Source organism: Lissotriton helveticus, chromosome 8 (assembly GCF_964261635.1).
Source record: "Lissotriton helveticus chromosome 8, aLisHel1.1, whole genome shotgun sequence".
Taxonomy (NCBI): Eukaryota; Metazoa; Chordata; class Amphibia; order Caudata; family Salamandridae; genus Lissotriton; species Lissotriton helveticus.
The window spans coordinates 637,769,728-637,841,816 of NC_136069.1; positions in this window are offsets into that span (position 1 = coordinate 637,769,728).

A 72,089-nucleotide genomic window follows, 5' to 3' on the forward strand; every position below is an offset into this window, starting at 1 on the left:
CAAAATGAGGAGAGTGGAGAAAATGGATGCTGGTTAACAGTTCATTGGTTTGGCAGAGGTTTCCAAAATGGTATTGGGTGATGGGCAGGTGCCCCGTTGCAGTGAGGCAAAGGGCCCTAGGTTGTGCCGCCCAGGGGCAGAAATCAGGAGATGAGTCCCTCGGTGATATCCTGAATTAGTACTAAGGGTGTTCCAGGGAATATTGTCATGGAGGCCCATAAGGGGGTGGACAAGCAGTATATCCACTGCTGTTCCTTCTCCAGAAGGCAGCTCTGTAAGGTCGCACCTTGGTGTCCACTGTTTCAATCACCACCCAATGCATATCTTTCGTGGTGTGTCCAGCCTCTAAGAAGTGGTTGGTCATTTGTGTAGTGTTTCTTTTATATCGGAAGGTGCTACAATGTTCACATATGTGAGTGTTGATTTTGCGGCTGGTCATACCAATGTAGGTAAGTCCGCAAGGGCAAATAATGCAGAAGATAGCGTTCATAGTATTGAAATTGGTATATTGTCGGAAGTACCATGTCTTACCAGGTTCCAACTGCAGACTTTTGATGGGATCCGTCATGTGGCAAATGCTGCAATTCCCACATGGGACGTGACCTTCGATGTTAGGGAGGCCCCAGGCATTCAGTACGGTATTGGCTGGTCTGGAGAGATGTGTGGGATGTGTAGATACACGTGAATCTTTTAGACTTCTCTCCCACTTGTAGGAGAACAAGGGTTTCTTCCAGTTGAGTTTACCTGTGTTCAGTATTTCCAGTATTTTAGTATGATACGGGAAACTCTGTTGGAAACAGAGTTGAAAGTGATAACACATGTTAGAGGGATTGTGGTAGTAGTTAGTTGTGTTACTTCCAGCAATCCTTCCCGGTTTTGATTGCGGGTGCGTCTTTTTTGCCTTTTAAGTAATCCTTTTTGGGTAGCCGTGTTCTAGCAGTTTTGTTGTTAGTGAGTCAGTTTGGTCCTTGTAGTTACGAATTTCACTACAATTTCTTTACAGGCGAAGGGATTGCCCAAATGGTAGGTTCTCACGTAGTGTTCTGGGACGGAAGCTGGTGTAATGTAATAGGGAATTACGTGCTGTAGGCTTGAAATGTGTCTTGGTTTTGAGTTCCCCATCGGTGGGTTGGATGTAAAGATCCAGGAAAACAATGTTTTTCCTGTGTACGTTGTTTGTGAACTTCAAATTGGGGTCACAACCGTTAATCCATTGAAAAAATATTTGTAGTGAATCATTATCACCCTCCCAGATGAGAAAGATGTCATCTATGTAGCGTTTGTAGAACTTTATGTTGGCAACGTGTGGCATGTTGGGATTGAATAGGTGTGTCATCTCGAAATTATAGACATAGAGTCCAGCCACACTGGGGGCAAAAACGCTCCCCATGGACGTCCCATACTTTTGTAGGCAGATGTCTCCTTCAAGCTTAAAGTAGTTATCTTTGAGCACCAGTGCTGTGCATTTCAATACAAATGTTTTTGGTGGGTTATAATTCCATTCGGCAGTGTCCAGTGCCAGTTGTAATATTGCCAAGGTGTCATCCTGTGGTAAACAATACAAAATGTGACCCAATCCAATGGCGAATTTCTGAATCAGTGACTGCAAGGGGGTGCCAGAAAACTCTAACTCCCCACTAGTCTCTTATCCACTTTCTAAGTAGACCACTGCACTGTCCTCCGCCTAATTTAAGAACCTGTTCTCCCAAGCAACACACAAGAACACCAAAAACGGGGTGCACCAAAATATATTTAGTCACGCACTCGTCCACTCCCAACATTGGACACCGCTCATCATAGAGCCAAAAAATGTGAGAGAAGCAAGTGACCCCTCACGGAAACACCACCATCGGGGTAACTGGTATACAATTTCCAGACAAGCCCCTGTCTCATCATCGGTGATCACTTGCTTCTCAAAGAAAAATAAGGAGAAAGGAAAGTAGTGTCCAAAACAAACAACATATAAAGTGACAAATAGTGAATTGCAGAAAATTCTGCTAGTGACAAACCCACATACAAATAAACCTAACTGAGTGCATAAAAACACACATACCAGTCCCTTACCCAATTTTATTCATAGGGCGGTAAATGTGTGCTGTATTAAAAAGGCTGGTAGCTAATTATGCCTACCATAACCTGCTGCCAGTGCCGACATGTTTCACTGCTATGTAGCGTTAAAGCAGTTTCCTCAGGGCTGCACTCAAATGCTGCCACTTTTCTTTATTTGGACACTCGTTCTATTGTGTGCTGCCAAGAGAGAACAGGTGGACAAACAAAAGTTAAAAACCTGTAGATCGCACGGAGGCAAAGAATGCGCCGATGGCGCACTAAATGTGCTATTACCAGGGAACAGCCACGCCACTCGTACCGGCCGCTCCTGTTTCATCAAGGTCACTACACACTTCAGACGTAAGTATGTCCCTTGGTACAACGGCCATTTTCCTTGCGGTACATGCTCAGTGTGTCCTCTCACGAAAAAAGTAAGAGCGTGACACTCACATCGGGCAAGGAGTGGTTCCATAATCAGTTTAGTAACTGTAATTCCACACAAGTGGTATATAGGTTAACCTGTCAGTGCGGCCTACACTACATCGGGCTTACCTCCAGAAAAGTTAAAGTGCGCATACAGGAGCATTTGAGCACTATTAGAGCCGGTAAATTAACAACTAAACTGGTCCAACACTGTTTTTCAATGAAACACACTTTCCAGTGGACAGTGCTTGAAAAGATCAGGGGTTCCCCTCCTAACATTGATGAGATTTTGTTAGCTAAGGAAGCGCGCTGGATTTATAATGAGAAATCAGATAGGATGGGCCTCAATGAAATCATAGAATGGAACAGAATAAAATTGTAGGTGGCACTTCGCTCTACCTGATACGCTTAGAGCCTCAGTACATAATACATAGGGAACCAGTCTCCACTTGGAACATGGGGTGCTTACTTCCAATCTTGAATAGTGTTGTTTATACCTCTGACCCAGTATCCTTGAACATGTGTGATCATGTATAGTTGAGGGATTCTATTTCCATAGCTACTAGGATGACATATGGAGGAGAGTACATACATTTACATCAAGTGTAGCTGGGTGTATACTCCGTAATTGCAGTAACAGGGGTCACTGGCTTGGAGGAGTTTGTTGTCAACTTATTCTCCCTTCAATATAGCACCTTGGTTCTACATAGGGGGCGATGCTGGTCTAAGTAGGCTGAGTTGTATATACATGTCCGCATGGATTGACTAGCCTAAAATGGCCGCCGCATTTGTTTCTAGTATCATGTGGTTTTACGTGATGGGCGGAGTTCCGCCGGTACCCACTTCCGGTTTCTCCTCCTTTTTGTATTCGAGACTGGCCGTCCGTCGGCACGGCCGAGGAAAGGTGCCTTCCTGGCACGTCAGGGTGAGGAGACGTGAGCTTTCCACTCGGAAGGGAAGTACTTTTGTTTTGTGAGAGAGAGTGTAGTATGCGCTACAGCGCGACAAAGAATTTCTTACTGGTTGGGTTTGCCTTGGGCGTTAAGCATGTGTGAATATTGGTCTCGCTCTGTTGGCAGCAGGAACAGCATGCAATTGGGGCATTTACCATGCATAGCGCTCTTGGGACACCGCACGGCATAGGGGTGTGTCCCCCTTGTTAGTGACACGAAGGGTACTAGGGGCTGCACGGGAGGTCGGCAGGCTAGTATCTTGCAGAGTTTGGCTCCGGCAGGGTCAATTTTGTTTTTTTTAAATAAATGCAGCTGTAGTGTGGCAGATGGAAAGTCAGTATAACTACGCCCTTATTAATACCCTCTGTATTTCCCATGCTCTTAACAGACAACCGATTTTTAAGAAAGTACCAAGGGACATACTTACGTCTGAAGTGTGTAGTGACCTTGATGAAACAGGAGCGGCCGGTACGAGTGGCGTGGCTGTTCCCTGGTAATAGCACATTTAGTGCGCCATCGGCGCATTCTTTGCCTCCGTGCGATCTACAGGTTTTTAACTTTTGTTTGTCCACCTGTTCTCTCTTGGCAGCACACAATAGAACGAGTGTCCAAATAAAGAAAAGTGGCAGCATTTGAGTGCAGCCCTGAGGAAACTGCTTTAACGCTACATAGCAGTGAAACATGTCGGCACTGGCAGCAGGTTATGGTAGGCATAATTAGCTACCAGCCTTTTTAATACAGCACACATTTACCGCCCTATGAATAAAATTGGGTAAGGGACTGGTATGTGTGTTTTTATGCACTCAGTTAGGTTTATTTGTATGTGGGTTTGTCACTAGCAGAATTTTCAGCAATTCACTATTTGTCACTTTATATGTTGTTTGTTTTGGACACTACTTTCCTTTCTCCTTATTTTTCTTTGAGAAGCAAGAGATCACCGATGATGAGACAGGGGCTTGTCTGGAAATTGTATACCAGTTACCCCGATGGTGGTGTTTCCGTGAGGGGTCACTTGCTTCTCTCACATTTTTTGGCTCTATGATGAGCGGTGTCCAATGTTGGGAGTGGACGAGTGCGTGACTAAATACATTTTGGTGCACCCCGTTTTTGGTGTTCTTGTATGTTGCTTGGGAGAACAGGTTCTTAAATTAGGCGGAGGACATTGCAGTGGTCTACTTAGAAAGTGGATAAGAGACTAGTGGGGAGTTAGAGTTTTCTGGCACCCCCTTGCAGTCACTGATTCAGAAATTCGCCATTGGATTGGGTCACATTTTGTATTGTTGACTCTGAGTGGAGGGCGACACTTTCTGTTTTCCCTCTTAGCTCCTTCATTGTTTGAATACTTAGTACGGCGGCTCAGCCGTGAGAGCTTGGTTCCCCCCGTCTTTGGAGGATCAGAACCCCTTAATTTTTATCCTTTCTTGTAGATATCGTGGTGGGCAAGGTGCTATATTGTTGGGACAGTTTGCTGTAAGGAAATACATTGGGGCCACTGATTCTTAGAGACTGGCGCCTGTTGTTGCTTGGTGCATTTACCAGTAGCAGGTGCTTCTATCTACCAATGGATAGGAATTGTTTAGCTTTTACTGAGGAACAAATAGCTGCGATTCTAGCGGGACCCTCATTGCTTCCTGACAATCCACTGTTGAGTACAACTACAGTGAGGGAAGAATGGGAGAAGCTCAGTACCCTTTAAAAGAGGCATGTTAGGATTGCCCTGCACGGGGCGCTTATGACCGAATATTACACCGCAGGTGCAGCACCGGCTAGCCTCCTTGTGAGAATAGAACCCCGCATTTTCCTTGACGATAGCAGATTCAGGAGCGATTGGAGTTTCATCGCCAATAAATGCACACGAGATTGGCTGATTTTAATTATTAGTACGGCAAAGCGGCTCAGTGAGGATTTGCTAAAAGAGATTCTGGAACTATAAGAATCCATACAGAGAGACACCACTCTAGTGGACACAAAGGAACAACTCCAAAGGATTCAGGAGGATTTTTCTGAATATAGAAACTATATGGTCACACAAAAATTGAAGGGCCTGGCTCGCAACCTAGAGAGATACTCACATGAATGGGCGTTTCCCTATGTGAAGGACGAGTACTACACAACACCGCAAGAACAACATCCCTTTGGAGGAAGACAGAGATGTCGAGGAGGCAGACAGCAATCGAGACGAACCTCCAAACAATGGACCTTCGATAATACATCCAGTGAGGAGGAAGAAGATACTCCACAAAACAGTCGAGTGAGATTCCAGCAACAAGACCAGAGCAACGAAGATTTGGGTGCCTTGCTTAGGTCTTTTTTAGCCCAAGGTCAGCGACCCAACAACCGGGGTGGCGGTCAAGGGGGCGGAAGAGGCAGAGGAAACCAAGGCAACCAGCCAAACCAACAACGCCAGCAATGGCAAACGTTCTCACCCAGGCTGACTCGCAGCAGAGGGAGGACCCAGAAGTAATGGGGGATATTGTAGTGAATCTCTCTGACTATGTCCTCACAAACAGCGAGAGAAGGGTACTCAATAAAGGATTGGGGTTCATTCCAACCCCTAATCATGACGCATTTAAATGCAGGATTGAGTTCCATGAAACCATGAGGAAAATCAAGCTGAAAAAGTTCTTTAAGGACAGATCACTATCGGAGAACATTACATACTCCACTAATCTGAGAAAACCTTCCTCATTCTGTCCACCTAGTTCTACGGTTGGCCCAGAAGTGCTGGTGTTTGAATCTCTTGTCTTGCAAGACATAGAGAAAATTGAACAGACTCAGAGACAGGGTAACTATAAGAATATGACTAGGGAAGACTGGGAAGCAGTCAAAAGCCTACAAAATAACCACGATCTGACTATAAAATCAGCCGACAAGGGCGGGGCAATCGTCCTTTTGAACACTACCGACTACGATGCTGAAGTTTTACGCCTCCTGAGTGTGAGATCCAACTACCGTCCACTCAGTAGAGACCCGGTTGAGGAGTTGTCACAGACCATCCGTGACATGGTCGGAATAGCAAAGGAAAAGAAATGGATTACAGTTAAAGAGGCGGAGTTCCTTGTAAATACCAACCCCAGGACTCCGTCTTTTTATATTTTACCCAAAATCCACAAACCTCAGCGCCCACCACCTGGACGCCCCATTGTCGCAGGGATTCAATCCATACTTGAACCGCTATCTCAATTTGCGGATTACTTCCTCAGAGAATCGGTTATTACACAGAAATCGTTTGTGAAAGACACCACTGACATTTTGAATGTACTTGAGGATATGCAATTTGACCCTGATAATGATTTTTTTGTCACTATCGACATTGAATCATTGTACACCTGTATACCCCAGGACGCGGCGCTGGTGGCAGCAGCCCACGCCCTGGACAAGCAGGAATGGTTTTATGACACTACCCAGGCATTTGTGCTGCAATGCATAGAGTTAGCCCTTACTAGGAACTACTTCAGCTACAAAGATCAGCTGTACCTCCAGGTGGCCGGGACCTCTATGGGGGCTACGATGGCACCTAGCATAGCCTGCATATACGTTGGACAGTTTGAGGAGCACGTCATCTATCATAACAACAACCCCTTCCGGAGCCAACTCAGGCTCTGGAGGCGATATATAGATGACGTGCTCTGTATCTGGTCAGGCACCGAGGCACTTCTTTTGGAATTCCTTGACTGGCTAAATGTCCAAGATGGGAACCTTAAGTTCACTTGGACGTATGATAGACACAAGGCAGTATACCTGGATTTGGACATTGAGTACAGGAATGGCACCATCAACACCTGTGTGCATCAAAAGCCCACAGATAGGAACTCCTTGCTGTCATATGAGTCTTTTCACCCGAGGGCATTGAGGGACAATTTGCCCGTAGGGCAATTTCTGAGATACAGACGAAATTGTTCCAGCACTAACTCCTTCTTAGAACAATCAGAAACATTATCGGCTAAGTTGACCAGTAGGAATTATCCCAAGAAGACAGTGAAACAAGCTAAAAAGAGAGCGCTCAATACAGCCAGGTGCGCCCTCTTAGAAAAGGTACACAAAGAGAGGGACGAATGTATCCCTGTGGTCATGACCTTTGACTCCATGGCTACACAAATCCGGCAGTCCATCCGCAAACACTGGTCCATTCTGTCAGACAGTAATTTCCAGATGCCTCCTCCTAGATTTGCGTTTAGGAGGGCGTGTAACTTAAAAGACAAACTGGTACACTCTAGGGCCCCAGCAATACAAACTGATCCCAATTCAACCATACCCAACGGCCATTTTCCTTGCGGTACATGCTCAGTGTGTCCTCTCACGAAAAAAAGTAAGAGCGTGACACTCACATCGGGCAAGGAGTGGTTCCATAATCAGTTTAGTAACTGTAATTCCACACAAGTGGTATATAGGTTAACCTGTCAGTTCGGGTCTACACTACATCGGGCTTACCTCCAGAAAAATTAAAGTGCGCATACAGGAGCATTTGAGCACTATTAGAGCCGGTAAATTAACAACTAAACTGGTCCAACACTGTTTTTCAATGAAACACACTTTCCAGTGGACAGTGCTTGAAAAGATCAGGGGTTCCCCTCCTAACATTGATGAGATTTTGTTAGCTAAGGAAGCGCGCTGGATTTATAATGAGAAATCAGATAGGATGGGCCTCAATGAAATCATAGAATGGAACAGAATAAAATTGTAGGTGGCACTTCGCTCTACCTGATACGCTTAGAGCCTCAGTACATAATACATAGGGAACCAGTCTCCACTTGGAACATGGGGTGCTTACTTCCAATCTTGAATAGTGTTGTTTATACCTCTGACCCAGTATCCTTGAACATGTGTGATCATGTATAGTTGAGGGATTCTATTTCCATAGCTACTAGGATGACATATGGAGGAGAGTACATACATTTACATCAAGTGTAGCTGGGTGTATACTCCGTAATTGCAGTAACAGGGGTCACTGGCTTGGAGGAGTTTGTTGTCAACTTATTCTCCCTTCAATATAGCACCTTGGTTCTACATAGGGGGCGATGCTGGTCTAAGTAGGCTGAGTTGTATATACATGTCCGCATGGATTGACTAGCCTAAAATGGCCGCCGCATTTGTTTCTAGTATCATGTGGTTTTACGTGATGGGCGGAGTTCCGCCGGTACCCACTTCCGGTTTCTCCTCCTTTTTGTAATCGAGACTGGCCGTCCGTCGGCACGGCCGAGGAAATGTGCCTTCCTGGCACGTCAGGGTGAGGAGACGCGAGCTTTCCACTCGGAAGGGAAGTACTTTTGTTTTGTGAGAGAGAGTGTAGTATGCGCTACAGCGCGACAAAGAATTTCTTACTGGTTGGGTTTGCCTTGGGCGTTAAGCATGTGTGAATATTGGTCTCGCTCTGTTGGCAGCAGGAACAGCATGCAATTGGGGCATTTACCATGCATAGCACTCTTGGGACACCGCACGGCATAGGGGTGTGTCCCCCTTGTTAGTGACACGAAGGGTACTAGGAACTGCACGGGAGGTCGGCAGGCTAGTATCTTGCAGAGTTTGGCTCCGGCAGGGTCAATTTTGTTTTTTTTAAATAAATGCAGCTGTAGTGTGGCAGATGGAAAGTCAGTATAACTACGCCCTTATTAATACCCTCTGTATTTCCCATGCTCTTAACAGACAACCGATTTTTAAGAAAGTACCAAGGGACATACTTACGTCTGAAGTGTGTAGTGACCTTGATGAAACAGGAGCGGCCGGTACGAGTGGCGTGGCTGTTCCCTGGTAATAGCACATTTAGTGCGCCATCGGCGCATTCTTTGCCTCCGTGCGATCTACAGGTTTTTTAACTTTTGTTTGTCCACCTGTTCTCTCTTGGCAGCACACAATAGAACAAGTGCCCAAATAAAGAAAAGTGGCAGCATTTGAGTGCAGCCCTGAGGAAACTGCTTTAACGCTACATAGCAGTGAAACATGTCGGCACTGGCAGCAGGTTATGGTAGGCATAATTAGCTACCAGCCTTTTTAATGCAGCACACATTTACCGCCCTATGAATAAAATTGGGTAAGGGACTGGTATGTGTGTTTTTATGCACTCAGTTAGGTTTATTTGTATGTGGGTTTGTCACTAGCAGAATTTTCTGCAATTCACTATTTGTCACTTTATATGTTGTTTGTTTTGGACACTACTTTCCTTTCTCCTTATTTTTCTCTGAGAAGCAAGTGATCACCGATGATGAGACAGGGGCTTGTCTGGAAATTGTATACCAGTTACCCCGATGGTGGTGTTTCCGTGAGGGGTCACTTGCTTCTCTCACATTTTTTGGCTCTATGATGAGCGGTGTCCAATGTTGGGAGTGGACGAGTGCGTGACTAAATACATTTTGGTGCACCCCGTTTTTGGTGTTCTTGTGTGTTGCTTGGGAGAACAGGTTCTTAAATTAGGTGGAGGACAGTGCAGTGGTCTACTTAGAAAGTGGATAAGAGACTAGTGGGGAGTTAGAGTTTTCTGGCACCCCCTTGCAGTCACTGATTCAGAAATTTGCCATTGGATTGGGTCACATTTTGTATTGTTGACTCTGAGTGGAGGGCGACCCTTTCTGTTTTCCCTCTTAGCTCCTTCATTGTTTGAAAAGTCATCCAGTGGTAAACTGTTGTACAGGCTCTCGACGTCTAGACTGACGAGGAATGACGTCTCAGGATTGTATGTGAGGGTGTTTGATATGACCGAGTAAGTCCTTTGTGTCCTTCAAGTAAGTGCTGGTGGCCTGCACTATTGGTTGGAGGAAAAAATGACAGTAACGTGAGAGAGGCTCTAGTAGAGATCTGATGCCCAATACTATATAGCGTCCGGGTGGTGGTGTCTTGTTTTTGTGGATTTTGGGGACTGTATAGAAAAACGGTTTCTTTCCAGCAGTGGTAGTGAGGAACTGGGCTTCTTGTTTGGTGATGTGGCCTGAGTTTTCTGCGTCCTCTACTAGGTTTTGGATTTTGGCCTTCAGGTTTTCAGTGGGGTCTTGTTCCAGCATTTTGTAGTTCTTGGTGTCATTAAGAAGGTGTTTGCATTCTTTGCCGTAGTCATCCATGTTCTGAAGGACAGTGCTGCCACCTTTGTCTGCTGGTTTTATAATAATCCTTTCAATGGACTTGAGGGGTTACAAGGCTTCGAGATCCTTGGCACTGGTATTCTTGAATGGTTGGTCTTCCTGCAGTGTTTCGATGTCGTTGAAGATCGCTTGTTCGAAGGCTGTGATTTCAACTGGTATGGCACTAGGGGGGGGGGAATGAAGGTGGATTGATTTTGAAATTGGTATCCCTCTGTGTTTGTGGGTTAGTCTCATTAGAGGGGTTTTGAAAAAAAGCGTTTAATTTGAGTTTGCGGAAAAACTCCACCAGTTCACAGAGTAATTTGAACTTGTTTAGTTTGGCTGATGGAGCGAAACCCAGGCCTTTTTTGAGGACTGTCTCCTCTATGGGTGCTAATGTGTGGGAGGAGAGGTTTGTGACCAGGCTTATCTTGCCCTGGGTCTCGGTTGGTGTTCCTTTGTTTTGCTCCTTATGTGAGCTCCAGGGTTTTGGTCTTCCTCCCAATAGACTTGGGCTTGTCGTCTTCATCTGCCTCTTCCGCGTCGGCCGTTCCCTAAAAAAGGAAACCTTTGGTTTGTATTCATGTAGGGTGGTGATGGGCCAAAGGGAGGATTCCAACCATACATCTGCTGTGGGTTCATCTGTAGATAAGGGGCCTGGAAGTGCATGTTGCCCCCTGGTGGTAATTGTGGCCTTGGTTGTTGCCAGTTGCTTTTCTTTCCTATCCTGCATTGTCTATTGCAGTAGCTCCCAGTGCTTGAGCCACTGCTCACGATAAATACTCGTGGGAGGAACCTTCTGATGTGTCAGAACGTCTCACCGGTTTGTATTCTGCATCTGCATAAGGAGATGTCTTTACATATGAGAATTATTTCAGATCTTTCAGAAATTTTTGTATTTTAGCTCGGGTGAGACCTTCCTTGTATTCGTTCATTTCCCTGTTCACTTCATCACGCTTTTTTTTAATGATGTAAGTGTGGTCTTCAAGTGGGTCTCCGTGGCTTGTATCTCAATTAGGCTGGCATCGGATAATCTCTTTGCTGTTTGTATAATGAGAATGATCAAATCTCTGGTACAGTGCCATGCTATCTTGGCCCAGTCCTCACGAAAGCGGCATCATTGAGGAAAATGCACTGGCATTGGTCACAATTAAGCCCCTGAGGGCAGTATTGTTTCTCAAGTACTCCGTGAGGATTACACCATGAAGGACAGTCCTTAATCGATTACGCTTTTTCTCAGTAAGATTTTCCCAATCCACACTTTTTGGTTGCGCTACATTAAGGTCTGCTAGTAGGGATGGAGCTGAGAGGATGAGGTTGACATCATCCTCGGTAAAAGTGAGTCCCGAGTCCTCTACCGTGGTAAATATGATGTGGCGATCCGGTGGTAAGAAATACTAACTCTCACAGCTGTGCGCTGTTAATTATAGGTAAACAAGAGAGAGCTAGGATTATTTTGGGGTACGCCCCTATCCCCAAAGGTAAGGTACAAACAAACAAAGTGGACGAACCCACTAACATCAGCGACTCACTCGTACTTTGATTTGGATGAGTGCCAGACAATCATTAGGTTTATTAAAAGCCCCCTCACCCACCAACCTAGCTGGTGGCATGCTTCATCATTGGGGTCCCAACTGGGTAGCCGAATGCCACCCAGTTGTACTTCAATGCCATTACAGCAGAGCTGGTTGTGTGTATTTGTGTAGGAAGTGGTGCAAGTTAAAATGATCTCTGTGTGTCTTTACTAAATAAACTTTATTCTTAGCTGCCCAGGATAAGGTTAAAATGAGGAAAGGACAACTTTGGAGAAAAATGATCCGGGTTGTCACAGTAATAGGTCTACAGGGTCAAAGGTACTGATAAAACAACAAAGTACAGAGTATTTGAGCCTCAAAGGGCAAGCATGTATTTACCTGTAGCTAGTTTCTTCCTAGATGAAGTTTTCAACCGAGTAGCTGATCTAAACAGTGAGGTGAATGTATTTGCTCGGAATTGTATGCGTACCTGAACTGCATGAATGCATACATTCAAAAATATGAAGGTACAATGAGCTCCCAGGAGCAACGTCACCACCTGACTTCTGTTAAGATTGCACGCTTTGAAAAAGCAAATTAAGTTTTAAAGCCAGCCTTGATTGTTGGCTACGGGTTCATACTCGGTGAGATCAGAGAAATCATGGTAAACATTGATGAAACTGTATTGATCCATGATAATGAAATTTAGATTTTTCTGGTGAAAATGTACAATGACAGAATTCATTTTTGTCCATCTAACAAAAAGAATGAGCCACTTATGGTGTGTCTCAGCTGATTTGACTCCTGAAGTACTTGTTGCCAAAATAAGAAGGAACCATTTTAAGAAACGTCCTGAAAGATTTAGATTTTGGACTTAATGACAAACTTTGTGATGCCCCGGAGCTCTGCAAATCATGGGAGTAAACAAGAATGCCTGATGGTGCCTTAACATTTTTTACATCATTGTTTCATATCAGCAACGCAAACTGTTACAAACTAAAATCCTTGAGTTCAGAACAGAAGTCAACAGCATTAATGATGGCTTTGAAGATATAAGCGAAGAAGTGGAAGACAATACCATGCTTATGCAGTTCAAATGTACTGTCTATAGCAAATCATGTTCTGTAAATTACATCACAACAAAAAGAAAACTCCGCTACACATGATGACTGCCCACACATTCAAAGAGAAGTGCAAAAGTAGAGAACTATTCACTTCAATTAATAGGATTGGTGTATAAACAAGTTTTAATGACAGAGTATGGAGCAGGAACCTGTTAGCAGCTCATAATGTAAAATCCTGTGAATCTGACAGCACGCCACTTCCAAGTCATTTTACCACGAAAGGATTTACAATTGCTTTTCTGAATATCCAGCACAAATGATACTGCCAATGAAGTAGCTTCTGGAAAACAAGCTGTCAGCTGTATGCATAAACAAACGAAGCTGCAAATTTATAACCCAACTGCCTTGCCAATGTGTGCAAAACACATCCCGGTCTACCAGAAAGTTTCAAAGTGGCTGAGGACATGGATCTTATTTTACCTGATGCTGGGGACCACAAAGCTGATTTAACTGAATTTATCATATCGCTTTTCAGTGCAACTGAAGGATGATAAAAAGCCAGTTTCTCCGTGGGCTGAAATTCATGCTCTGATCTCCCACAAAATCATCCCACTGAATAAGGTTGGGTTTTTCCCAGTAATACCATCTCAAGTCACAAACTATGTGACAGTATACACAGTGCCAAGGTGTTTTCCGTGTTGTAGATTACATTTTTGTAAGCAATCCAGAAGAATTTGATTACCTTTATCCAATGATTTTCTACATGACAAAAGTTGTGTTGAGGTGTAGGAAGTTATCTCAGTGAATGTGGCATAGATGGTGCATTTATTGAGGCTGAAATCTTTGAAAGCAAAACTGTCCAGTCAGTATTGAGCAGAATTCATTATATTTGTTTCTTACAAGGTATGTGCATTGTATATGAAGCTATAGAAACATTGGGTTGGAATGCTTTCTCGAAAAAATAATGACAAATTCGTTTTTGCATATCTCATCTCAGAAGTGAGCAAGGCACAGGGTGCACTTAACTCAGAAGGTATAATGCAAAGCCAGGAAATGTTCATTACACTCAGTTCAAAATCAGAAAACCTGAAAATCAAGCTTGTAGAGGTTGTCAAAGAATATGAAGAAAAATCATAACTTGGCAAGTTGTGGGGAAATGTATTACACATGATAGCTCTAGTGAAAACCTTGGTACATGCTGTTCAGGAATTTGATCGGGAGCTGCCGTGAAGATTGTGGAGTCACTGATTACTGTGTTTTGTGAATTCGAGTACATAAACTACCTGAGATATGGGTATTGATATTTGAAGAGCTAGAGGTGAAAAACCATACCTCTACAGAAAATTCTTCTAAAGACCTTTTGTATAGAAAGACAGAGAGGAAAGGTTCAATACTGTGGCTCCAGATATGAAACTGGAAAAGATGATATAGAGATCACAGAAAAGCTCCATGCGAATTGTTGGTCAGACACGTCAAAGTGAATATGTTGCCTAATGGAAGCTAGTTTACCATGAAGTCCTTTCTATTTGCAATGTTTTCAGAAAGATGACAAATTTAACATTATTAATGGACCATCGTGAAACTGTTCCTCGCCACGAACCTGTGGGAAAGAGAGGGGATGGTTTTATAATAAACATGTTGACAGCTCTCTTCATTTATTGCAGCAGTAAGGACACCCCTTTTGAAATGAGTGAGCCTGTGCGACTACACAACTTCATGACCAAACAATATGTACATAACAATATAAAGACACGTCTACTAGATGTCTGGAACATTGATCGCATTTATACGCAGAACTGAAGCAGGAGAGATTTGTATTGAAAGAGAAGAGGCTGTTTAACATAATCACTAAAGCTAAACGTCCATGCTTTAATTGCCATAGTAAGAGTTTCGTACAACCAGCCACTACAAAACAGATTACAAAAAAACAACTTTCGCAAGCATATAGAGAGATGGATGTAGCAAAAGAAAGGGGTTAATTTATTATGGGCATCCTGTTGCATAATCTTCTTCCAACAAACGCATTATTTGACGGAGGTACTGCAACGAAACCAGTGAAGCACAAACTCGTACAAGAGCTTGAAAAAAACCTTTCACCTGAAGAATTTCAGTTAAACAATGTGTCTTCATTGAAAACTGCTGTTGTTTTGTCACAGTTGCAAATGGTCAATATTTCATCCGTGAAAACCTTGACAACACCATTCATACTGATCTTCAGATATCAACTTCAGTGTGCACCTTGCAAGAACAGCACATTGTCTTTGACAGTTATCTTGAACTATCTGTCAAAGAATGTAAGAGAATCTGGTAAATGTCTACAAGTTGAGCAATTGACCTTGCCTGCATCAAAAATTCAACACCTATACCTGTGCAATTTGACAAATTCTAGCAATCAACATTGAACAAGATGAACTTGGAGATGTTATCTCGCCATAACTTTGCTGAAACGTCAGTGAACATTGAATTTCCAATTATTACAAGTGGAATGATTGGCATTGAGGAGTTGGTGCCTGTAGGGATGTTTTCAAAAGGTATGGGCCATATTGTTCAAGAACTTAACAGCAAACTGGAGGAAGCTGACATTCGTGTTGTGCCACATGTTCAGTAGGCTGTTCGAAATGATTCCAATCAAGTCATTGTACTGTCCAATGACACTGATGTTATTATTGTGCACTTCAATTTGTTGGAATGTTCATAAGTCAAGCATTGTCAGAGTTATGGATACATTATGGAACAGGCGGGAAAAGACACTTAATCCCGCTTCATTATCTGTACAAGGAACTTGACCCAGAGATGCCCAGTGTTCTTATCAAGCCACATATGACACTATGAGGAAAATTGGACCAAAGCTTGGAGCTTTCACTGCTCAACCTGTAAAGTTCCTAAAATGATTTGCTGAGACTGAAGAAGAATGTGACTTTAAAGACATAGAAAAATACCTTGTGCGTGTCTAGAAAATGAGTTCTGACTACCGCACATTTGATGATCTTTGGTACAGGGAGTTCAAGAGCTCAGTCCCACTAAATGATATTCCACCAACATAATATTCTGTCCATGGAAAAATTAAAAGAGCACTTCTCTTGATCAGAAAATGTGTAAATGTTTTGGATCATGCATATGTAGAGTAAGATCTGTTTGAATTTGGTTGGGAAGATATTGATGGGGTGCTAAAACCTACAACATTTCTAAAGTCCCTACCCACAGAAATTACCCGAATATGTACTTGTAAAACCTGGGCTACAAAAAGATGTCCCTGTCGATATACTCTTCTAAAATGTTCAACATTCTGCAAATGTACCACAAGCGATTGCGGAAACATAGAAATAAAGTGAACTGTGAAAATGTGTCTAAAACTGGAGTGATAAACATTATTTTTTTCATATTCAAATCATCAACATTGTTTGGTGTATACATAAAAGGATTAAAAACATTATTGTTTGTTTCATTTCTATAAATGCCTCTTCGTCCTTTATGATAGCCGCCATTTTGGAAAATGGCAGAAGGGTTGCTCCGAGGAGGTATTTTCTTGACCCCCAAAACCTATGTTTTGACACCAAAATGAAATATATATGTCTCATGGTTCCTGAAATATTACACCATCCCTGTTACACATCTACTATTTTTAAAAATGTCATACAGAAAATTTCGGCCAGGATCAGCAGTGTCTACCCAAGCTAAATTATTTCTCTAATGATCCAAAAACACAAATCAAATATGAAAATATCTGGACATTTTTTTTACAGAGGGATATCAGGGGGCCGTAATTAAATTCTGAATGAAGTATGACACTAGAGATTTTGTAAAGCTAACAAAGATTAATTATGTATTGCACCCTTAGACACATGCATTAATATTTTTTTATGATCCCACAAGACACTTGTGAGCTATTTGCGACAGTTCCGCAAGAGCAAAGACACACACCCCAAGACGCACATTATGACTGGTTCATATCAATGGTTCATATCATTGTCATTACACGCAGAAGGAAGAATGGATCCTTTTTTGCTCATTTGCATTTTAGATTTTGGTGTGGGCAGACCCTCCTAAGTTCTTGAGTTTCCTTATAGGAAAGATTTTTTTCTGGCAACACAATCTCTTCCTCTGATTCAGACGATCAGACAAGAGAAGTTCCACCACCTCAACCTGCTTATCTTGCCAAAGAATGTCTCAGAGCTTCAACACCTTTCAACCAGGGGACACTATACCTCCTCAGGTACATTCCACTCAAGTGGATAATTATGCGGCATATTTAAATGAAGCTCTTATTTGATGCTTGTATAAGCAGATTATGTCTTAATCTGAGATCAGCAAAGCTGCACAGGATGTGCTCGCGTAAAACCAAAAGTGCCCCGCCAGCAATAGTTATTTTTTTTGAGGAATTATATTTTTCCAAATTATTTTCCTGTTTTTATCAAAGGAAAAAAGGGTTCCTTTTTTAAATGTTTTTGAACCAGCATTATGTATTAATTCTTCCCTGTTTTAAAATAAAAAAATACAACCATTTTTAGGTTTCGCCTCCCCGAAAGCTTCGCAAGCGAAAAACTTTTGTTTACATGTATGGGGCTTCGTCCCGCCTCTCTGTCCCATTGCCTAGCTCCATAAATGGAGGCTAGCCATTGGAACAGAGATGCGTCACTCATTCCCCGAGCAGATTCGTGGGCGTTCCCGTGATTTTTACTCATCCCGCCCCTTTGCGATCGTCATGTGGTGGTGGGCGGTGTTTTTTTGTTTTTTTTTGGTTTCTTTTGGTCAGTTCTCTGAAGATGGCGGCCGGGCAGAAGCCTTCATGGCGTGGTCCTGAATAATGTCGGGTTTAAAGGTAAAGGCTTCAGATATGCAGACATGAACATAAATGCAAGGTGTGTGCACTTTCTGTAATAATCTAATTTTAATTGAACTTCGAAGCACTTTTGTTTTTGACTGAACTTTTCTCAATTTTCCGTGAGCAGCTCATAAGATTACCTTCTAACATTTGTTGGCAACGCTGCAAAGCTGTGTTTTGAGTCCTGGGCTGATTGGCAAGGACTTGATGTTTATATTTTTTATTTTCAAACCAAACGTTGCAAACTTGCCACCGGAAGGAGCTCAGTCCGGATCGAGTGTGTGGACAATAGCGCGCGAGGGCCGCCTCCACCCCGCGGCAACCAGCCCGGGTCGTCTGCCAGCCGCAGGAAGCGAGGAAGTCGGCCCTCGTGGTGGCCCGGCCGCCGTCTCCAGGTCGGACCCCGGCCGCTGCTTGCCTGGAGGTTGCGAACAATGCCAGTTTATTTTTGGACTTGGTGTCCCCAGAAGAATGAATGCCTGGGCCTATTTCTGCCGTGGGAATGAGGGCTAGGCTTGCGTTTCCCGGGATGTGACTAATAGAAAAGAAACATTGCCCAGTCACCAATACACTCCTCACAGTCATCACATAGGGCCCCCCAGAATCGAGGCCGGGACATATGTCTGGGCATCCAGATGTTCAGAGTGACCCCACCGTTCGCTGCTACCAGCTCCTAATAAACGTTTAGCTTGCCACTGACTGAGTGGAGTGGTATCTTAAGCATGGAATAGTCGACTAAAGTCTGATTTCTCTCAAAGTTCTTTAACCATCATCAAGGAGACTGGCCTTCTTTCATGGTGTGCTTACAACGGTGAAATAGTCACATGAAAGGTAATTGATGCCTCTGAAAGGCTGATAGGGATAGCCAGGGCTTTAAGTGGGATGAAAAAACTGGGGGGTCTCTCAAAGTGGTGTGGGCGCGTGGCCAATGTAATTAAGGACGCTGCTTAAAAACACTTAAGCTAAAAATCTATGCTTAGCATAGTGTGCCGCCCGACTTGTATTTTGCTGTTTCTGTCAGTGCATCCAGATATGTGATACAACTAAGATGACACGTAAAGCAAGTAAGGAATATTGGCTTTGTCAATGGTTGTTAGTTGCATAAGATAAATAAGCAGCAACTATGACTTGTATATAATATTGAAAAAGCTTCCATCTAAAGCCTTGGTGACACCAGACAATATGGCTGCTCCCGAGTTTGAAAAAGGGAAGGGAATCCAGAGAGAAAATGACTCTCTTTAAAGGATTATCCTTCCCCTACAACGCTCACCTGGCATGACGTCATGCCGTAACTTCTCCACTAGTGAAAAGTGAGCAGTGTGAGCAGTGCACATGAATGTGCCTGCAGTCACTGCAGTCCGGAAAAAACGGACTGCCTGTGCCAAGGCACAAAACAGAGCCCGATAGAGACCCGTTTCGAGGCCCCCTTTAAAAAAATGCAGGTGCTCAGCACCGGTAAGACCCGGCCCACTTAAAGCCCTGGGGATAGGGTTAGGGTTGGTGCTGGGCCCTCTAATAAGTGACTTACTATTTGCCTCGGCTCCTTCAGCCTTTCTGAGGCACCAGCGTGCTGGACATTTATGGGGAATATTTAATTTCTTCAGCTCATTTTAGGCGTGAAGTGTATTTCCGAACTTGTTTAATTTTCCATAACGGTGAACTTATTCGGGAGCCACTGAAGTTGGTGAGTACTTGCCAAACCTTTCCTAGGTTCCTAGTAGTAGGTAGGAAGCCCCTAAAAGTCGTGCATCACTATTGCCTGGATGCAAGGCACTATTCGTTCCCAGGTCCTCGGCTCCCCGGGATAGCAGTAATTGAGCAGTCGAGACTTGAGCTCGCCAGCAGATTGCCTAGTGCCAAATACTTCATATATTCCTGAAGTCAGTAAATATTGTCCAGGCAATCAGGGTTGTAACCCTAATCATTCAGATGTTCTGAGCTCCGAGACAGGGTACCGCACCCGGGGCCCCGGTGTTACCCCGGACCATTGTTCAGCACCAGGATAACCAGTGCTCTGTCTTTGGTGCTGACCTCTCACCTCTGTGTTTCTTCTGTAGGTTTGTAGGGATTGAGACCTTTGCAGCTGTATATGTCCGAGCTCCCCTGGCCTTTATTATTGAGCAGAGCTTGTGGTTGTAGGAACCTTTGCTGAAGGACCCTAATCTCACCTTCAGCCAGAAACAAAGACCGTAAAGTCTGGCTGCAACAGTGGCCCAGGGCTTTCAAGCATGATGCGCTGAGCAACAGACATGCACTAGCCCCGTGGCTCGATGGCCACTGGTGCACACAGATTCTTCCCCGTGCTTTGTATAGGGCCCAGGTCTAGGTGCTGGAGAGTTCCTTATGCGAAACGTGTGCCTAGTAGCCATCACCCTGGCACAGGTGGCTGTATTGTACTTCCAAAATCTAGTGGGCTACCACTCACAAGGTGGCCTCTATACATCCAGCAAGGTGAGGGTGCTCGCCTAAGAAGGGGCAGACCGGAGCAAACTTGTGTTCCCTGAGCCAGCTGAAGTCTAGAGCGCCTGTGCCTCATATCATGAACTGTCTCCATGTCGGGTCTTAGAATGACAGATCATATACAGAGTCAAAACTAGAGCAATTCATGCAGACGGAAGTCAAATAAATAGCCAGGTAAAATTGCATACAGCTGTGACTTTACACATTCCAGATTAAACTATGGCAGTAAGCTAGTTTCCCTATCATCTATTCGGTGTGACTTCAGAGAAGGTCTATCCGTATTTAATTCAAATGTACTCCCTAGTGTTCCATAGTGAAGCCTAAACCCTGGAGGAAGGAGGACCATCGTAAAAACATTGACTTTTCTCTCTTCGGTACCAAAAGCCATTTACGTTGATTTCGTTATTTTGCATCATGAAGGACGTTCCGAAAACGTAGAATTTTAACCTCTTTAAAGCCCAAACTATGGGGCACTAGTCTTTAACAATAGTGGTCCTTTCTTGGTACCTGGGCATCAGTCGCTGACTGATAAGACTACTAGATATTCCTAGCATTTTAAATGTATACCTACCAAGTGATCTGCAGTGTCTGGTAGTGAATGTCCGGTGCTTTTTACGGCCGGGGTGTTCCATGGGCCATGTGAGAGCTGTGTGGGCTGTGAGAGCTGTGTGGGCTGTGAGAGCTGTGTGGGCTGTGAGAGCTGTGTTGGCTGTGAGGGGCTGTGAGAGCTGTGTGGGCTGTGAAATGTGTGGGTTGCGAGAGCTGTGTGGGCTGTGAGAGCTGTGTGGGCTGTGAGAGCTGTGTGGGCTGTGAGAGCTGTGTGAGCTGTGTGGGCTGTGAGCTGTGTGGGCTGTGAGAGCTGTGTGGGCTGTGAGGGCTGTGGGAGCTGTGTGGACTGTGAGAGCTGTGTGGGCTATGAGAGCTGTGTGGGCTGTGAGAGCTGTGTGGGCTGTGAGGGGCTGTGAGAGCTGTGTGGGCTGTGAAATGTGTGGGTTGTGAGAGCTGTGTGGGCTGTGAGAGCTGTGTGGGCTGTGAGAGCTGTTGGCAATGTAAATAACAATGCCATTTATTTATAAGTAAAAAATAAAAGATTACAAAAATGTCATGAGCAATGCTAATAGCTCTAACTTTTCGAAAGGCGAAACCATTGCATTGTAAATGCTTGTTTATAAAAGTTAACAAATGCAAAAACATTTTTACAGACCAGAAAAAAGGCTCTTTTCAGAGCTGCCTTATAGTGTCATTATCTACAGTTTTATTATAGGTTCCCCTTTTGAAAAAAAAAAAAAACTTCTCTGAGAGTCTCTTGAGAGCTCAATAACAATAAACCTGACACAAATCAAAAATCAAATTTTTGGGTCTTTTTTCACCTGAATAGGTGAATCACAAAACAGCCTTTTTTGTTCTTTTCTAATGGTTCTGTGTTTTTTGGTGTTTTTTTTGTAACAATCTTGTGTGTTATTTACATAGTACAAACAAGAAATAAGGGGATATCAGATGAATAACAGATTCTAAACTGAGAGAAAAACTATGACCCCCAAAAAAATCTAATCCCTGGGAGGGCATTTGTGATTGTCACTGGCTGCTGCATTCTCTTTCGAAGAGAAAATTATTGTCTTGCAAAGGCAACAGAAAATTGTTTTAGCCATGTAGGCTGGGTTGTTCATAGTCTGACTTGCCATAACCTGATATGGTGCTGGTTACCCTAGTTGGAGAGATTTAGAAGCACCTGAAGAGGCTTCTAGCTCTGCATTCCTCTGCATCTCTGCACAAGTTAGATGCTCAGGATGGATTCACCTTAGGTGACCCAACATTCATGTTGTCCCCCTACTGTGCAGTTTTGTGTGCCCCTACTGAACTCCTTATGGTACAGTTTATATTTAACATGCTTGGCAGAAACCTTTTTCCCTACATTTGCCATCTCAAAGAACTATCATGCAAGTGATTTCTTTGGTGGTTTTGCAGGTTAGGGCATTGTCCAGCTTGTCTCTCATCGGTCTGGTTGCTTCATGTGACACACCTGGTGATGCAGTGACGGATCTCACTGCAGTACTCACTCACCAAGCATCTGCACAGTACATGTGAAGACAGTGCAGATACTCTGCCCAATTTGAGCACAAATCATGGGCCTGTTGTATCACACTTATGGTAGTGAGGGGCCTGTCCTGTGCTACACATTGAAAATGATGTAAAATGGAAAGTACACTCAGGTCTGGGGTTCCTTAGATGTCTTAGGGCAACAAATTGTTCTTGAACACTATTTAGGACACTATCTCTGGATCGGCAGATCAGCAGATCTCCTGGGAGAGGACACTGTGCTGCAGTACTATGCCACATTAACCTCTGCTAAATATTGGACCAGAGTGGGTTGGAATCATTGGGAAGCTTTGCTGCCTGCAGGGTTAGGATTTTGATCCCACATTAACATCAAGTTTGAAAGTTGTGCATAGGTTAGTGTATATATAATGACAATTAATCACAGGACATGAACGTTGTGATGCTCTCTGTATGGGTTAGTGACGTTCTAGCACTCCCAGCCAAGGGGTTGATGACGACTGATATGTGCTGGGATATGAGGGGGACCATGCATATACCTGCAATCAACCACTGCTGCACCTTACATGATATATACACTAGTAATGCATTGCTACATTGTCATAACTTTGCATATTGAACAAGATCTCATTGTGAAACACATAATATTCAACATTACAGTGTGCAAGCAGTTGAATGTGCATGGCACAGGGGTAGGATATATGGCAGCTCAAACACCATAATGCATCACTTTTTGTAGCCAATGTACAGAACAACATCATCCATAATATCTCCGACCTAAGTAGTGACCACAGATCCTAACAAATGTGTCTATGATTTCGCTCAGGGACTCACATGCACATAGTAGACCCTGGACATGTTAAGGTTCAGATTTCAGTATCCTACTGACATCATGTAAAATGTTCCTGCTCCTCTGGTGAGCCTTAGAGCTGGCCATACAGAGGAAGGACATCTCCAAAAAGTGTCTCCAATTCTTCAGGTGTGAAGGTAGGGGCCCTCTCACCTGCTTGGCCTGGCATGGTTGCTCCCAGAGGTGCCACACAGCAGGCAGCTGACAGTGAGGAGGTGTTAATGGCAGCATGGTCAGTAGGCAAGTGAGTGATTTTCCTTACTGTATGTGGTAAAGATCGGAGACGCAGCCAGCCATTGGTTACCTGCAGTCACATTCCTCAATGCTAGCATATGACAGAGACCGCTGTGCAAGTAACTGCCAAACGCAAGTTCATCGACTGATTTCAGTGCAACCTTCTATTTGTCTTCTTAGCGAGGTCAGGCTTACGCCATGTTAGCGGTCATGTTTACAGTGTTTCTGACGGCATGTTAAGAGGTGCTGAGCCTGTATTTGACATGCTGAAGTGCATCACCACTACCATGAATGAGTGTTGAGATGTTAAAAGTTTAAATGCTTCATTCCTAGGTTATGTCCAGTACACCACTTCATCTGTGTAGTGCATTACTGGGCACATATGTACAATATACGCAGTGCTATGTACAACACATTTTCTAATTACATAGTTCGTGATCGCCTCGCTATAGTGCTGATTTATCAATTTTGATTTGATGATGTGCACACTCATGTTACAGCCCTGTGAAGAACTGCTTGTGCATTAATGGTGGACGAGTCAGATTGGACTTTTATCATGTCAAATGTTTAGTGCTTCATAATGCTTAAATATTCAAATAGATGACTTTGTCCTTACAGGTCACATATATGTGCACACTGAGACTAAATACATTTTACTTCTACTTCTCACATAGGTAACCTGGGAAAGGGAAGAGAGGCCAGGCTCCAGTGCTCCGCCCATTCCCTACACACCATGCAAGAACGCTGCATCGTACAGAGGTTCAGATTGGATCAGCAAATAATCCTGGATCTCAGTCATCTGTTGCAGCTTGACCTCCTACCTCATCTCAATAATCAATAATACAACTTCTATACCACCACTAGTGAAACTAATCTAAGTTTTGCATTTTCTTTCCACAGGTTTCTTTCAATTTACTATTGCTATTTCAGGGGGATTGCCGCAACCGATGTTCAGTCGTGTCCTGACAGAGGTGCTTACAGCAGTGTTGAAACATGTGGGCAGCTACATCCAGTTACCTAGATGTGAGAATTTAGCAACTGTGAAGGCAGATTTCCATGGATTTGGTCACCTCCCACATTTAATTGGATCAAAAGCTGGCACCCATATTGCCTTAATACCACCATGCAATAAGTAGTAAGTCTACCTGAACAGGAAGCATTTCCACTCTATCAACGTGCAAGTTGTCTGTTTAGCAGATTTGTAAATCTCAAATGTTTGTGCCCACTTCCCAGGATCTGCACATGATGTCATAGTACTGTGAAACAGCACCATACCACAGCTGATGTCACAACTACTACTGAATAGGGTCTGGCTTGAAGGTAAGCATGATTTATTAAGATCTGTTTTGTGCAAAGTGTGGTAGTATGAGTTGATTGTGTATCATTACATGCTGCCCTTCTATCTGTCTCCCATCCAAGAGACTCAGCATATCCCAACAGGCTCATGGAAGGACACAGCGGCCATTGGAGAGGGCTTTTGGGCTCCTGAAAGCCAGATTCAGATGCGTGGACAGGAGTGGGGAGCCCTCCTCTACTCACCAGGGAACGTGTGTCAAATCACTGTGGCCTGCTGCATACTCCCCAACATTGCCCTGCAATGGAACATCCCTTCCAATGCAGAGGATGCAAGTCATGAAGACCCACCGTGTGAGAACCCTGAAGTGCCAAACGAAGATGATGATAGTGGCGAAAATGAAGGAGCTGATTTGTGTCAGGATCTCATCCAAACCTACTTCTCCTGAGTGTAAGTATGGTGTCAGATACGATGATAATAGCAATCCAGAAAATGTTTTAATGATGGTTGTGGCTGATTTTTAAGCTAGTAACTCTGACTATGTCAGTCTGGAAAGATCTTGGGAATGGTGTATGTTTTGGTAGTGTAACCTTTTACACATGTGTATGCAGTTTAGGACTGTGGTCTCTAGAAGTAGGCAATGTGATGTATGTAATGCGTATTTATGAACTTCTATTATTCTTTGTTAGTCTGTTTTATGTATTGTCACCATGTCATCTTCATTTGGACATTTCAGAGTTGTGACATCAGTATTTATATGTTGCTGTTCAGCCATACGAAGTGGATATGGCTTGTTGCTTGGAATGTGTGCCACATAGTTTGGGTGTACAAAGACGGTACCAAGACAGCTTGCACAACGATAGGATGGAAGTTACCTGCCTTCCATTGTACTTTTTCTTGCGTTGCATTGGTCCTGATGCTACATGTGTGCTAGTGTGTGATCCTTTAAATTGATGTGTTGTGCCCAATTCATGATATCCTGCCTTAACATTGTCTGATTCCTCATTGTCTGTGAGCTGGATGTAGGTATTGCTGTGTTTCCTCATTTTTGGAACAAAGTGCTTGTAGCACATAACTGACATTAGTTTGTGACATTCTACCAGATGCAGGCAACACTGGATTGAAAAGACCCTGAGGTCAGAAACTGTGGTACTGGCATTTGTCTGTGCACCAAATTATTTCATGTAGTATTCATTTTATGAGGTGATAAACGTGACTCTAGCTGATAATATAGACCAAATTTGTTGTTGCCTATTGTGTGGGATATTGTCGGATGTGTCCCCTCCTACCATGTTGTGTGACTCCATAGATGATGTGATTGTTGATCCTGTATAACAGAGTCAAGTGTTATTTATGTTGTGACTGGCATCATGTCAGCCTATGATATGAAGAATGTAATACAGATGTAGTAAGCCCAGGCACTTGTATATATACCTTGTTGTGACATGGTACTGTTCCAGATCTGTTCCTTTTTTAACGGGCAACATATTTATGCTTTCAGTATTCCCTGATTTTGACATTTTAAAATTCACATGGTTGTACTTTCACATTGTCATATGTGAGAATGACAACTGGATTCAAGGCTTTGGTGACATGTTTTTTATTGAATGAACAGAACAAAGTAATAAACTGAAACATAATGAGTGTTAAAAAAAATTAACAAAGTGAGAGGTTCACTCATGATGGATGAAAGCATTGTAGTAGAATCCATTAGTTCTGGAGGCCAAAATCCAACATACTTCTCACATCAGATAAGGAAAAGTGGGCAGGTACAGTCAACAAAGTAATTGTGCGGCACACACAGTAGGACATTAGGGCTGATGTTTCTTTCTGGTGGTGGTCTTGGCAACCTTGGCTCCTGATTGCTTACAGGGAAGTCCCCTCTTTTTGACAGAGAGGGGATCTGGAGCTGCAGATCTAGGGGTGCTAGCAGGCATACAGCCCTCTGTCAAGGCCCTCCTTTCTGTGGCTACAGCAGATGGTGAGGCTCTGGAAGTACTGGGACCACAGGAAAGGGGAGATGCAGGAGGAAAAGCCCTGCGGAGGATGATATTGATGTCTCGCAGCACCCCAATAATGGAGGCTACCTCGGTGCGGAGGTCAGACACCTCAGTGCGGACACCAGCCATCTAAGTACATAGGCGTGGAACCTCAATGTAGATGCGAGCTACCTCGAACTGTATCCCGGCAACCTACTGGTATGTGGATTGGTGCAGCTCCTTCATTTTCTGGGGCAGTGCCAAAAACTAAGGCCAAGAAATACTTGGTCTTAGAATGTCAATACAAGGAGAAATTATTAATTTGTTCTAATTTTTTCTCCTTCTATGTGTGCTTCATTTTGCAGCACACATAGAAAGAGCGAATCACCATTATTGATTGTATATGTGCAGGAAGGGGCGCCTTCAAGCACATAAACAATCATCACCTGCGACATGGCGAAAAGGTGCCTGCGCTAGTGCTAGGCAGCTTTTTTAGCACCAGCACGAGGGGAAGCACAGGGGTGCACTGTATTATTGTAAATACAGCATATCCCTGTGTTTTAAAAATGTCAGTGAGCGGTGTCGCCAAATTTGGCGCAACACCGTGCCCTGGAATTTTCTTGTAAATATCCCCCTGGGTGTTCATACCCTCAGTGGGCTTACTCGGGGTGCCCACATTTATCCTCCCACGACGGCTAGCCCCACTGCCCTGTGTCCTAGGCACAGACTGCACCCTTCCATCGGGTACTGGCCCCTCACTGACTGGATTGGTGGTGGCCATCTGGGAGTCCAGGACTGGAGGCATGGGATTGAACTGACAGTGCTAGGTGCACTGGATGTGGGGCCAATGGTTAGCTGTGTTGTTGCCGCTGTGGTGGGAGGCGTGGGCACAGTGAGCCCAACTGTTGTCATCTGCCCAGGCTTACCAGATGGGCAAGGCCGGTCATCGACTTCCACTGCTTCAGGTGCATTGCCATGACTGAGGGCTTGTTGTTCCAGAGGTGGAGAGGGACGCTGGTGGCTCTACCACCTCTGATCCGATGCAGTGGTGGATTCACCTATTGAGAAATGAGAAACATAGTCAATGGTAAAACTGATGCATGTACATCCAAGTTATTTGTGTCAGATTACTTGTGCTAGAAGTTCAAAATAAGTTAGTATTTTGCTTCAGTCAGTGATTAGAAAGGTGTTGTATTTGGTTACTAGACATTAGGTGAAATTCAATTTACATGTCTGCTTTCATGAGCTCATTGGATGTGAAGCTCTATGTTATTTTGGGTTTGTGGCTAGATGTGACATCTCCAACCTTCAGCTATATACACAGTGTAGTCATATCAATTGTATTGGTCCATTCCAAAGCCTATTTAATTCGAATTCTGACAAACAGCCAGCTTGGTTGTATGAGTGGCATTGTTCATCCTGTTATGGGTCTATAATCAAGGGGTCACTTGACCTTGCAAATGAGCTGTGTGTCTTTGATGGCTGAAATATATATGGGGTACTTCATTGGAATGGCGTAACTTGGGCCATCAGTAGTTTGAGTTGATGTGTCCAGGACACTATCAACCAAAGTGTTCAGACATGTATTTCTGATGAACATTGTCTGTACTTTACACATTTCATGACTACTGTAGCTCAGTAGTGAGATGGCCAACAGGTGAGAAAGGAGTGTATGATCGTGTTTGGAGTTGGAATGACAAGACCGCCTTGTAGTTCTAGTGAGTTCAATGTCACTTTAACAAGACTTGAGAGTTGCTAAGCTGCATGAGTAATGTAGCTCAGTAGTTAGATGGCCAATAGGTGAGAAAGGAGTAAAGGAGTGTAGCATCTTGTTTGGAGTTGGAGTGACAAGGCCTCCTGGTAGTTGTAGTGAGTTTCATGCCACTTTAACAAGCCTTGAGAGTTGCTAAGCTGCATGAGTAGTGTAGCTCAGTAGTGAAATGGCCAACAGGTGAGAAAGGAGTGTAGCATCTTGTTTGGAGTTGGAGCAACAAGGCCTCCTGGTAGTTGTAGTGAGTACAATGTCACTTTAAGAAGACTTAAGAGTTGCTGTGCTGCATGAGTAGTATAGCTCAGGAGTGAGATGGCCAACAGCTGAGAAAGGAGTAAAGGAGTGTAGCATCTTGTTTGGAGTTGGAGCGACAAGGCCGCCTGGTAGCTGTAGTCAGTTCTATGTCATTTTTGCTACACTTGATGAACTTTAAGTGTACCTGTTAGAAACAGACCATACATTTCCATATTGACTCATGTCATGGGTCCTGGTTTGTTATTTTAATGATGATGCACTTACAGAGAGCAATGAAACGTGGCAGGACAAGGATTTGTAAGCATATGGTGTCATTTGCACCAATACTCATAACCACAGACTAACAAACATATCAAATACTTTCTATGTTGCATGTTATGTAAGTAGATGGAGAATATGATAGTAAAGGGAGAGTTGTTAGCTAACAGGACATTGTGATTTTGAGGCAGTTCTTAAAGTGTACCTTACCAGAGCCCAGTCCCACAGGTATCCTGACAAGCCCTCGGTATGCAGGATGGCCAAGACCTTTTCCTCCCATGATAAGAGTTGTAATGATGCACTAGGAGGGCTACCGTCAGTCCTCTGTGCCTCCAGGTAGTGTTTGCTATACTTGCCATGCACCTTCTGCCTGAAGTCGTCCACCTTTCCTGATGTCTCTTTGTGTGTGCAGGGTGTTACCAACAGCATTCACTCTGTTGACTATCCTGTCCCATATTTCCACTTTCCTAGTCTAAGGAGTATGCTGAACTTGGGGTCCAAACATTTGAGGCTCTACTGTAATGATTTCACCCACCATGACGATCAACTCTTTCTCAGTGAAGGCATATTTTGTTTTGGCCAACATGGTGAAAATATGAACAAATAGTGGGTAGATGAGTGATAATCGATGAAGAGATAGAGATACAAATGTGCTTAAAAACCTATAATTATAGGTGGTGAAGAGTGCTAAATGTGAAGCTGAAAAAAGGGTGCCTTATCTAAAAAAGTGCACTAAATGGCTGTCTGTCTTGCTGTGCTCAGTTGTATAGCAAAGGATTGTGTGTGTTTTACAGTGTGATTCACAGGTGTGTCCACTTGCCAAAGGACACCAGCAATGGTCAGTATTGTGTTTTTTGGGGCGTGTACCACAGCGGTCATGTGCCTTTGGGTGACTGCTGTTTGTTGGGCACCACTGGGAGACTGCCATTTTGAATGTAAAATCGTAATATGCTTGGCGAATGGACCACAGACCTGGCAGTGTCCATCAATGCACTGCCGAAATTTTGGACTGCCGTGAGACCACTGGGTGGACTACAGTGCCGGCGTTTGGGTTTCAGACTGTACAACTCGTAATACAGCAGTAGGTCGGGCACCAGCACAGCTGTGGCGTGGATGACACAGACGCTGGTTCTCAGTCAGTCCGACTGCCAAACTCGTAATCAGGCCCTAAGTTTAATTTTTTTATTTTTTTGTTGGTGAGACATGTGATATTATTTTGTCTATGTTATGTATATTTTATTTTAATGTGGAATTGTTTGGATTATGTGTTGTCTTTATTTGATGTGATGTATTGAATTTGTTTTTAAGCTGGTTGGTTGGTTATTGTTGCATCTTTTGTAATTATTGATATATATATATATATATATATATATATATATATATATATATATATTTATTTATTTATTATATGAGTGTTATTAACGTCTGATTTTTATAGTTGTTTCACTTATGCAATAAAATATTTACATAATTTTTCTTAAAACAGGGATTTGGTTCATTGGTTTAGAGTTGGTGTAGTTTTTGAGGTTCGTGGTAGGTAGATATTTAATTTATAATATGCTTTTGTGTATCATTTCTAAGTAATGTTTTGTTTTTTGTGAAGAGTTTGACTTTAAATTGTAGGATATCGTACATTCTTTTAGTTTGTTTGCTAAGTTTAGGGCTAATTTGGGTAACAGATTGCTCAACTCTGAGTTATTAGTAGCCATGTTCTTTTTTGTAATGCTACAATAAATGTGTATAATGTAGGTTGGATTGGATGGCATTGTGCCATCCTTCCAAGCATTGTTTGTTTTGGCTTCTTGTGGCAAGGTGCTGTCACAGACATTCCAGCAAGCTATCTGGAATTTGGATTAGCATCTGTGTCCTGACCGATGCAGTTTCCCAACACAAGTGCCTTTGAAATAGTCCATTAGGGGAATAGGTTTGTCAATGTTGCTGATCGTCACCACACTGAAAAACAAAAAATGCCTCAGGCACCTGGGGAATCTGTTCCCCAGTTCCGGAGGCTGAAAATAAAGGGAAATCCCTCTGCTGTTTGCAGCAGAGGGATTTCTAAATGGTGTGACTTGGGCGTAAGGGTTACGTCCTTGGCACCGGAGTGCCACAGCCTTGGCTGTAACTGTTACATCCAAGGCAGAAAACCGTTTAATTATAGATGTTTATTGCAAGTTTTGTGTTTAATTGAAGCAATTGTTTTATGTTAAAATTTGTATTTTGGCATATTGTTTAAGCATTTTATTAGTTATGTGGGTTATAATATTGTAGTCAATATTGTGGGAATTAATATTTTTGACATGTAATATGTTTATTTATAAGTAACGATATTTGTGTTTCCGATATTTTTGTTATCGATATATGTAAAAATCAGTGGGCCTGATTCACAAAGGTAAACTTAGACCAAAAGTCTAAGTTTAGACCTGAAGTCTAAGTTTAGCTCTAAAGTCTAACTCTACTACTAGTAAAGTTAGACTTTTGGTCTAAACGTAGACCAAAAGTCTAACTTTAGTAGTTGTAAAGTTAGACTTTAGGTCTTAACTTAAACTTCAGGTCTAAACTTAGACTTTTGGTCTATGTTTACCTTTGTGAATCAGGCCCAGTGTTTTTAACAATGATATTTGTGTGCCTGATTTGTGATTTTCATGGTTAGGTATATGGAGTCAACATTTTTGTTCTTGATATTAAATTTCGAACATTTGTGTATTTCCACATTTATTGGATCGATAATATGTCAGTGATGCCTCCTCTCAAGGTGATGGGTGTCCGTGCAAGTGTGTGAAGTGGGTGTAATTTCCTTCTAAGAGCTTTCCTCAGGCTTAAATAATTGTATAATACAGTCGTATTAGGAGCAACAGTAAAATATGAGTTAATAATGTTGTATGGGTCAGAGGTTAATCTTAGATCTAGTGCAGAGCAAGCCTCTTATTCATCTCTTGGGTATCGTTGGTGTGATACCCGAGTGACGCTACTCTATCTGCTACTTCATGTGCTACCTTGGCGCGCAAGAGAGTAATTGCCCTCTTTTTATCCTATTTTTCAGAAATCTTTTATTTGGAGTATTGTCTCCGCCATTTGTATTTGCAGGAATAAGTTTAGGAGCCGGTAGCCGCATTAGGTTGCATCTTCGGTATCTGCCCCACGAGTCAAATCTAAATAAGAGGTATGCCATTTGTGTTACTGCTCCCTTGTTCTGATTGTCCCTCACGCTTTTACTACGTCGGAGGGCCCCCTTGTAACTTTTTGTGCTTTTCTGTTGTTTAATCCTGACAGCGTCCACAGAGCAACGTTTGTTCCTTGTCTGGACATCGTTTTGCTTACAAGATCTGTGTGTGGAATATCGTGCTATCAAGGCCTTTGCATATAGCCTGGAATTTGATACTATCGTGCTATTTATCCCGGAAATATTAAGAACTTCTATGGTATGTTGACATTTTGTGAATGAGTTTCAGAGAATGTGAGTCGCTTTTATGTAGCACTTACCATTCTTTTTCCTGATATACTTGGAAACTTGGTGGTTGGTGCTTACTGTTCTATCTTTTGCACATCGCCTTTTTCGCTTGATACAATGTGGATATGTCGCTTGCTTTAACCATATTATATTTTCACGGGTATTCTTTTTCCTTACCCTTTAGATTCCTTATGTCTGCTACGGTGTAGATAATTTCCTAAATCATTTTTTATCTTTTTGATATTGGTGATGGTCTTTACCAGCAACCTTTAACTTATAGATATAGCTTTTGCTTCATATGTATTTGTATTATAATCCTGCCTTTATTGTTACATTGTCCCATACAGATCTTTATGACATTTCAAAATAAAGCCCCGTTGTATATAAATATGATGTATTGATGGACTAATCAAATTAATTTTGGAAAGAAGAAGCGCCACTACTCCTATTATACAAATTGGATTCTGCAAGGAAAAAGTGAAATAGATTATTTTGCGCCCTGACGAAGGAACTGTGGACGTATGGTCCTTTCCAAAACGCGCGTTGGTGCCTTGTTTCTTTTTTTGTTGTGTGGTTATATATTTGACTGTTTTTTGTATTGTTTTCCATCGTGTATGGTGGCTGGAGATTGCTTGATTGGTCTGTATGGATGATTTAGATGCCTGAGTTTGTCTTTTGGAGAATGTTTGATGACAATTGGTTTTTCCATTGTGTGCGTGGGGCTTGTTGTACATAGTGTTGTATAGAATTTAATATATTGTATATATGAATTGTGTAGATTGCTTGATACTTTTGTATATGATAAATCTCATGAGAATATAATGAATAAATAAGCATATGTTTTTGCTAAAATAATTCTCCTGTTTGGGACAATGTTGATTTAAATTATTGTGGATTTATTACCCAAATTATAAGTGAACACAGAGGGGAGGTTTTTGTCTTCAGTTTCAGTGTTTTCCCTGCCTCCTCTCCCGATGATTCAGTCCTCCAGGGACCCTCTGCTGTGTTTTTAATGTTAAACCTTATTCCAACATCTGATTTTTGCTTTCACTGCAACATTCTGCATATGATGCCCGGACAGAGAGGTTTTGAGCTAGAAATATACTGCTCTATGATCTGACCAACAAAGGGCACTCACCTTGGTCACATTGATATCATCATTATTATAGAAAATGCCATCCAATATATGGCCTGCCTGATTGGTAGGTTCCATAACCAGTTGGTTAAAACCAAAGGCTGCCATGTTATCTAATAGTCTACAGGTATCAGTACTATTACCTAATTCAAGATGATAATTGAAATCACCGAGAATTAGCATGGAGTCAATACAGGATTCCAGATGTGACATCAGGGCTTGTGAGAAAGCAGCTCTGGGCCCAGGTGGGCGATAAATAAGAAGTCCCTGGAGCTTCCAAAAGTTGTGTACCTTTATAGAGAAATACAATTCTTCTGCTGGTAGGTCAGTCACAGCTTCAATATACAGTTTTAAGTGGTCACAATATATAATAGCTCACCCCCCACCTTAATAACCTCTCTGTCCTGGAACATCACAGCATATCCCTGTGGTAATGCAATGTTCCTGTCCGGGCCCGAGGCATGGTCTGTCCAGGTCTTGGTTAAAAAGAGGATATCAGGCGTGGTATTTTGAATCAGGTCTTCAATTTGATATTTATGTTTCCCTAATGACCGTATATTTATTAACACACAATGAATTTGCTGAGTTGTAGTTGCATATGTTTCCCGTGTGTGTCAGGGGTTGAACTGTTAAGTGGTGTAACTTCACTGTCACAACTTTTACGAGCGGCATACAGGCCTCCCGCCCCACAGTCCCCCTGGTTACGGGCTTGAACAGGTCTGTTAGCTCTGTCTACAGATACAGGGTTAAATCCAAATGTACAGCTGCTACATACTGACTTCTTCGAGTCCTTTTCTAGGGGCCAGATACCAAATGGCTTACACTCACAATTATCAAGATCCAATAGCTGCTGTTTACTGTAAGTAATTACCTGAAAAAGACCAGGGGTCCTGGCTCTGGGCGCGTTACGGGCGCAGACGGGCGCAGACGGGCTTGCCTTTTGCGCGCCGGTGGTGCGCCCGTTGCGCATCCACACTGCGCGGTCTCCCCATAGCGTTATTTATACTTCCTGTCAAAAAATTAGCGCGCCAACCCAGGTGCAGTGCGGTCCCGTTTAACATCCGGATACCGCCAGGGTATAGCAGGCTAGCCTCCCAGCACACACAGAGCGGCAGAAGATAATGGCAGTGAGTAACGAGAACAATATGCAAAATAAAGGGAAATATTACAATTTCAAAATGCCCCGTAGTTTAAAAACAATTTAAAAAATGTGTGCTTCTAGCCCTACAAATACGGATGAACCGCTGTGGATGCAAGTATTGCCAAAATCAAAGCAACAGCCCCATAAACTTACAGGCTGCGCTATCGCCCCATAGCGCTATTTATACTTCCTGTCAAAAAACTAGCGCGCCAACCCAGGTGCAGTGCAGTCCCGTTTAGCATCCGGGTACCGCCAGGGTCGAGCAGGCTAGCCTCTCAGCACAAACAGAGCGGCAGAAGATAATGGCGGTGAGTAACTAGAACAATATGCAAAATAAAGGGAAATATTAAAATTGCAAAATGCCCCGTAGTTTAAAAATAAATTCAAAAATGTGTGATTCTAGCCCCACAAATACGGATGAACTGCTGTGGATGCAAGTATTGCCAAAATCAAAGCAACAGCCCCACCAACTTACAGCCAATCCAAACTTTGTAAACAAGGCTGTATTTGTTTCCTTTTGTAAGAAAATTATTTGTTCTTTTGAGACACTGCACCTTCCAGAATAAGCTTCAGAGGAACATACATATTACTCCAATTAGTCGTTTGTTCCTGATTTCCACAAAGTAATTGTTTCCTGGTTTTTCAAAAGGGAAAACGTTTACTTTTTCTCCTCCATATATTTTGTCACATGGTAGTTTTCTTTTTGGCAGTTATCCATTTTCCTCCTACAAAAAGATAAAACAAACAAAAAGGTAAAGTTACATACTGCTTAATAAATGATAACAGTGATTCATTACTACTTTGTCTAAATATTTGTACATGTTTCACCCACAATAACATACCTACATCTACTGTACCACTAACTTGTTATTCTTTTCTCCTGAAAAATTCCACAGCCTAACCCAATGTATCATTCTTTTTTTACAGACAAATTGTAGCATAGCTTCAAATCTGTAGTTGTGTTACCTACAAACATTTTGCAAGATCAAAACAACACAATTAACCAGGAGCTTTATAATTCATACCTGCACTGTTTAAATTAGCTGGCTTGAGAAACTCATCAAGATCATCAAAAATATACTGTACACAGCTCAAAGTGACAACGCAGGTGGATGCACCTACATTGCATGAAATACACTTCAACTATTAACACCTCTATACAAGGTAAAAGATAGCTCCATAAAGGTTTATGGAGTAACACATTCCTCTTGACACACCTTTGCTAACAGTGAGCAGGGTGTTTCACTATGGAAACGGCAATCTCTCCACTGAAACCTCTGATAAAGGTAAAGGATGTGTATACTAGAGTTTAGGAAAACACTACGCCTGGTCTAACACACTCCAGATTCTTTGTTTCATCATTTGAAAAACACTACTTCCTTTACATACAACTGTATACAGGGTGAGCACTTCGTTTTTTTCCTCAACATGCAATTCCTGCTGATATGTCTTTACATTCTAATGTCTACTTCTAAAAAGCTAAATTGAAAAAACCTACACCTCTACAAACAGTTTTTCCCTCAGTAAACATGGTGTACAGTACGTTTATAGACAGTAGAGTGCCTTCTGACACTTCTCAATGAAGTAAAGGGCCTGTGTTCAATATTTCAGAGAAAAGGTAGGCCCTCTACATTTTTCTCAAATATTTCATTAATAATTTTGTTACTATTCACAATTTAAATTTGACAAATAACCACAAATCCCTTAAAAAGCGCACAATTTAAAAATAGATTTAAAAAAGAACATTATTAAACTCTGTAAACACACACACCATACTTCCAAATAAAATCACCTCTGCTGAGCACAAGTCAAAGAGACGTTTTTCTTCTATCAAACACCACGCACAATCTTAGCTATCTGTAATTGTGCAGCCAATCACATCACAGCATTTCTTTAACCATGTAGTAACAATTTTAACTATTGGTTGACCTTAATATAACGTGGTCTTTTTTTTCTACTTCTCCCCATATGATTTACCATGACGGACTCGTGCAGGGTCGTAAAACACCTCATGGCAGGCTGACTCACAATTTTCCATGTGGGTCTCACAAGACTCTCGCATAATCATACGAGCCTCATGCAACAAGCTTCACTTCCTGAAGCTTGTAAAGTACCCGAGCTGGATTGCAACACCTTTGTCTAAGATGATGGGTGTGAATGGTAGTGGCCTGTCCACTGAGACCTCTCTCTTGGATGACAGGTGTGCATGGGAGGGTGTGGGTAGGGACTGGCATCTCCACCCAGACCCTTCTCGCAGATGGCAGGTGTGCATAGTAGGGTGTGGGAAGGGACTGGCCTCTCAGCTGAGAAGTCTCTCTCGGAAGATGACGAGTGTACATAGTAGGGTGTGGGGAGGAACTGCCCTGTTCTTTAATGACCCCTCTCTTGGATGACAGATGTGCATAGTAGGGTCTGAAGAGAGACTGGTATCTCTATTGACAGTTATGTCTCAGATGATGGGTATGCAAGGTAGGGTGTGGGAAGGACTGGCTTCTATACCAACACCTCTCTCTTCAATAACGGGTGGCTGTACTAGACTGTGGAAAGGGTTTGGCTTCTCCAGTAAGACCGCTGTCTGATATCACAGAGGTGTGTAGTAGGGTGTGTGGAGAAGCTAAGGGGCATATTCACAAGAAAATGCCGGACCAAATTTGGCTACGCCGCTCTCTGACATTTTTAAAATGCAGGGATGCGCCCCCTGTATTTCCCCTAGCACTGACACTAAAAAAGCAGCCTAACGCCAGCGCAGGCACCCTGCTGGCATGTTGCAAGGGTGCCTGCGCTGCAGGCATGATTGCTTATGTGCAGGAAGGGACACCTTCCTGCACATAAAGAATCATTAAAGGCAATTTGCTCTTTCTATGTGTGCTGCAGTATGCAGAAATTAATACATTCTCCTAGTATAGCCATGCTAAGACCAGTTATTCCCTGTTGTTAGTTTTTGGGGCTGCCGCAGCCATGTACATCTAAGGCAGTGTCAAAAAGCAATGGGAGTTGCGGTGGAACGCGGTGGAACGCCCACTGCAACACCTATTACACGCACCTTTGCCACAGAGGACTGCGGCAGAAATGGGCATATATGAAACGTGGTGATATACCACCTTAAGTGGCTGTGCATCACTTTGTAAATGTGAGAAATGGCGCTACCCCACCGGAGCATCAAAAAAAGTGACGCTCCGGTGGTGAAAGCGGCTTGTAAATATCCCCATAAGCCTCTCTAAAGAGGCGCCTTTCTTGGATGATGGGTGTGCATAGTAGGGTGTGTAGAGAGGCTAGAATCTGCACTGGCACCTACCTCTGGGCTGATGGTTAGTATGGTGTATGGATGGACTAACCTCTCCACTAACATCCTTCCACAGGGTGATAAGCATGCATAGTAGTGTGTGAGGGAGGGAATATCCTTACAGCTGAAACCCCTGTCCTGGATGACGGTGTGCATAGTAGGTTACATTGAGGGACTCGCCTATCATCTGAGACCTTTCTCTCAGTTGGTGGATGTGCATAGTAGAGTGTGTGGAGGGTCCAGTCTCTCCACTGATGCCCCTCTCTTGGAGGATAGGTGTGCTCAGTGATGTGTCGGGAGGGACTGGCCTCTAGGCTGAGACCTCCCTCTTGGATGACAGGATTGTGTGGTATGGTTTAGGGAGGGACTTGCCCCTTCACTGAGACTCCTCGCTTGGATGACTGGTCTGCATAGTAGGTTGTGGGAAGAGACTGGCCTCTCCACCTCTCCACTGAGACCTCTCCCCAAGGTTACAGGTGGTCATAGTAGCGTTTATAGAGGGAGTGGCCTTTTAGGTGACACCTCTCTCAGATGACTTGTGTGCATAGTAGTTATTGGGAGGGACTGGCCTCTTCCTTGAGACCTCTGCATCAGATGATGGGTGTGCATAGTAGGGTGTGGAGAGGGACAGGCATCTCTGTTGAAACCTCTGTCTCTGATGACAAGTGTGCATAATAGGGTGTATGGAGAGACTGGCCCCTCTGCTGTGACCAATCTCTTGGGTGACATGTGTATAATCGGGTGGAGGTAGAGAATGGCTTCTCCACTAAACCCACTCACATAGATCACCTACATGTGCATAGTAGTGTTTGTGGAGGAACTAGCTTCTCTGCTAAGAACACTCTCTTGGACAATGGGTGTGTGTAGTAGTTTGTAGAGAGGTACTGGCCTCTCCGCTAAGACCTTTATCTAGGATGACTGGTGTGCATAGTCAAGTGTGGAAAGAGACTAGCCTATCCGCAGACACCTCTCTCTGGAATGACGGATGTGCATAATAGGCTATGGGTAGGGACCATCTTCTCCACTGATAGCTGCCCCCAGGTAGAAGGGTGCTACTCAAACCTCTTCCTAAGGTGATGAGTGTGAATGCTAAGCTTAAATACAGAACTACTATCTCTAGTAAGACTGCTTTCTACAGTGACAAGTGTGCATACCAGAGTGTATTCAGAGAGCGCCTACTCCTTTCTTCTTTTCATGAACCCATATGAAGCCCATGAGATAACAAAATAAAAAGATAACAATATTACATTTTATTCATCACAATATTATGCATTACAAAAGAGTTTTCTCAATAACTAGGGGAAGAGGATACCTTTCTCCTAGAAGAGTACACTGAGAACCTACCATCTCCTTTTTGTTTTTCATAATCCCGCAAGCATCCAGCGAGATCGCAACATTTTCTATAAACAATATACATTTACTTTCATCACAGTAGTTACACCTTAGAGACCTGTCAAAATCCAAGAGGACAGGATCCCTTTCTCCTAGCATAAAATCATGTGTAAATGTCAACTCTAGGTACATATGTGATATCAAAAGTACAAAGTACACCTATTTGTCAGCCAGTCCAACATTCTAGGTCCAAACCACACACATCGATAACAACCCACACTGAAATACTTCATCAATGTGATGCATGAACAATTTAGTGGCTCACGTTGTCTACATTTCCTGTACCTCAGTCCATCAGTGTAAAACTGACACAGGCAATGAATATGCTGTGAAATATGTCACACACTAGGAAATAATATAGGAGGAAATGCAGCCAAGGTAAGGTATCACAGTGTACTCAGGACATTAAACTGAACCCTCTCATGCTACATCAATGATGTCAGAATCAAGACATATAAGTACAGAATCACCAACAAGGCAAAAATAAATACTTATATGTGAATACTGAAAGTGTTGTGTACAGGTCTGTAGTACAAAGTTACCTATATTTACATCATGTTGGCCCATATGAACAAACACTACATTGCCATATCTATGTGTCAACCTAAGTTCAGCACTACAACTTGCCATGAAAAAAGCATAAGCTGATGCTTGGAAAAAAACAAAGTAAAAATCCATTTCACTTGTCGGAAATTGCTTACATTTACTAAGCAAGTAGCCATGCTAAATTAAGTAAACAAATCAAAGCCTGTGCTAATGTCATATAGACAAGCAAGGACAAATGTATGTGTGAGTGCCAAACATGTTGGCACTGTCACAACTTATATAGTTCTGAATGTATGCAAGAGATAATGATTATAATTTTGTCACTTTGCAGAGATATTGAGTGTGAATAATATAGAGCTATTAAGAACATTCAAAAGTACTTATCATAGTAATCTGTTGCCTAAACATGAAAGTCTGTATTTAGATGTGTTCTATGTCTCACCACATGGAAAATATGTGCAATGACACATAGACATTGAACATACATCTGTAAAGCAATGGTCAACAATACCTAACAAATATATGTCAACAATTAAGAAAATGTATATTTGTTTGCCTGCATACATAACACACATGGTCAGTTAAGACTAAGTAACAGTGTACAAAATCATTGACTGTTGGTATTTTCCACTTTTAGGTGACCAAGGATATGGGTTTCAGCCATTGCTCATGACCCCATTCAACAATCCACAGATGGAAGCTGAAAAAAGATTTACCTCCGCTCTGACAAAGACAAGGAATGTCATTGAGAGGATGTTTGGGTTCCTAAAGTCCTCGTTTTGCTGCCTGGACATGTTAGGGAGAAGACTCTTGTACTCGTCTCCTATGATGTGCAAAATCATCCTTGTGTGTGCAATATTGCATAATATCTGCTTAAAAATATATTGCACCATGGGACTATGGCCACAAATTCAACAGGAATTGCAAGAGGATGCAGATAATGATGCAGACATAGAGCATACAATGGACCAAACAATGACCAGATTTGTTGCATAACTAAACTTTAACGTTAAAGTGGCTGATTTATTAATGGGTTGTGTTGCTTTTGCAACACGCAATGTGTTTCAAGTGTAGCACAGACCTTAAAGGCCACATTATCAGGGTACACAAGGTCACGTTGCTTGCCTCGATTAATCCAGTTTAATGCAACGCAGTACAAATTGCTGCGTTGCTATGCACTGCCCCAGGGGGCTGCTCCATGGGTTGTGTGTGGGTGAAAGAAGAAGCAAACTAGCTTATGAGACAGGAACCCTTGCAGCATGTTGCAAACGTGCTAGTTACAACCAGGAAATAATGCAATGGGCATGGCAGGCTTCATACTAGGAAGTGTGAATATTAGTTTCAATTTCTTTTGCTGTCTGTTAGTTGGAGCTGGTTGTTGGTGGTGTTGCTACAGGGTTTAGTGGAGTTTCTGGCAATTTGTGGTCTAGTCAGTGTCTGGTGTCTCCCTGTCTTCTCTTTAATGTGTATCTTTTGTGTCTTTGTGTAGTAATGTACTATTGTCTGGTGTTTGGGGAAATAATTATTCAGGGAAAGAGGTCGGGATTGATTTGTCTTGTAATGTACTACATGCCACACAAGGTGGCCTCCAGAGGTCGGGTGAGCAAAGGGTACCCACCCAAGGACAGAAGAGAACGATGAGAGAGGGTGTGATGGCACATGTTTCAGGTTTACGGAGAGGATCACACAGTATCCCAGCTGAAGCATTGGTGTGCAGCTATGGTAGCCTTTGTGATTGATCTGGTGGACCTGCTGGACTTGTAGGTTAGAGGTCCCGTAGGTATGTATTTATGTACCATACGCATGTATTCATGTTGCTATATTAGTTAAGCTAACCGTTAACATCAAAGGGACTGATTTATTAATGGGCTGCATTGATTTTGCAACATGCAACATGTGTGACTCTGTGTGGCTTGATAAGTCCAGTTTAATGCAACGCAGGGCAAATTGCTGCCTTGCTATACCTTGTATTAGGGGCCGTTTCCATGGGTTGTGCGTGGGTGTTCCCAAATAAACACACGTGGATTTAACAATAAACATGGCAAGGACCTTTGGGGGAGACGGGACCACTATTGGCACATCCACAACATAGCCACGGCTTACAGGAAAGCAAAGGTGGAGTGGAAGCAGGTCAGACCCCAGAAAACAGCAGTACCAACACAATCGGTGTGTGGCAGACTCCAGCACAGGTCAGCACACAGGTCACAGCGGGACCATCAAGAGGATCTCACCAGACAGCCACACAGCAAAGGAGTCCCAGCAGTGCAGGAGCCTCCACTTTTTACTATCAATTTGTCCGGCAGATGTGGAGACTGGACAGGAGGATGGCTGGGATAGAACGGGAGCAGGCCAGCATAAGGGAGATTTTATTAACCTGTCATAGGCCTTGGAATAGAATGCCCGACAAATATGCCTCTCCCGCAAAAATTCCCTTTTCCAGTTATTTTTTGGGATTATTTTTTGTAGTTTCCAGTCATTGTGTTAGTTAGGGTTTAGTATAGGTATAGGTTTAGTGCAGGTACGTTTTAGATAATTTATATTATTGTAAATAGTTTTTTTTTTAAAGTATATTTTTATTGGAAATTTTTTATTTACAACATATAACATATAACATACAACATGTATAAATCCTCGCACTGTTGCTGCTGGGTATTAGCCCAAACTGTCAGTGTTGGTCGCGAACGCATTCTGGTTTGGTAAGTTTGGGTGTTCCCCTTATCCACTGTCCTAGAAGATGGGAGGGGAAGGGTGAGAGGGAGCAGGAAAGGTCTCAAGGTACAGAGAGAGAGGTAGTAAATGTGTTATTATAATGGTAGTCTTTTAAGTGGGGGACTAATGTTTTGTGAGTATTAAAGAATATATATATTTGCTCAGGATTATATGTGTGTATAGTATATGTTCAGCATGTTGTTTATGTTTATATTGTAACAAACATTGTGCATTAAGGGGGTGGGTGGATGATTTTAACTTGTCAAGTGCATATAGTGTTTAACATAGATTAAGATAAATTTAGATAGTATAGGCAGGTGTTAAGGTTAGTTAGTGTAGACTAGGTAGGTGTGGGTAGCTTTACTACCTAATAGTTTTTATACATTAAATATATTTTCTTTATTCTCAAGTTGATTATTATTCAATTGGGAACATTTAGTACCATTGTGTTAGGTGAGTTTAGTACATGACCCCCATTTGAGAGGGTGGGCATCAAAACTGTAGGGCCCATAGATCCCCTGACAGCCTTTGGGAACAGGCTTATCCTTTTCTTGGTGGATCATGCCCCAAGATACCCCGATCTGCTTATATGCAATCAATGTGTAAGGAGTGAGAGTTACTTACAAGTTCTCCACATCAACATATCCTCAAACCAATGCACTTGTCGAGAGAGTCAACAAGACCCTCAAGGGCATGATCAAGGGCTTGCCTGCACCCATGAGGCATAAGTGGGACTCCCCTTACCATGCCTTCTCTTTGCTTACAGAGGTACCACAGAAGGGGGTTGAATGTAGCCACTTTGAGCTTCTGTATGGTCATCCTATAAGGGGACTTCTCGGTATGGTTAGGGAGGGGTGGGAGTAAGCTCCCAAGAAACCTCCCCAGGATGTGGAGAGCTACATGCTAGCCCCCCCTCCCCCGGAGCCAGATGGCCAAGTTTTGGAAGAAGCCTTCTGAAAACTTGGAGGTCAGCCAGGAGGCAATGAAACAGTAGTATGATCAGACGGCTACTCCAGTGGAATTCCAGCCTGGACAAAAAGTGTGGATGATGGAACCTGTGGCGCCAAGGACCCTCTAAGTTCGTTGGAATGGGCCTTATGACATTGTGGAGAGGAAGGGGAAGGCCGCCTACTTGGTGGAGATCAAGATCCCCATACACCCCCTAAGAGTTCTCTACTCTTTGAGACAGATGGTAGGAAGGAAGAGGAGCGTGGACCTCTCACTGACCTCCTAGCATCAAAAGAGAAGAATTGGTCAGTGGAAGGTGTAAATCTCTCCCCTACCATGACTCCAGAACAGCAGACGGACTATCACTACTTGATGGGACAGTTGTCCCCTCATTTCTGGGATTGAACATTTGTTTACCCATGACATTGACACAGGAGACAGCTACCCTGTCAAAAACAAATATACAGACTTTCTGATAAAGTGGGGGCCTGTATCAAGAAGGAGGTCTCCCAAGATGTTGGAGTTGGGGATGGGATGATTGAGTCCTCCTGTAGCCCCTGGCCCAGCCCTGTGGTGCTTGTACCAAATCTGCCCCACCGGGCATTATCCCAGAACTCTAGTTCTGTGTGGATTACAGGGGGCTCAACTCAGCCATCAAAACTGATGCTCACCCCATTCCCCAGGCTGATGAGTTAATTGGTAGGTTAGAAGCTGCCAGTTCCTGAGTACCTTTCATCTGACTTAACAGTACTGGCTGATTGCCCTAACTGAAGGAGAGAAAGCGATGTCATCCTTCTCCACTCCAGAGGGCAACTACCAATTCAAAGAGATGCTCTTTGGAATAAAGAATACCCCTGCCACCTTCCAGAGTCTGGTGAACCAGGTTTTCGATGGTATGGAAGCCTTCAGTGCCCCTTACTTGGATGAAACGAGACCTGACTCCTTTATGGGTTAATGGTTGGATATGAAGAGAAAAGGGGTGGAAATGTATCCTGATTAGAGAAGTGCCCTCACACACCCATAAGAGTGTCATGCTTCATCATAGGCGTTGCTCCTCATGGGGGTGGCGCTTCTGTCCTCCACGGGCCCCGCGGCAGGGCTCTTTGATGGAGATCTTTCCAGAGGAACGCCACAGTGGTGAGTGTGGGTGTGTGGGGAATAGTGCGAGTGAGTTAAAAATATTATACTGGTACCCTAAGAGAATTTTATTCTGGCGTCCATGCGCAATGGTTAAAATAAAGCAAACAGGGGTACTCGTGACCTGGTTGTCAGAGTTGGGAGAATTATCCTCCGCGAATATCACTGCAAGTGGTGATAATAAACAAACAGATTGTTAAGTGGGGAAAATGGTCATTTCAGGTCGACATGTTTGACTTCTATTGTGGTCTCTAATGGATCCAATGGAGATTCTTCAGGCCCGTACTAATATTTAATAAAAAGAGAGAAATAGTGATACAGGGGTTCAAGATGGTGACACGCAATACACACTGTAGTCATACCCAGATTAGAATGTGTGTGGTCAAGGCGGCTCTGCACCTATAGGAAATCGACCACCTTAGTATTAGTATCCAACCTGAGAAAAGGAGAAAAAAGCACAATGTATAGGTTTGAATAAGTGTTATTCCTGTAACAATAGGTCTAAATGCTGCAAATGTTTGTTCAGGCATGTCTCATCTTCACATTTGCAGGGTTTAGACCTATCGTTACAAGGCCCCTGAATTTTCCAGGGAATTAATTATACAAACTCATGCCTCAGAGCTTGGCATGGGCGAAATTCTTTCACAGCTTAATGATGAGGGCCTGGACTAACCTGTAGCTTTCATCTCTAGTAGGCTAGTTCCCATGGAACAGAAGTGGAGTGCTATTGAAAGGGAAGCCTTTGCTGTGTTCTGCACACTGAAGAAACTGAAACCATACTTGCTTGAGACTCACTTCTGGATTCAGACAGACCAAAGGCCCCTCAGGTGGCTGATGCAAATGAGAGGTGAGAGTCTAAAATTGTTGAGGTGGTCCATCTCCGTACAGGGAATAGACTGTATGGTGGAACACTTATCTGAGTTAGACAACGCCAGTACTGATGACCTCTCCAGGTTCTTCTGCCTTAGAGATGAGAACTACCAAGAGATTGGATAGTTCTCCCCACTTTCAACTGGGGTGGATATGTGTTAGACCTGTCAGCCTTAGGGTGGTCTTCCACCATACTTTTTGCCTGCTTATCTCCAATTTCGCTGAATTTGTTCTTGTTTGCTTTAGGACTCTTTTCACTTTACCAATACTAACCATTGCTAAAGTGCTTGTGCCTTCCCTCTAAAGATGGTTTTATTGAAATATACCTAAATGGCATATTTAATTTACTTGTAAGTCCCTTGCTTAGTGGTATACCATATACCCGGGGTCTGTTAAATTAAACAATACCAGTGGGCCTGCAGCAGTTATTGGGTCACCCACGCAAGTATCACAACATGTCCCGGGCCTATCATTGCAGCCTGAATGCAGTATTAAACTGCGTGCGACTTGGGATGTAAAACCCCTTGCCAAGCTGTAAACACCCTTTTGTTTACATATATGTTACCCCTAAGGTGGGCCCTAGGTAGCCCATAGGGCAGGGTGCTGTGTAAATAAAAGGTAGGACATGTACTTGTAAGTCTTACATATCCCGTTAGTGAAAAACTCCCAAATTAATTTTTCACTGAGGATTGCTTATTACATTTAACAATATATGCAATTCCTAATTGAGAGGACATGGATATATTGTGTTTGGTACCCCTGGAACTGTAATGATAAAGCCTCTTTAATGGCAAAGTCAAATTTATTATAACAATTTTGAAAATACCACTTTTAGAAAGTTGTCACTTTCCTGCTCTTAGCCCTGGATGCCTACAACCTGTCTCTGATTGCGTGTCTGGGTTGGATGACAGCTGGGGTTTGTGTATTCCCTTTAACCAGCCACACATAATAGTAGCTTAGGTGTGACTTGATGAACAATCCTAGGAGGATGAGAGGGAAGATCTAGGCAGAGCCTCACACTTAATCTTGAATAGTCTGTATCATGTCCTCACAACAACAGCTGCATATTCCTCCCGCAGTGAGCCTGTCGAAAGGTCAGGAAGAGGGTACCTTTTTGGAAGTCTCCCCCACTTCAGAGGCACCACTGGGTATACGAACTGGACCTCAGACCCTACCACTTCAGTAGACTTCTGGACCTCTGGATAATCTGAACGCAAAAGAATGGGGAAAGGGGTTTTAAGCACAATTGCACCTATCCTAAGTGCTGCCTTGTTCTTTCCTTTTTTGGTGCCACGGATCAGAGATTCTATTTCCCCTAAATCTCCAAGAACAACTGATTGTTCCAACATACAATTTTTTGACAATATTGATCCAGCACACACGTCTCTTTTTTGTAAATATATACAATAGTAACCACAATTTGTAGATCACAATAGAAAAACGTTCAGTAGCAGAATCAAGGATGTTTTTTTAGAAGTTCAATCTTTATTTATTCTTCACAACGCACTGTAGCCAACGCGTTTCGTCCTCCCGGACTTCTTCAGGGCTACAAATAATACATATATTTATACAAATAATTATTATATATACAATATGTACACTATTATACAATTTAAAAAGCACATTTTATTACACTTCTACATCTTAAAAAAGTCTAGATGTTAGACTTTAAAACATTTTTTTTTTACACATTTTTTTACAAACCATTTCTAAAAAAAATACATTTGTCTAAAAGTTATCATTATTCCGATGAACATTTTTGTCAGAAAATACTCCTTTGTTATCTTATTGTACTGAATCTGCTACTTTCTTTTCTTTGCAAGACAATATCAAAAAAGAGGTGGCTATTTAGGGATGGCACTTAGCCAGTTGTGGGCTTTTAGAACTAGTTATCTTTGCCGATTATGGTGGGTTTATACATTGTAATGATAGTAAGTGATCACTTATGGGCCTTTATAGTTCAAGTCTAAGGTTATTAATTGAAGCCGAGAATTTGGCTTACCAAATAAAGAGAACTCTTCTTGAATATAAGTGTAGACAAGTATTCTTCCATCCAGTCAAAAGAGTACTGGGTATCTAATAAGGAAAACATGTCCTTAATGACAAGTTTTTACATCATCTTATCAAAAAAATAACATTGTAACATTAGCATTAATTTAAATTACTAACATACCTTCTCTCATTTAGTGAAAGGCAGTGTGTTTTTGAAATCAAGATCACTCAGGTTAATTAAATCACTTTCCCAAGCTTCCAATGTGAGTCTTATTGGTAAAATGGCATTTAAAAATATGGTTTTTGCCTTTTAATAGATAACAGACTATTTAAAAACGATCGGTTTTCCAGGATGTTTCTCACATATTCCTCCCCATTGTAATCGCTTATGCTATGACTGCCACATTAAAGGTCTGTGATTTCATCAGTTTTGGCCGCCATGTTAAAAAGTCCCGGTTCTCTTACATTTGTAATCAAAATGTGAGGCCCCATCTCCTTGCTTGGAGCTACACACATACATAAAGATGCAGAGTACCCATATTACATTTAATGAAATCAAAGTGGGGGGCCAAAGAAATTTTCTATCAAACAAATAGCATCTACCCCGTCTAATTTACGAATTTTAATCAAGTGTTGTGTTACTTACTTGGGAATGGATTTAAGCCGGCTCCATCACGTGGCGTCTTCCGTTGTAGCGTAAATCAACGGAAGACCGGGCCGCTTTTTATATACTAGTTGATTATTAGATGATATTCACCTATGTGCAATCGAGTATATCTTGGCGTTTTATCACGATTATACCAGCTCCATCTTGGTAGACCTCGATTCACGTTCTATGTATATATGTTGTTCTGAATTTTCACCCGTGTGTGTTTATTATTGGAATACTAAGTTGCAGACGCATTTATTAAATTAATGAAAAATAAACTAAAGCTAGTTTTTTGTTCTGTGTCCTAAATGACTAATTTATTTTTGGATGAATCAATTTTTTAACATTTATCGTCAGCTTATAATATCGCATAAGATTATATTAGTTTACATCTGTACATGAATTAAGGCAGTAACTATGTTGGCCTGATCGTTTTTACGTGAGAGCGATCACGTCAAAGATTTGGACACGCCATTTTGGATCGGTCTTACATTATGTGTCTGAATTTTAATCTCGGCGCCATTTTAGAGTGGTCTAATAAACTCAATTCAAAATTAAGCCACATTGGAGCAGGTTACAAATCGAAATATAATAAACTTAATATTTGTCCGTACATTTTTCACTATTTATTATTTAATCAGGTTATAGATTTTCATTTAAGTGATATTTCAAAATTTACTCGTACACATATGTGCAATTTTGTTTTAGCCGAAAACCCCCCTCCATAGATTCGATTTTTAGGCACCATATTCGAATTTTCAAAACATTAAATTTTGAATTTATGCTTTTTATGATGATTTTGGCTATATTAAGCCTACTATTTCCAATACATGTTAAACAAATTATAGGAAACATGCCTAACATGTAATGATCCAAGTAATACCAATATACAATGTACAGAAGATATTCCAATCATCCTTGGTATAGCTGTACATTATTTTGTGAGCACATTAATTCTTTTTGGCAAAGGGTTACAGCTGTGTTCAAAAAACATTGTTTTTAAATTTCTTCATCACTAGCAGATTGATATTGGAAATTCATGAACACGCAATGAGTTATTCCCTATGTGGCTCCCAACTACAGGAAATGATGCAGTTCATTATTGGTGTTGAGCCCCAAGGTCGTCGTTCTCAATCTACAAATCCAGCCTGCTTCTACTTTCCTTAAACACAATTCTCTATTTCCACCCCTCAAGGGAGTCTGTATTTGTTCCAGGGCATGGAACCAGACATCCCTTTTGGTTGGATGATTTTCTTGTATGTGTATTGCCACAGGGTATTAAGCATCTGATACTTCTGCCTATATATACTTTGTTGCATGCGCAACCCAAAGCATATACAGTGTGTGTGGTGTTTAAGTTGATGAAAGATCGAATTTCATATTCCCTCTTGGTGTTATATTTGCATTTTGTTTTTTTTGTTGAGGCCCTATTGACAAATAGTACATGTGCCACAAACAAAAAAAACAGCTCGTTTATTGGTTAGCCATGTGATGTTATTCGTCTCCTTTTCACCTTTTACATAGCTAGGACACAGTATCTTTTTCAGATTTTCTCCCCTCTTGTACACAACCTTGGGTTTTGTTGGTATTGTGCATTGGGGCATTTTCCCTGATGCAATTATGTGCCAATTTTTGCGTAACATTTTGTACACATAATTACTATATACATCATACTTTGTTATGAACATGATTTCATCTTAATTGTTATTCTTTTTCTTATTCCTATTGACACTACTCTTTAGGGTGGTTCTACGATCCACCGTTTTGATCCTTGATTCAGCCTTATCTAGGCACTTGTTCGTGTATCCTCTCTCTTTAAAGGCATTTTTCATGGATTTAACATGTTTTTGAAAGTTCTTCTCTTGGCTGCAATTACGGCGAGCTCTCGTCATTTCCCCAAAGGGTATAGCATTTATTGTTCCCCTTGGATGTGCACTCTCAGCATGTAAAATACTGTTACATGCTGTGGGTATTTAAAAAATGTCACTTTCGATTTTATTTCCACTAACATATAATCGTAGATCCAAAAACTCGATGGATTCTTTAGAGTAGTTCATGGTCATTTTTACATTGAATCGATTGTCATTTAGATAGTTGAAATAGCCCATTAATTCCGTTAGTTCACCATTCCACACCATCAGGATGTCGACAATGTATCTACCATAAAAGATGATATTATCATTCCATGGTTGAGACCCAGTTCCCCAGGCGTGCTCCGTCTCATACAGGCCCATGAAGAGGCCTGCATAAGACGGAGCAAACCTGGATCCCATCGCCGTACCCTTTTTTGCAGGAACCAATCTCCGTTATGTAAGAAAGCGTTCATCTCAAGAATCATTCGTGTCATCTCAAGTAGCATGAGAGTATGCTCCAAATTAGTAGCGCTGCGTTTGTACAGAAAATGTTTTACTGCTTCTATACCGCAGTCACTTTTTATGCATGTATATAAACTTTCTACGTCTAGTGTGACAAAGAGTAGATCAGGACTATCCCAAACAAAGTCCTCCAGTTTAAATAAAACGTCCCCACTATCCTTGAGGTAGGAGGGCAAGTTCTTACTTCCTCTCTTACCTCTTCGTGCCATTAATTCTCAATGCTCATTGAAGCCTTTTCTTTGCATATGTTATTATATGATAGTTAGTACAAAGCCATGCCTTTTCTACAATATGCAACTTTTCTAGTAACGAGTAATAAGAAAGTTTTCCTTTCCTCTATCTTCCAAAATCGCACACAATAATGAATAGATGTTCATTCTAGGAGGTGAACTGAATGCATAGGCTTAAAAGTTGACACCAGATGGGGTGAATCTAGAGCCAGAACAACTTCTATTCCTGTAAATATAAGTTAGATTAACAATTTTAATAGGTTTTGTTGATCATAGGAATATTCTTTTCCACAATAAATGCAGTTTCTAATTCTAAGAAGAAATAGGGTTGAACTCCTATTTACTCATGCCCAAAGTTTCAGAGTATATTATTGTGTGCTCAAAATTTGTTACTCAGGATACAAGTGAAACAGAACAGTGGCATAAACTTCATTATGGTTGGAATGTGCAGAAATGTTCCCCACCAATTATTTTTTAAATCAAAAAGCATTAATAATAAAAAGTCAGATTAATAGTAACATCCAGAGCGTACTTCGATAGATAATTAAGAAGGGGCGGCATGAGACTTAGTTTGACTATCAAATGAACAGACTCTTTGAATCATCTTAACCCGTGAAAGCCTCTTTATCACATTCTGGAACTCTCTAACGGCATGAAATACATATTGTGTCTGTTGGCTGACACAGATGTAAAAATTTCCCTATACAGACTAAACCAGAGAGCTTTGTTTCAATTGTTCTTTGTGTTTTTTAAACAGTTTTGTGTAGCGCAAGCCTGGCTCCAGGGCATACCGGTTTACACGAGAACCAGAGAGTTTACGTTTGTTTCTTTTTTTAGGAACAGGGAACCCGATTCACAGAATTAACTTAAGACAAAATCCTAAACTTAAAGTAAGTAAGTGCCCTCTGTGAAAACCAAAATGGTAGTAAGTTTAGTATTTTGTCTTAAGTTAGTTCTGTGAACCGGGCCTAGGGAGGTTAAGTAATTTGCTGAGAATCACAGGCTACTGAGCAGAAGACCAGGATTTAAACCTGGTTTCCCAGTTCCAAGATGAGCAGCTCTTGCGACTAGTCCCCATCTCCTCCCTTACGAACAGAAATAGAATACAGACCTTCATTATTTGGTTTCCAGATTAAACAAGAGCTCTAGTTGATCATTATGGGTTTTCTCGACCCTCGCATACAGTCCCAGTAACAGTCATTACTGTTAGATATTTTCCTAATAGCAGCTTGTAAAACTATCCTTTCCAATTGGAAAGACACTGCATCCACCTCCTTTAAATCCTGGCTGAACTGGATCACACATATTAGGGGCACTGATGGCATTGCTTTACAACACCCCCCCCTGGAAACCACAACATAGATACTTATGGAATAGGCTGGACATTTACTTTGCTACTAATAAACCCCTATGAACATGCATAGGTTGTCTGTTTCTCTCTTACAGTCTAGATTGATCTAGGAATATTGTTCTAGGAATTACATGTGCACTGTGCCTTTTACATTGTTCCTTTGTACCCGATGGGGCATATTCTCAAGGACTTATGGCCGAGTTATCGGCACTTTAGCACTGCAAAAGTGGCAAAAGAATTATCGCCCCAATCTCAAGCTGGTGCAAACTGCTGATATCGCCAGTTTTTCAATGATAGTTTCCGCAAAACAAATCGCCACGGATGAGAGCGACAAATAACGCTAATGATATGCAGAGTAGGCGTTCCTGTGCAAAAAGACACAAAAACACCACTTCCCGATATTCTCAACAACCAGCCATATATGCGATACGATCCAAAAGCAGATGATAAGGCGCATTAGCAGCAGGGATTTAACACCTGCCTTTTACTGGTGTTAAGCAGGCAGACAACCTGCAGTATGAAAGGGAGCCCCGTTCAGAGCCACATCTGAAGACCAACGGATGCCACGGAGCCAATGATCCTGCAGCTTGGAGACCCAAGAGGGCCACAACACCCACCGCCACTGTCCCCAGGACCACCCACACCCTCAGGACCCCCTAAGGACTACCACAGAGGCAGCGCAGAATGAGGCAGCGGACCTTCCGAAAATGTACCAGCCTCAGAGACTAAATGCCAGAGGATGTCATTGCCCACTACAGGCTCAAAAAGACAACCATCCTCTGTATCCTGACCCACATTGCCCACAGGCTGATAGTACCAACACAGCGGACAAACAACATCCCTCCGCAGACAAAGCTGCTGGCTGTGCTGCACCTGTTGGCCTCTGGTACCTTCCAACCAACAACTGACAGAGTCGAAACCTCACAGCCAGCCTTATCAAACTTCCTCGCACATGTCTTGGATGCATGTTCACAAAAGCAACTGTGGGCCCCTGTATCCGCACTACATGCTAGTCCCAATTCGTAGTGTTCCTGCGCAACCACCCCAGCCGCTGCCTGGCGCCTCTGTTCTCCAGATCCAAGATTGTGGTTTCTGAAATTGGTGTGCGCCCGGTCATGAAGTCCAGTAGTCAACAGTAGTGGAAAAACAGTTCTTTATTACAAAAACATAAATGAACAACACGAAAACATCAGCCAACGCGTTCCATTCCCAACAGGGAACTTCATGAGGGCAACTTGTGGATCCAATTAACTGCATATCGTCCGGGAAATCCCTAATACAATTCCATGTTCCGAAAGTCTGTATTCAGAAACCTGTTGGATAAATGATGACAATGGTCAAGCATCTGTATGGTTACAAATGTAATCTGGTACAGTGTATTGCACTTGGACAAACTGGAATGCTTACAGGTATGATCAATCGTGCACAAAAAAGACTATATCAGAAGTTTGTGTGGTCATAAACTTTTGTAAGAAAGAAAAGGAAGGTTACACCCACACGAACTTCTGTTACGGTCTCATTAGGCAGGATTTAGCATTCCTGTAAGCATCATGATTTGTATCAGCTTGATACCCCTGCACCTTCACTTCCCCGACACTGCGCAGGAGCAGCAGGAGACCAAGCAAGGGAACTACGCCATAACAGGCCTCCCGCATGTGTTGGGGGAAATTGTCTGCACACATGTACTACTTGTGACCCCTGCTGACAATGCACACAATCACTACAACAGAAACCACACACATTCCATCAACGTGCAGGCAAAACTGGACCACCAAGGCCTGTTCCCCAATGTCGCAAACTTCCCAGGTAGTGTGCATGATTCCTATATCTTCCGCAAGCACCCCAACCCTGGTCCCCAGACCGGTCCGCCGCCCAGCGATGACTGCCCGACCCTGCACACCCAGGCCTCAATGCTCACCTGCAGCCAACAGCGTGTCTCCAAGAGGGCCCACCACGTGCCGGTGCAACCTCAGCTGTCACTGGATTCCGCGGCACAGGCCCCCAGTGCACCCTGCTGCACCACAACGTGTAATCATGTCTGTGAAGCCTGCTGCCTTCGCTGCACACTGCACTCCAGCTGGGCTCACAATTCAAATCGAACCTTGATTGGCAGGGCGGCATATCAAGGCCTACGCATCATCGCAAACTGCACACCCGCTCAGCTCTGGTGCCACTAACTCAGTGCACCGCTGGTCACCATCTTGTGGCTGGAGGCCCATGCCAGTCAAAGTGCCTCAGCTGCCACCACCCCTGTGCATCGCAAGTCATGGGCCCTTTATGATTGAGTCTCGTGGTGCGGACGCCATCATGTCATCTCCGGCGGTGGGGTGTGTGATGTGGAAGGGCCCTAGGCCTTCATGCATAAATAATAACCACACGGACACACTCAGATAGATTGTGGAAATGGCCTTGAGCACGTGCGGCCGGCTCATTTTATTGGCAGGGTCACATGTCCCTTGATGCCTGTGCTGGGTGGGTGTGGTATTGGTGTAAACCAGCCCTCAGGGAGTGGCTGTGGCATGCTGATAACTAAACCTGTGATCAGCAGATCACCACAGGGAAGACCTGGGACATGTAGCATTGTCCCCCCCCCCTGTAAATGTAAGCACAGTGGGCTGGCCTGGCGTATGCCAGTCCAGCATAGGGGTGTCAACAATGACCCCAGGGCTCTAGGCGTGGTTCCGTTCTGGGCTGGACAAGGAAGTAACTAATGCGTGTGTCTCTGATGTAGTGTCGGCGCCACCTGGACCGCAATCGGTAATATTACACCCTGTGACTCAAGTCCCACAACATGAGCAACATGGACGTAAGGGGGAATCATTGGCCCTACATTCACCCATACTTCCACACTTGAATGATCATAGACATGACACATCTGTGTGAATTTGAATGTTTAATGCACATTCAGTGGAGTGTTGTAGCTGGAGCAGTACAGGGCCATGCAAACCCCACTTTACATTGCTGTCCCGTGGAAAGCCAGCCAGAGTCCTTTAGAGAATGACAAGTTCATCGGAAGAGGAAGAGTTCAGTCTGCAGTCTGATTGCTGTGTCATTGGTAACCAAACAGATTATGGCAGTCTATGTTGAGGTCCAAGGTGAGTGTTGCAGAGTGTATCGGGGACACTGGATGGTGATGATGCAGAGGGCTAAACCAAGCAGAAACAAGCCATATGGCAGAAATGAATGCTACTGCGTCCTTCGTGCCACTGTTGCAGACTCTTTCGCATCTTCGTCCTCTAATGTATCATGTGTCTCACATGTGGGTGCTGCTGTTTTGTCTACATCACTGTGTGTCAGTGAGACATCAGGGGCCGGAGGTTGAATGTCTGCCGCACTATCTGGCACTGACACTTCATGGGGTGAAGATGTGGATTGAGTGTTAGCAGCAGAATTCATCCGTGCCAGGCCTTGTGGCAGCAATGCCATGATGAGGGTCTGCAGGGCATGGAAGAACCCGGCTTCCTCTCGCTGGTGTGCTCTGAATGTTATATGTGTATGCTGCATTTTGCTGGTCCTTATCCCTTTCATACGGTGTGCCTTTGACGTCTGTGCTTATACAGTGCTGAGATGTTGCATACTTGGGTACATTGGGCTCTTGGTGGGAGTTGGGAATCTGGGGCTTGGTTTGTCCACAGATGTGTTGTTGACTTCAGGGGTTGTTGGTGCACGTGGAGGTGTCAGAGTGTGACCTGCTCCTTTATGGATGTGGTCCGCACTCAGCCACCCCAGTGTCGTTGGGTGCAACCTTTCATGCTATATTGACTGCAGCAATGCTATTCGTCATGCAGTGATTTAGAAAATATTGGTTCTGTCGGGTGCATACAACAATGATTTATCAAGACAGTTTCCTTATACAAAAACTCCTAATAGAATCAACAAAAGCCCTCTGAATTATTAAGACAAATCAGCACAATAAATGAAAAAGGAAATCCTGTGAATTACTTTCTATTCTCTTTATAACATTTTTCAGGTCAAAAATAATTTCTGTACATTATATACAACAACTGTCAATATATCAAATATAGTGCAGGAAAAAGTGACATTAATGAATAGTGATCAACAAAATACATCAAATTTCATTACAATGAGGAGAAATATAGAGAAGCTATACACATATGTACAGAGTATTATTTCATAAAGGCCATCAACTAATACAATCTGGGAACCCTATAGTTTCTTTCAAGTTCGTTGGGGCTCCAAGTTTATGTGGCCTGTGATCAGATGTCGACGTTTCGACCCTTCAAGCGCTAATATATGCAGTCGCAGCGGGTCTTTATCAAGACAAATATGCGCAGCACGACAGTCTACAAAGTAAATAAAATAAAAATAGTCATAGGGGATTCTATTTGGTGTGGCTGGTTCTATTAGTGTCAGGTGCAGTCATAGTACTCACCCTACCCTCCAGGTGCATTAGTCACGTAGAAATGAAAAATAATCCTTTCGTCTGAAAAGAGAGAAGGGAAATAATATATAAATCCCTGAGATTGCACACGAATTTAAGCAGTATATCATAGGGTAAATTCGTGCAGCTATGTGGTTAAGGAACAGTGCGGCTGATGGACAATTACACCGATATCGAGACCTGTCGGTCTCTCACTTAGACTACGACACCAATCGGCAACTAGTTTCATGGTAAGCGTCAGCGTCTATCGATGTGCAACGCTAGCAATATCGAGAAATTAGAAAAATTACAGGTCTCCCACTTTAACTCTGAACTCACTCGACATCTTATTTCAAGCACGCATTTGAATATCAGAAATTTGTGGTTAATTGCGGGGTGTTACCAACACATAAAACGAAGGCAACCTGTGAGATTGCAGCCTCGTTGTGGTTCACACTCCCGTTAATTCATTAAAGGAAAAGAGAACCCCTCGCAGTCACGGCAAGGGACCTGACTATCGTTAGTTCTAACGGCTAGTTAAAAACAAACTTATATCAGGAAACCAGCCTTACCGTAGATTAGCTCGCGGCAAAAAGCTCTAATTAATCGGCTTCTCGGCTGCCGATTAATTAGAGCTTTTTGCCGCGAGCTAATCTATGAAATAAGATGTCGAGTGAGTTCAGAGTTAAAGTGGGAGACCCGTAATTTTTCTAATTTCTCGATATTGCTAGCGTTGCACATCGATAGACGCTGACGCTTACCATGAAACGAGTTGCCGATTGGTGTCGTAGTCTAAGTGAGAGACCGACAGGTCCCGATATCGGTGTAATTGTCCATCAGCCGCACTGTTCCTTAACCACATAGCTGCACGAATTTACCCTATGATATACTGCTTAAATTTGTGTGCAATCTCAGGGATTTATATATTACTTCCCTTCTCTCTTTTCAGACGAAAGGATTATTTTTCATTTCCACGTGACTAATGCACCTGAAGGGTAGGGTGAGTACTATGACTGCACCTGGCACTAATAGAACCAGCCACACCAAATAGAACCCCCTCTGACTATTTTTATTTTATTTACTTTGTAGACTGTCGTGCTGCGCATATTTGTCTTGATAAAGACCCGCTGCAACTGCATATATTAGCGCTTGAAGGGTCGAAACGTCGACATCTGATCACAGGCCACATAAACTTGGAGCCCCAACGAACTTGAAAGAAACTATAGGGTTCCCAGATTGTATTAGTTGATACTCTGTACATAGCTTCTCTATATTTCTCCTCATTTTAATGAAATTTGGATGTATTTTGTTGATCACTATTCATTAATGTCACTTTTTCCTGCACTATATTTGATATATTGACAGTTGATGTATATAATGTACAGAAATAATTTTTGACCTGAAAAATGTTATAAAGAGAATAGAAAGTAATTCACAGGATTTCCTTTTTCATTTATTGTGCTGATTTGTCTTAATAATTCAGAGGGCTTTTGTTGGTTCTATTAGGAGTTTTTGTATAAGGAAACTGTCTTGATAAATCATTGTTGTATGCACCCGACAGAACCAATAGTTTCTAAATCAATTATTACCCAGGTTCTGAGGGACACAGGGTCAACCCCGTTGGTTTTTATAAAATTTGTCATGCAGTGTCACTTGCATTGTCTGTGTTGTTTAGAGACACGCTGCTTTGCTGGGTTTGGCACATGTGCATGGGTTGGTTGTGAGATTGGTGGTGTGTGGGAAGGGCCTCCTCTGGGCACATAGTCGACGGGGCCTACTTGCTGTTTCTAGGTGTGCTGCAGTGTGCCAAGGGAGTCAGGGACATGATCCAGAGTCATTGTGGGTGTGCACTGTGCTATACTTAATTGTGCATGTGTGCCATTGTGCCCATCTCCCCATCCCCCCCAGTCCCTGGTCTTTACTCACCCTGTTGCTGTTGTGTCAGGTCATGCTGAGCAGTGTCTGGACCACCAACTCCTGCCACTCCTGCCACCGTCTCCCCACTGATGACTGTGGACACCATTTCCTACATCTCATCCAGCTCCTCTTGTGGCGCTGGACTCCCACCTCCAGTCTGCATTTCTGCCTTCTAGTTGTTGCCGAATTTCTGCTTGGTTTTGCGCTTCACATCATTCCAGCGCCTCTTGACCTCTTCCATTGTCCTCCTCAGCACTCTGCCTGCATTCACCTTGTCCAGGATGGACTGCCATATTCCATTTTTTGTTGCCAATGACACAGTGGAGGTGAGGAAAAGTAGTTGATGGTGTTCTATCACCTCCGTTATCAGGATCCTGTTTTCCTGCGGACTGAACTTTTCCTCTTCTTCTTCTTCTTCTCCATGCCCTTCCCTGACCCCGAGGTCCCAGGCTGGTCCTCCCTGGGGCTTGTGGGGTACTGGTTGTCCTCTGTACTTGCTCCGGCTACCTCCATTGTGCTTCCCAGTTGTTTTAGTTGTGTTTTTTTTTTTTTCCTACTTTTATAGTGATTTTGCCCCGCCTGACGTGTGTGAATTGCAGGCCTGGCGAAGATTATCGCCGATTTTTTTATCGCAGTTGGGCCCATCACAACTTTTTTCAAGTTCGGCTTTAGATTATCATCGCTGTCCCAGTGACATTTGATGCGTTATCGGGAAACTATCGCATGCTACCACCGTGTTGTGAATAGGACGTGAACACAGAGTTATTTTCCCGTGATAGACGACGATATGAAACATTGCGTTAACCGATTTTGGCGATGATTATCGCACTTTCTTGAGTATATCCCCCGATATGTTTTGTAAATTGTTATATGTATTATTTGCATTCCCTTCAGTTGCCGTCTTGCTCTTTTAACTGACCTTTTGGAGCCTTTTTGGGTACATACACTTTGCCTACAGTCCTCTTTACTGTGACCAACGTAATTTTACATATGATTTATTCTATCACTTTCATGTAGGTATGCTTTTTTTTGTACTTCCTTGCCCTTTCTTTCATTGGATTATGTTTTATATGTTTTATATGTTTTCTACATGTACAATGTTCAATAAACATGTTAAAATAAAAAAGAATATATGCCTTCAATACAAAATGAAATTGAAATTAGGAAAACCGGTACTGTAAGCACAAATTTGTCTGATTGATCCTCATAACAAATAAGCATGGGCAAACCCAAAATAGAGCACATTTACTACTTGGATTGGAGACCAGGACCTACAAATATAGAGCATATCTCAAATTATTACTACCTCCAATGTCCAATGAATACGTATATTCCAAATGATATAGTTAGTGTATCCCAGTACATAGTTGTGTAATCAGTAAATGCTAAGAGGAACATTGGGTACACTATCCAACATGGCACTATGTTACATTTTTAATGTGTTGAAGTGTGTGTGTGTGAGTATGGCTGATGTTTGGCTGATGCCAGTATGAGTGTGAAATTTTTGCATTAGTGAAATGATGGGGATACTATCACAATAATTGTGTGTATATGTAAATTCATAACTTCATCTCACTTTGAATGTAATTGGGAGACAGTTAGCATTCTTGATCCAAATTATTTTGATGTGCACTTATGCTTGAAGGAATGTAAGAAGTAAATAATATATATATATATATATATATATATATATATATATATATAAATTAGATCAATGAACAAAACTTTGGTAATGTCTGATTATTGATTCTATTAAATTAGTGGAGTTGGTATTTTGGTTTCTTTTTGTGTTTTTTTCCTTGGTCTTGCCTTCTCTATATTCTGTTTCTACAGGGGCCCTCATCTGTCACTTAAACCCAATATGTCTGACTATGAGACCTATTGGTTTCGACAATGTTTTGCAGCCATGCTGTACAGCAGGGCAAATGTTTTACCGTGGGGCTAAAACACATTTTTAATAAGTGCTAGGAAGCTGTCAAGGCTAATACGCCTTTTTTTATTACAAAAAACAATTGCATTAGCACTGGATGCATCATCGTCCTCTTTTATTATTCTCAGTTTCTTTAACCATGCTACACAGCAGCCAATCTGCTATATAGCATAATTACAAAGAACTGCCAAAGTCAGCAATGCCCATGATGTACATCACGAAAGAAAGGCAATGGCAGAGCCAATAGTCTCAAAGCCCAGATCTATTGACTTTGCCAATGCTTGTTAGGTTTCAGCACAACACCCCTGTGTTTCTGAGCAAATCAGTTAACCTCCCCATGTGTGAAAAAGAAAATAAATATGACGCTTGAGAAAATAAATCCTATCATATAAAGAAAGCAATTGGGCCCATGTCCATGTCTTGGTGAATACATTTGGAAGCAGACAACATTGTTGTCACAACATAAGCAAATAACAACAATTGTCACAATAAACATCAATTTCAAAGGAGAAAATGGCTTTATTGAAGTGTGTGTGGCATAGCAAAAATAGCTACAAATGGCAAGAGGTTCAACAAGGATGAAAGTGAAGAAGAAAAAAGATAATTACCTCAATCACAGCGCAAGCAGTGGAAGGAGAGCAAACAAGCTGAAGCAATCAGCACTTGGTCCTTGCTCTGGCCAAAAGAAGAGAAAGTGAAGCCAGCACGCGCTGGCCAATCAGAAGGTTGCAAAACATTGAAGCCAATGAATGTTAAGCAATAGGCGGGGTGCAAGCCCCTTGTATACAATATATCTTGCAAGCAAGAACGCATGATCGTGTAATATAGGGGCATATTAACAAAGGCTGTATCTCCGCTTTTTTGGCTTTAAAAGCCAAAGAAGCGGGGATAAAAATATCGCCCTATAAACAACAGGGTGCTAACATGCAAAATCGCCTGTTAGCACCCTTTTTCACTACGCTTCCCTTTGCATCTCTAATGAGATGCAAAGTGGGTGTTCCAGTGCAAAATAAGAGGAGAAATGTCGCTAGAGACAAAAAAAGCAGCGCTAACCATGGTTAAAGCTGCTTTTTTACGTCTGCTAATTTTCAGACTTAGCCATGTAATCCAATGGGAGGTGGATTACATGGCTAAATCCACCATGGGCTATTAACAAGGATATCCCTATCCTTTTAGTTTTATCGCTGCATTACCAGCGATAACCTCCCAAAATGCCTCTATCGCTGGATTTTTTATCGCCTAGGCAGTTAGCGTAGTTTATAACGCAATAACCAGGCGATATTATCCAGCGATATCAGGCGTTAAAAAAATTAACGTTAAGCGCCCTTAGCCTTAATTTACGCTGTTCCTTGTTAATATGCCCCCCAGTTCCAAAATATGAAGCAATTTTTTCCTGTTTCTTACTCTAGGATATATGAGCATTGCTTTTGGTGTGTTAAATTGTAGAATACAATGATTTTATTTCTAGGACACAGCACAAAGCGCACCCTGGGGAATGTCAACTGCTTCATGGTGATTGTGACTGTGTGCTTTCTAAGGGCACATTTAAGCTTAACATTTTAAAGAGTTTTTTAAAACTGAATTGCTTTTTGTTTTATGTTTGTGCCCTTTAAAAACTGAATTTGTACAGTTGGGGGATACCCAGCTGATTTAGAATGCCATTTGTTCTGGGGCATTGCTTTGACTTAATATTAGGTCGCTCTCTTCAAGTGAACACTTTTGCAGATTTTGCAGAGTTGGGGGAAATTGCGCTTTGTCATTAATTTACCTGTTAAAATACTTGTGCCTGACACTTGAACTACGCTTTGTTGCACTTTGCACAGTACCTGGCTCCATCTCAGCATTCCTTGGGAGGTGACGCTGAGCTGCCATTTTTTTATTTTGATGTGCTCTAGTCTTTGTAGTGGCCATCAACTATATTAACTGACTGATAATGTGGAGATGCGGCAGACATGCTACTGCATGCCAAGGCATGCCAGAGGCAACCATGTCTGCATCCGTCTGAGTCCGGACCGCGAGCAGCCCCAGCCGTGCTGCTGGTAAGCCGTGCAATTAACGCACTCCATTGTTCTTATGCTAGGGACGAATTATTAGTTTCATGCACTGTAACCTGTGGTCCTGAATGCAAGTTCACTGGGGATTACAGGGGAGTGAGATTTAAGTGCTCTGGGTGCGATTTCTCCCTTGAAGCTCCTAAACAATGCAGCTCCTTACTAGACAAGGATTATGGATTATTGCCACATGGTGTGCCTGGTGTTTCAGCTTTACTTACCCTAGGAGCCTCCTTCTCGGCCTGCCTTAAAATTGTCACTCTCTACCCAGGCATGCAATAGACATTTTCAATTTGCTAATGTAGAACCACTGGGAGTTGATGTTTCTTCCTGAAACCCTGCTTAAAGACAGTTCGGCCACCAATATTGCTGTGGCAATTTCCACCAGACTCTTCTATCAAACACCTTGATAAAACTGACAAACACGGGTTGGGGTGGCTATTATACACCCTTCTGCCTAAGCCTGCTGCGCATCGAATCTAGCCACTGTCAATAATATTGAAGGGATGTCCTTCACTAATATTTTAGCCCCTACCTTCACAGTATTGGGAGCGCTCATCTATTGTCCCCCTGATGCCTCTGATACCTTCCTACCACTTCATATTGTCACTCTAGGCCAACTATCCCCTCTCCATGCCATATATTTGGTATTAGGTGATTTTAACTTTCATGTGTACGAACACAACAATAAACCTGCACAGCAATTTCTGACCTCCTGGGAAGGCTTTAACCTAGAACACTGCAGGTCATACACTGGACCTTGTCTTAGCAAATCCCTTGACTGCAGTGGTACAACCAGTTCTGAAACTCATTTGGCCTGACCTCATTCCGGTACCTTTTAGCATAGTTGCCTCAGCTCCTTGCGGTTTGCAAAGACTGACAAAGACTGCGACCAGACCATGGCATAACATTTTAGACTCCCTTATTATGGAGTCATATCTGTCCACTCCCTGTCAGGGGACTTAGAGCAGGATGCATCATGCTTTAATAACTGGTTGGCAGATGCTATAGATACCATCACACCTCTGAAATCCCACTTCTCAAAGAGACTTAAACTATCCTCCGCTCCTTGGTTCTCAAAAGTTTAGAAAGGTATTGAAGATCAAAATATGACAAGGGCACAAAAGCATTTTACCAGGATGCTCTGAAAAAATACCATGCTGATATTCAAACAGTTCAAAAAAAGTTATTTCCTCATCCATCTCTGAGGCTATAAAGTAACTTCGAGAGTTGTTCAAAGTTTCAACTAATTTCTCTCTCCCACAGCAACATGAACCACCCTCTCTCTTTCATAAGTTATGGAAGGGCCTCTCTGACTTCTTTTTTAGAACACTCTAAGTCCTTTATGATCAATTTCTGGTGCAGAATTCTTTTAATCAAGGACCAATTTCCTACTCCTATTCCAGCCAGTCACTTTCTAGATGTGTCCCTATAACCCTAGAAGAATCAGCAGCTGAACTTGTAAGTTGCAAATCTGGCTCCTCACTGGATCCTTGCCCCTGGCCATCCTCAAACTTGCTACCCCTGTGGTGAATCTTATCTTGAACAGACTGCTAAATGATCCATCGACTGGGCACTGGTCCCTTCCAGTTGGAATCAAGCTCTACTGCTACCCCTGCTTAAGAAGCCATCGGCTGACCCTAAAACCTTTAGTAACATTCGACCATTTTCACTCCTTCATGCGGTTGCTAAACTACTTGAGAAAAATGTAAAAAGGCAGATATCATATTTTCTGGAGTCATTCATTCATTCATAAAGTCTTTATTTCGATGTACATATCATAAAAGACAAACATATTAAAAAAAGACGTGAACATTCCATATTCCATTACAATAACAATGTAATTCATGAGGAGATTTGGTTGTTAAGTTAGTCCATCCATTACAGAATAATTTAGCTTAAAAACTCGATAGAAAACATTACTATAAAAGCATAAAAAAGAGAATCCAGGGTCAAAATACATTTGGCATCACAGAATAGATTTTTCGCTACGGAGTGGCGCACGGATTACCCACATCCAGTGTAAAAATTTGGCGACAGCAATAGCTACAGGTTCTGAGCAATTAGTTTTTAAGATCCTTAGTGCCTCAGAACCTGTGGTAATGCCCATCTTCAACCACGTATGACTGGAGTACTTGTACTCTGGGCAAATAAACAAAACATGTGCTATACTTTCCGGCTGAGATGGACAGAAAGGACAACTTGGATTACTATTAGCATGCCATTTGGCAATAAAGGAATTCACAGGGAGCGTTCCCACAATTGGTGGTACCGTTTCATGTCTCCGGGATGTGTGATAAAATCCCAGTATCCCTCGTAGGCAGCTTCATGTTTAAGCTAATACAAAGTTATTACTATCTATGAAGGTAAGCCAATCATAAGACATTTGTTTACGTCTTAGGCCTGCGATGTGCCATGAAACCAGGGATGATGCGCTGCAGCCAAGACTGGAAATGCAGCATGACAGATGCCCACTGGCACCCGGAGTTAAATTTAAGACAGTTATCCTTGGTTCGGGGGATACAATAGGAGGACTTAGAGCTATATTTGGGCTATTTTCCGCCCCTGAATGGTCTACCCTCTTGTTAATATTGTTAATACTTTGTGGAGCATCCGTTGTCGAGGTCATGGACACCACAAAACTCTTATTAGGCCTTGTAGCTATATTCTCCCAGTGTCCTTGGGGTGTATTAACCCCTAGACTTATCCGGTCTATTCTGGGGGGCAGTCAATCATTAACGTCCAACATACTGAGCACCTCAAACCTATTGGTCAATGGAATTGGACTATTAGAGAATTCTTCCCAATTCCAAGTTTGTCTCCCTTTGTTGCCCCTTTGGTGCATATCAGGTCGATAGAAATATCCCAGCGGTAGAACATTAATACCCTCACCATTTTTAACTCCCTAATAGATGATCCCCAAGCCCTGTTTTACCATTCAAGAAGTGGAGTGCCTTATTTTTAATTGAAGACCAATGCTCCTCTTCCTGACTTGGGAGTTTCGGGACATTTGCTAAGATAATGGTGTATGGGCTTGCCTCGGGTGGAAGATGAAGAAACGCTCCCGGGGGCATAGGAGTTCCCAATCCCTGTAATCTCCCTGTTGGACCCTTGGGCCCTATCCTGCCTCCAGGGTCGGAATGTAATGGGGGGTTCGGGTGGGTTGCCATTGATGGTAGTGGGGGGCACGTTATACCTGTGGAAGATTTTCTAGGTACAGTACTCGACTCTCTAACAGCTTGCTCATCAGCAGGACTGTTCCCAAAATGGGTGGATTGTTCTTTACATAGGTGTTGTTCTAGTTTACTTAATCTATGCTTGATTGCTTCGAGTTTCACCAGGACCGGATTGATCAGAACTAGTAGCTTTTCCTCCAGCTGTTTTATGAAAGCGAAGTTATCGCAGGGAAAGCTATAGCCGGACGTTGGTGCAGAGTGGTTATCACAGCCCTCCACCCCCTTATTGATGTCTGGAACAGTCGAAGTGTCCGTAGACACCCCCGTCCCATGAGCTGTGTTCTTGTTCTTAGCCTGCTTAGAAATCTGATGACTAGTTTTGGGTGCACTACGCGCTTTCCTTTTTATAGGCTGATCTCTCCGCGTAGGGGCTTGTGAAGCCCTTAGCTGCCTAGTGCGAGTAGTAGGTGGAGAAGTAAATGGGATTGGGCAGGATGAATTACCCATCTGTGAGGATTGCGAAGGACCCTGCTGTGAGATGAATGTAGTCCTATCAGGAGTTAGGGGGCTCAATGCCACCATAGCGGTGGGCTCCGGCACAGAAGCAGGGTTTACAAGCGGGTTTAGTGGATCTAAGGAAAGCCTCAGCTCAGTGAGCTCAATTTCGGCCTGTGAGAGGAAAGCGTCTAGGGTCCCCACTACCCCTGCCCCAGTTCCTCCCTTGCGTGTATTTTTACTCATAACGTAAGAAGTATACTTGGCTATAGAGTGGGTTAACAAATCCACGTGGGGGACACACAATCTAAGACCGCTAGGCTATAGACTGTTGTACGCTTTCCAGCACAATAAGAATACAAACAGTCCCCCCTTATGTCCAGTGTCAGAATAGATCACAGGCTTACTTTTAGACCCCCAGGCATGTCCGCCAGCGTCCCGCAACGCGGGAGCCCGAGCGTCCTTTTAGGCACCTCCTGGCGCTGTCTGCTGGCGTGCGCACCGCAGGGGGCGCTGGGAGGTGTAGTTTCCCTCCCCTCCGGTGTCCGTCCACAAGAAAAATGTCCCCAGTGACTCTCGGGGGTGGCGGCTCCTGCACCAGCAGTGCCCCGGCGGAGAAATCAGGTAGGAAACGACTCTTGGCAGTGGCGGCGAATACAGAGTGAGCTCCCAGAGCTTTCTGGAGTCTAATCAGCTGCTCCACGACTCCCAATCCGGATTCCATGCTGGCTTCAGCACAGAGACTGCTCTTCTTGAAGTCTCACAATATATTTTATGAGGGCCCATGAGGCACAGGGTCAAGGCTGATTTGCATATGGCCATGTCTGAACTGGGCTGGTGTGGAGTGCAAAAAAACTATGGATTTAGGCCCACTGGGGTGAATGTATGACATTGTTCTGCATTCTGTCCATCAACTGTTGTTTTGCATTTGTCACCCCGAGTGGGATGGGTGTGCTCAGACATGAGTCCTATGCTCTCCACACCACTGGAGTCAAGCTATCCTGGCTGAAGACGGCTGATAGCCAGAAACCGGTCCTAGGAGGCTTGATTCCGGTCCAGGAAAGACATGGCTTGGCAGTTTGGGCTGGACTGTTCCCATGAGGCACAGGGTCAAGGCTGATTTGCATATGGCCATGTCTGAACTGGGGTGGTGTGGAGTGCAAAAAACTATGGATTTAGGCCCAGATCTCTGTACTGGGGTGAATGTATGACATTGTTCTGCATTCTGTTCATCAACTGTTGTTTTGCATTTGCCGCCCCGAGTGGGATGGCTATGCTCAGACGTGAGTTCCATGCTCTCCACACCACTGGAGTCAAGCTATCCTGGCTGAAGACGGCTGATAGCCAGAAACCGGTCCTGGGATGCTTGATTCCGGTCCAGGAAAGACATGGCTTGGCAGTTCGCGCTGGACTGTTCCCATGAGGCACAGGGTCCAGGCTGATTTGCATATGGCCATGTCTGAACTGGGGTGGTGTGGAGTGCAAAAAAGCGATGTATTTAGGCCCAGATCTCTGTACTGGGGTGAATGTATGACATTGTTCTGCATTCTGTCCATCAACTGTTGTTTTGCATTTGTCGCCCCGAGTGGGATGGGTATGCTCAGACGTTTTGTGCAGGAAGGAAAACGCAAGAGGCTTTTTATGTAACACACATATAAAGAAGAAATATGAGTAGAAATAAAGATATTTCTCCTTCATGTGCCTCCCTTATGCCTCTTCTGGGGAAGTGTACATTTTTAGTGCTGCCTCAGACTTACGATTTCTCGTAAATATGGGAAAGTGTCAAAAAGCCATGGATGTTGCTGAGAACGCCACCAGGAATACACACCTATAGAACGCCCCTTTCATGCAGTTTTCTGCGTGAAAGGGGCGCCTATTTATAAGGCCATGAAAAGCCACATAACGTGGCTTTATAAATATGCCAGTGGCACATTGCGCAACTGGAACGTCAAACAAGTGACATTCCAGCGGCGCAAAAATGATGCCCTGAGTCTCTTCCTTATCGCTCTACTGGACTCAGACATCTGCCTTGTATTTTAGCTTCAGGAAGGTCCCCTTTCTTGCAAACACTGAAAGAGTTAGTTATACAAAGATATTCTAATGGTATATCCTTTCACTGTTGAAGTTAAATGCAAAGCGTTTATGCCAGATACTAAAAGCATCTTTATTTGCCCTTAGCTAGCTATTCCAGTCTGGACCCTGTGAAACTTCAGGGACTCCTGGGGACTGTGGGGCATATTACCAACGATGAGCGATATTTATCGCTAACGATGCTTAGCAACTAATTTTTTTAACGCTAAGCATCGCCGGAATTATCGCAGAGATAACTTGCTATTAGCAAGGTTTATCTCAGAAGTGATAAAAATCCTCACGCTAACTGCCAAATGAGAGATTATCGCTGGAAAACCAACGATAATCTCTCGAAGTTTGGCGTTAGCTTGATGATAGGGGCTCACAAACCTAGCCATGATATCCACCTTCCATAGGATATCATGGCTAAGTCAGGAAAATAAGGGTTATTTGCCGGGCGCACAGCGTTTTTTAAAAAGTTTTTAAGGTTGTATGGATCTCCAGAGTATCGCCTTCTGTCTGGAGGCGTAATGTACTGAAATAAGGGCTGCACTCTCAACACTGAGAGATGTCCTCTAGGATCCAAAAATGTCCTTGAATCGAGGTTTCACAAAAAGATTATGACTCTACTCCAAAAGTTGTAGTCTAAATGTTTTATTCACATGTGTTCATAGCTTGTTATGTTCACAAGCGTTTGCTGCTGTTCCTGTTCCATTAACATTTTGCACTCATACCATCCCAATGCATTTCGGCATTTCCATTATGCCTTCATCTGGGGATATATTTCTAAAAACGAAGAAATGCTTATATTTTACATCATGTAAAAAATAGTTCATAGGCTGCCTAATAGATGCTAAATAATTATACAACAGCGAATTCATGCAGTGTGTGTGGTTAAAAAACTGGTTTGTCACAATGAAGGGTGATATAACGTGAAAGAAAACGATTATGGTTAAAATAATAAAGTCTAAAGTGCAAGGTGAAATAACATGTGCGTTAAGTTGCTGACTCGTGCTGGTAGGAAAATAACTTGTGCATTTCAGCTGCTTAACTAAAGTAGACGGAGTGCTGTGAATTATATACAAATAAAAGCGAGAATTTAGCATGTGAAACTCCTAAGCTTGACATTAATCAAACACCTAAGTGTCTTACAAATTCAGTGGCTAAGGGAAACGCTTACCGCGAAAGAGCAAATGTGCGTCTGTGATGGTAAAGGCTGTAGCTGGGTTCGGCAAAGGTCTGTGACCCGGAAATAAATATACAGAAAAAGGTTACGTGAGGGCGCGACCTGGTAGGGACTGTGTTCAAAGTAAAATGCAGGGGTGAAAACGGGTAGGGAGCGCGTTAAAAAAGTGGGATGTTTGAAGGGTGGTGAAAAAGGCGTGGTGAATGAAAAACAGTGGTTAACTAGAGATCACAATGAATAAAGTTACTAAAACTAACATGTAGTATAATAATATCAGGCAATGTAAACAAACTAATATGATTAAACATGAATTACAAGCTTTGAATGGTGGGATGAAAAAACCACTCTGCGCAGGTAAGGAGTCATTGGCTGGGGCCCCAGCTCTTCAAAGATAACATAAATATTCCACTCGGTCATTTAGGCCGAATGGTTTCATGCTGCTCATAGGGTGGCGCCATAGTAATTCTCAACACCTCTTACTACGATCAACAAGCGATGGTTCACCTCTCGGATTCTAAAACTTATCTGAAACTACCCAATAACCCCACCCTCCAATTCAAAGAAAAACTTGATACAATACTCAATAAAGCTGTTGAGAACAGTACTATTTCTGAGAAAACCAACAAGTATCTTACTACCAAGCATCCTAAAAGTCCAAAATTCTTCTTGGTTCCCAAGATACATAAAAATCTACAAACGCCTCCTTGCAGGCCTATTGTATCGACATGTGGCAGCATCCACGATCCTGTGGGAAAATTTCTTGACAGATATTTTCAACCTATCGTTACGTCTCTTCCAACGTACATCCGTGACACCACGGATTTCATCAATAAACTAAACCAAGTACAAATTGAGGATCACGGTCAAATATTTTTGTGCACAGTTGATGTATCGTCCCTATATACATCCATCCCACATTCAATGGGAATTGAAGCCATTGAGTACTGTTTACTGAGAAGTGATCTGGACAATCATCTAAAACTTTTTCTCATGGAACTCCTACAATTCACATTGTTTTTCAGCTATTTTACATGGAAGGATGACTGGTACCAGCAACTAACAGGAACATCTATGGGCAATTCTACAGCACCGGCCTATGCAAATATCTTTATGCATAGATTCGAAGAAGACCACATACTCAACAAAACTGAATGGATGAACCACCTAAAGATATTTGTGAGATTCATAGATGACATCTTCTTGATTTGGCAAGGCCCTAAAAACATCCTGCAAGAACAACTGGCACTATTAAACACCATAGACCAACGCATTCAATTCACACATGAACTCCACAAGGAATCTATAACTTTTCTTGATGTCAAAATCACCAACACTCCCACAGGATTCACCACCAGTCTATTTCGGAAAAAAACAGACAGGAACAACACATTACACTACTCCAGTTTTCACCCACAACCATTAAAAGACCACTTACCATACAGTCAGATTATCAGAGCCAAAAGAATCACCTCGGAAAACCAGCAATTCCATCAAGAGATGCAAACCACTCTACAGAGATTTAAAGCCCGAGGGTACCCACACCATGTCCTCGAGCAGGCCATCCAACGATCGGAAACCAAAACCAGGAGTCAACTACTGTCCTACACAGCGACAACTGATACAGAAGCAATCACCATAGTTTCCAAATATTCCACAGCAAGTCACCAATTCAAACAAATAATCAGAAAACATTGGGAAATCCTAAGGATAGAGCCTGACTTCAATAAAATCTTTGACATTCAACCTACCTTTGCTTTCACAAGAGCAAGAAACCTAGGAGAACTGTTAAAAACTCCCTCAACCAACACGGAATACAAAGGAACAATCCCATGCAGAAACTGCAATCACTGCAATAATGTTATCCAAGGGATTACAATCAACCACCCCATGAAGGGCAATAAAATTAAAGTAAGAGCCACAGCAACCTGCGACACCAGCAACGCGGTGTATATGTTGAAATGCCCATGCGGCAAGATTTATGTCGGACAAACCCAGAGAAAACTCAAGATAAGACTGACCGAGCATAAATCTAATATAAGAAACAAGCACCTAAAATCCACTGTAGCTCAACATTTCTTGGAAGCTGGTCATGGCATCAGCCAGCTAAGATATTGCGTGTTGGAAACTGTGAAACAACAAGAGGGTAAGGACAATCATCAGGAATTATTAAAAAGAGAAAATTATTGGATTTTCACCTTGAGCAGCATGAAACCATTCGGCCTAAATGACCGAGTGGAATATTTATGTTATCTTTGAAGAGCTGGGGCCCCAGCCAATGACTCCTTACCTGCGCAGAGTGGTTTTTTCATCCCACCATTCAAAGCTTGTAATTCATGTTTAATCATATTAGTTTGTTTACATTGCCTGATATTATTATACTACATGTTAGTTTTAGTAACTTTATTCATTGTGATCTCTAGTTAACCACTGTTTTTCATTCACCACGCCTTTTTCACCACCCTTCAAACATCCCACTTTTTTAACGCGCTCCCTACCCGTTTTCACCCCTGCATTTTACTTTGAACACAGTCCCTACCAGGTCGCGCCCTCACGTAACCTTTTTCTGTATATTTATTTCCGGGTCACAGACCTTTGCCGAACCCAGCTACAGCCTTTACCATCACAGACGCACATTTGCTCTTTCGCG